This window comes from Hemibagrus wyckioides, linkage group LG20, assembly GCF_019097595.1.
Source record: "Hemibagrus wyckioides isolate EC202008001 linkage group LG20, SWU_Hwy_1.0, whole genome shotgun sequence".
Lineage (NCBI taxonomy): Eukaryota > Metazoa > Chordata > Actinopteri > Siluriformes > Bagridae > Hemibagrus > Hemibagrus wyckioides.
The window spans coordinates 8,975,601-9,047,689 of record NC_080729.1 but is presented as its reverse complement, the minus strand read 5'-3'; the positions used below and the strand labels follow the sequence as shown (position 1 = coordinate 9,047,689).

At 39.1% G+C, this 72,089-nt stretch overlaps 3 protein-coding genes, 1 long non-coding RNA gene and 1 pseudogene across 4 annotated transcripts; 2 read left to right on the top strand and 3 right to left on the bottom strand.

Annotated features, from left to right (window-relative positions):
- Positions 1–5,320: 5,320 nt before the first annotated feature.
- LOC131342022 (protein kinase C epsilon type-like) lies at positions 5,321–10,640 on the bottom strand. Its single transcript, XM_058372727.1, has 4 exons — positions 10,514–10,640; positions 6,857–6,909; positions 6,666–6,727; positions 5,321–6,404 (listed from the first exon to the last, which is right to left on the bottom strand). The coding sequence occupies exons 1-4, from the start codon at positions 10,638–10,640 to the stop codon at positions 5,321–5,323; spliced, it is 1,326 nt and encodes a 441-aa protein (XP_058228710.1).
- A 6,485-nt stretch (positions 10,641–17,125) lies between these two features.
- LOC131371129 (protein kinase C epsilon type-like) lies at positions 17,126–18,806 on the top strand (annotated as a pseudogene).
- A 7,303-nt stretch (positions 18,807–26,109) lies between these two features.
- Positions 26,110–29,903, top strand: LOC131342021 (protein kinase C epsilon type-like). Its single transcript, XM_058372725.1, has 8 exons — positions 26,110–26,269; positions 27,305–27,354; positions 27,443–27,508; positions 27,682–27,717; positions 27,816–27,908; positions 28,013–28,057; positions 28,131–28,196; positions 28,782–29,903. The coding sequence occupies exons 1-8, from the start codon at positions 26,110–26,112 to the stop codon at positions 29,901–29,903; spliced, it is 1,638 nt and encodes a 545-aa protein (XP_058228708.1).
- Positions 29,904–45,795: 15,892 nt separating this feature from the next.
- LOC131370689 (uncharacterized) lies at positions 45,796–56,616 on the bottom strand. Its single transcript, XR_009207458.1, has 3 exons — positions 55,733–56,616; positions 46,071–46,229; positions 45,796–45,945 (listed from the first exon to the last, which is right to left on the bottom strand). It is a non-coding gene; the product is annotated as an uncharacterized LOC131370689 (long non-coding RNA).
- A 6,040-nt stretch (positions 56,617–62,656) lies between these two features.
- LOC131342020 (protein kinase C epsilon type-like) lies at positions 62,657–67,661 on the bottom strand. Its single transcript, XM_058372724.1, has 3 exons — positions 67,535–67,661; positions 65,941–66,052; positions 62,657–63,911 (listed from the first exon to the last, which is right to left on the bottom strand). Exons 1-3 carry the CDS (start codon positions 67,659–67,661, stop codon positions 62,828–62,830), a joined length of 1,323 nt encoding a protein of 440 aa, XP_058228707.1. The 3' UTR covers positions 62,657–62,827.
- Between the last annotated feature and the right edge of the window lie 4,428 nt (positions 67,662–72,089).

Sequence of the window (72,089 nt, the reverse complement as noted above, 5' to 3'; positions counted from 1 at the left end):
TGAGAGTGTGAGAGTGAGTGTGTGAGTGTGTGAGTGTGAGTGTGAGTGTGAGTGTGAGTGTGTGAGTGTGAGTGTGTGTGTGTGTGAGTGAGTGAGTGTGTGTGTGTGTGAGTGAGAGAGACCTTTAGTTTTATTCAGTAAAGGATGCACAATGCATCAAGGATATCCCTGTATGGAAATATCAATACTATGTTTGTTTTTGTTTTATTCAACCACTTTTATTGAAAATTTTGTTTTTTTCAGCACTTTGCCTGACACTTGTTGACTTGCTGTTGCAGTTGTAATATGGGATTTTTATGACAATCAATGATAATAATAATAATAATAATAATAATAATAATAAAAAATCTCAGCCAAAATAATGCAAGCTGCTCTTTAACCCTGTCCCCATGTCAGAAAATTCCCTTCAACTGCAATTGTCAAGATGAAACTTGACAGAAATCAGGGTGCAGGTTTAGATCCCAGTGAGAGGAGACAGTGGCGAGGAAAAAGCTTACTGAAATGAAGTGTGGAAGAAAAAAACTTGGGGAAGTCATTCAACCTAATCGCTCTTTTAACGTACTGTAGGTGGTTAACGTGATTGATGAGGTATTATAGCCGGCATGGAAGTGCAGCAATTAAACGGGAGACATGCTGTTGAAATATTACAGTGGAGTGGCAGACACATTTGAAACATAGCTTGTATGTTACAGCTGTACTTGAGTACAAATGCTGATTTGTTTCAGTGGATTATATCTGTCACACGCATGATATATACTATCACTGTATATATATAGGGGTGGGCGATATGGAAAAAAAATTAGATCACGATTTCTTCTGGAAAAATCACGATTCACGATTTTATCCCGATTCTTTCTCATGTTGGTTTTAAGACTGTTTGGCAAATTACAGAGCTACAATACAGCCAAATTAATGTCTCCATATAAAAATATAGCCTTTACCATTTGTTTTCAAGTATTTTTTAATCAAGTTAATATTAAATGCAAGTGCAACTCTGCAAATTAAGAACATTAAACAAGACTTGCATAACAATGAAAGACTTGCCATCACAAAATGAACAATGGTTTAAGAAATCTTACATTGGTAGTGGTAACAGTTGTAACAGTCAGATAGTTTATTAGACATAGATCCTCAGCAAAGAGGTTCAGAAATGTAAATAGCTTATTCTTACAAAGTTAAATAAAAATATTAACTTGGTCTAGTCAAATAAATGCAAGTTCACAGACTTTAGCATAACTCCCAAAATAAACATTGGCTTCAAAAGGTAAAAACAAACATACAAAATGTAAACTACCTTTTGTAATCTGTTAAGATTTTTTGAAAGTGAAGAACCAAAACAATAAAATAAAGGTACAAAGATATTTCCTGACCTGAGGCTTGTAAACTTAGCAGCTTTAGAACATATCAGTTTCTAAAAGAACACAAAGTACGACTAATCACAAATTTTTAGAAAGGAAAACCAGCTGATTCACTTTATCTGGCTTGAGAGTTGCCCTTTGGCAGGTGACAATGTTGCCACCAGTGCTGAAGGCTCTTTCTGAGGGAGCACTTGTTGCTGGAATGCATAAATACTTTCTAGCAAGTTGGCTAACTCTTGGAAAGTTTGCCTCATGGACTCTCCACCATTCCAGTGGATCCATGCCACTTTCTGCATTTGGTGTGGACAAGTAGCCCTTCAATTCCCCTTCTATTGCTTCTTTTAGAGATGAGGAAGCTGATGTTGTGGCTGCAGATGCACTTACAACACCTGAGGCTTTCAAAAAGCTGGCAAGTGATCTCTTTGCTTTCTTGGGTGGTGTCTGATCTTCATCAGGGTTTTGTGATGTGGAGGTTGAGGTACTAGAGGTAGGCTGCTGATTTGATGATACTGGATTCTGTATGGTCAGCAAAGACTCCAGCTCAGACACAGCTCTGGTTTGTATTCCCTCAATGTATTGTGTTTTGAACCTGGGATCGACAAGCGAAGCCATATCCAGCAGGTCATCAGCGGTGGGGTCCTGATATTTGTCACTGAGGTATTTGAGAATGGTAGTCTTCATTGTTTTTGTTAGTTCAGTATCCTCATCATTCAGGCTCAAAATGTTGACTTTCAACAGGTGAAGCACTGGTTTTACATAAGATATACTCACATAGTCCTCACCTGAGAGTGCATCAGTAAAGTCTCTCAGAGGACTCGGAGCCTTTTTCATAGATTCCATCACGTCAACATCCTGCCATGATGGGACTAAATGCCTCGTCTTCCTGTCTGCCTTCAGGACCTGAGAAATCGCCTTTTCCTGGTCAAGCACTCTCTCGATCATGTTGAGTCTCGAACCCCATCCAGCTTCTGCTGAGGTAGCTTTAGGTCAGTTTGAGCATTACTCAAGTCCCTCTTTTTCTTCCAGCTGAACGAGAATGTACTGATGGCTTTCTTGCAGACAGATGTTACACGTTCAACACGAGGGTCTTTGGCACTTTTTTCTAACAAAAAAAGAATAATGTATTAAATTAGATTTAACCTAATGCACAATGTAAAATTTAATTTACAAATGTTTATATTATAAAATTATATAATTTTATTGAAACCGTTTAGATGTTTACCTAAAATGTTTTATTTCATATACAAAGCAATTACATATAACAGTGCAATTATTATTATTATTATTATTATTATTGCAAACTAATCTCATAATTTTACTCTGTTCAATGTTCTTAATGTAATTTTTAATTTATTATTTACAAACATTTATTATGAACAATATCCTGAATGGCAGAGATGATATTTATTTTTAGTTGCACTCACCGATAGCTAGGTGAAGTCTGTGCCCAAAGCATTGCAGACGAGTCCAGCTGTTAAGCTCCAACGCCTTCACCATATTGGCCCCGCTATCTGTCGTCATGCAGGTCATGTTTTCTTCTTTCAGTCCCCAACCTTCAAGAGCGTCCCTAAGGCCTTGCGCTATGAGTTCTCCCGTGTGTGGTCATCTGGGAAATATGTATATAATAAACAACTTCCAGTCATGAAGCCAGTGTATCGTCAGGCATAAATAAGGCTCTGACGTACGGCTAGACCATAAATCAGCTGTTTATAAAAACAGTTTATAAAAAAAATCAGTTTATAAAAACTTTTACGTTTTGAATTGCATGTTGCATCTTGCTGCGGCACTCGGAATAAAGCTGTGGAATGGCCGTGGAGGAAAAATATTTGCGGCTGGGTATTTGGTAACGTGGATCTACGACTTGTCTCTCGATGGCTACATCAACACACACACACACACACAGGATGTACACACTTTTACACATTTGCACTTTTTGTGTAGTAAGCGTAGTTGTCTTTACTGTTTCCTTGTGGGTGAAAGTGCGTATTGATGTATTTGTGTGTGTGTGTGTGTGTGTGTTCTATATTATCTGTATTATTATCTTGAGTTTCTGAGAAATGCTGTAGTCAGGTAACATCTCTGGAACTAGTGGAAACAAAGAATTTCCAACTAGTTGTCTCATTGACAATTTAGGCTTTTCTTGACTCTCTAAAGTACTCGAACCTTTGGAACCAGGAAGCTGGAACTGTCGGTTTTGTGATACTGGCTTATGTACTGGAAGTATTGGAGCTCAGGGACAGGCCTAAAAGCACTGCTTGTTGCATACTGTATATAATAGACTCGGTTTGTTCATGCTGTTTGTGCCATGAAAAAGCAAATGTTTGCTATTTTATCCTGCACAATGTTCTCACAAACATGTCTAGTTTTTAGGCTGTGTGTGTACTGAACAGGCATAACATTATGACCACCTGCCTAATATTGTGTTGGTCCCCCTTTTGCTGCCAAAACACCTTTGAATCAGAACCAGCATTGACTTCTTCTTCAGTAATTTGAGCAACCGTAGCTCGTCTGTTGGATTGGACCATCCTTACATGCATCACTGAGCCTTGGCCATCCATGACCCTGACGCCGGTTCACCACTGTTCCTTCCTTGGACCACTTTTGATAGATACTGACCACTGCAGACCAGGAACACCCCACAAGAGCTGCAGTTTTGGAGATGCTCTGATCCAGTCGGCTAGCCATCACAATTTGGCCCTTGTTAAACTCTCTCAAATCCTTGCGCTTACCCATTTTTCTTGCTTCTAACACATCAACTTTGAGAACAAAATATGTTCACTTGCTGCCTATTATATCCCACCCACTAACAGGTGCCATGATGAGGAGATAATCAGTGTTATTCAATTCACTGCTTAGTGGTCATAATGTTATGCCTGATTACCATTCACTTTCTTGAATACATAATCTTCTGGTGTTCTGTCATTTTCTGTTTCTCGCTTAGGGAGCAACCCATTTTTAGTACCTGAGTGCACGTGTTCCAGATTGATCCAGCTACTAAGCGCAACCGAATCCCAGCCAGCAAGCATGCAGTCACCGTCTCTTTCTTCTATGATGTCAATCGGCATGTCTACCGCATCAGTGTTTCTGTTATGAGTGCAGATCAGTGCAGAATTCAAGAGATGTGTGCTGATGGACCTGAGCAAGTCCTTTTATGTGGAAAATCTTGACAATCAAGTCCTAAAGCTTGTACATTTATAATGCTCAAAGCTCTACTGTACACAGACATGTAGAAATGAACGCTATACTGCAGAGCTGGACAAAAATGTACATTATTTCAAATCTACTTATTTCCTAAACACTACAGGGATATTTTTCTTTCTTTTGATTTCTTTTGTCCTGCATCATTTGCATAATAACTTACCTGAGGTCAGTGCATCATCAGGTATCAAGTCAAGAAGTTTTTATTGTCATTTCGAGCATAAATAGTAGATGCAGTACATAGTGAAATGAAACAATGTTCCTCCAGGACCATGGTGCTACATAAAACACAAAACTACATAAAACAACACAGAGCTAAGGACTAGAAAGTAAGTTAATCTAGCCACATACAGTGTATAGTGTGGAACCTAGTGCAAACAGAGTAAGAAATAAAATGAAAGAGTACTGACCAGTATACAGTCTATGTGGACCAGTGTGCAAAGAAAAGGAGGCTTGTGAACATGTACACATATGATAGCAGCAGCTGGGAGCAGCATTAAAGTGTGATGTACAAAAACAGCATTTAAACAGCATTAAAGTGTAATGTACAATGAAATATACAGTTTTGGCAGCACTGAAAAAAGGTGGTCCAGTAAACATAGATGTATATTGAATATGAATGTTCTGTTCTGGGTGTTGAGTCTGATGGCTGGAGGAAAGAAACTGTTACACAGTCTGGTTGTGAGGCTCAAATGCTTCTGTATTTTTTTCCTGGGGGCAGGAGGGTGAGGAGTGTGTGTGAGGGGTGTGTAGGGTCAGCAAAGTTAATATTTAGTGTTAATAAATGAGAAGCCATCAAACTCCTCTTGGATGGACTGGATGAAGAAGGAGAGATTCCCATGAGAAAGCTTGGGCTCCTCACAGGTGAATCTGCCATCAAAATTATTCCTCTGTTTCAGCCATGACCAGTTGATCTCACTGAAGAAAGGGTGAACTATGATAGCATTCTCCTTGCCCTCGGACACCACACAGCCGAGACGATCCATGGGCTTCTTCCTCAGGAACGCTTTGAGGATGCTGACCGCATTCCTGCTGAGGTTTGATGGATATTCCGGTTCAGCACTGATGATGGACTCAAACATCTTCTCCTCGTTGTGATCATGAAACGGAGCGTAGCCTGTCATCATCTCGTACATGATCACACCTAGGGCCCACCAATCCACCGATGTGTCGTATTCCCAATACTGTAACACCTCTGGTGCCATGTAGTTGGGTGTGCCACAAAAAGTGTTGGCAGTCTTGCCGTCTAGTATTCCCTCTGCGCACAAGCCGATGTCAGCCAGCTTGCAGTGGCCATCGGCATCTAGGAGGATGTTTCCGGGTTTGAGATCTCTGTGAATAATCCCGTTGCGGTGGAGGAACATGAGGGCACAGGCGATCTCAGCAGCATAAAATCTGGTGCGGGGTTCATCAAATCCACATGAACAGGAAATGTGAAATGCAAGATCCCCGCCATTCACAAATTCCATTGCGAAGCACAGTGAGTCGCTGGTCTGGAAGCTACAGTAGAGGTGGGTCAGGTAGGGGTGTTCACTGGCCAGAGCCAAGATCCGCCTCTCCATGAAGGTGCAGCTGATGTTTTCATATTCCCAAATCGTTTCCTTCTTCATAAACTTCAGCGCATACACCTCATCAGTGCCTTTGAGCTCGGACAAAATCACCTTCCCGTATGTACCCTTTCCAAGCACACTGAGGAAGTTGAAGTCCTCCAGGCTCTTTCTCTCAGGCTGTAGCTCCTCATCCTCTCTGCTCTCCTCTGAATTACACTCATTCAGGGACAAAGTCTTTTCTGCTTCTTCCAGAGGCTGAGGTGCTGCATCTTCACTGCTCTTTTCTAATATCTGTACACTATAATAGAGAAAGAACCACAGCAGAATTAGCACTTCTATACATTTAAACATTATTCAGGTTTGATTCAACACTTCCACTCTCTGGGACAGATGTACACACATGGGAATGCACATAACTGGGTGTGATGACAATATGAGCTCACATTGTTGAGAAATGAGTTTTAATTTTCTAAAGCTACATCTAATCACATGAACTGCACCTGGGAACACCTTTTGGTACAATCTTCCCTCAAATGTGATTGTATTAGTCCTATTTTACCTTTTCAGGGAGATGGCCTGCACTTCATCAGCTACTCCTCGCTTCACTTTGTTTTTCTCATTCTGTTCAGGACAACACAAATACAACAAGGTTTAGTTTCTTCACATAATCCACACAAAAGCACAAGTTTTGCTAATTTGTAAAAAAATTTCAGATACAGTGTAAAGAAAAGTAAAGTCATCCAATCTTACCCGTCTCAAACGACGAAAGTAAGTCAGTGAGTTTCCCATGTCAGATTGATCTTCTTATGAACAGATGAACACAAATGAAAGAAGGTAAATACAAACACTGTAGGACTGTGAATACACGCTGAAGAACTTCAAAAACACACAATGTAGGACTATAAACACACTCGCTGTAGAAGTACAAATACACACGCTCTGTAGGACTGTTAATGGTCACCTGATTTACACCTGTTAGTGGTCACTATGCCTACAATGATCTGATTCTGTTCTCCTTCTCCTTTTATAACTAGTGTTATTTTCACTATATTCTTAATGAGAATAGTTTTTCATTTACTGTTTATATAATTGTTTTTATTGTGTGTAATTTTTATTTAATACATTAATAATTCTCCATATTTATCAAGGCACCAATCAAACTGGAAGGAACTGTATATTTGGTTCTTAAATAAACTGTCCCATGAATATACTGTATATATTAGAAGCATTTTCTTTCTGTTTTATGAAAATTGTTATAACATATCCACTGTGATTATATTTTCACAGAGGACTGAAAAGCTGCATTTGGAAATATTAATCAAACACGACTCTAAAATCTAAAAGTCAAAAAGCTGGTCTTTTAATCCAGATCAAGAAATCACTTAAGAAAACACACACAAAAGTTTCAGTTTTGATTTCAATGAATTAATTAAAGCAACTATTAATGATACTTTACATTTCCAAGAAATAGACAAATCTAGTGAAGTTTTGTCAACCAGCAGCATGTAAAGGTTCATGCAACTAAAATGTAAAAAATGGAGAGTGGCATCTTAGTGTTTTTGAATGCTCCTGCCTCCCACAATCATTCCTAGATTTCAGTGTTTCTTAATGATTTTATTTAATCTTATTCCCCCAAATGTACACAAATATAATAATTTAGAAATGAATGATGTGTTTTATGTATTGAATAAACACCAGAAATAGGTTTCTGTCTTTAGCTTTAGCACTCTGAGTTTTCACTTTCATTTACATTTACCTGCATGTTACAAAAATCTTCACACATATATTGAAAAATTGTAAAGAAACTGATGATTTATTGTGATTTTTGTCATGCTTATAAGCAAATCAAATGAGAAGGGGCTATAGCACAACAAACTATCAGGATAAAATGAGTTACAGTAAAAGTCTGGGGTCAGAAGGTGCCTCTAGAGATGATCCCCATTGCACCCAGCATTCACAGCACAAATCTGCTTCCTGCATCCAGGTCAGTAAATGACTTTAATTCAAGTTTCCATTCTCCTGAAACTCACTAGTGACAATACAAACCATCAAGTCTAACCTATCTAAATAGTAGCCAGAGAATTCCCTCCTGAATTAATGAAGATTTATTACCGGCTTTTAAGATGCTCTTCTTTTGTCCAGCCTGTACTGAACTTCAGCAGGAGGATGGAGGCAGCAATGCACTGTGGGTAATTCATGACATCACATCACCCAAAACACTTCTGAATTCCACGTTGTAGGGATCTTAAGGAGTGGTCCTCAGACTTTGCTGATCGACTGAAGCCTCTTCAACTTTCCCTGCAGCTGGTAGAGAATTGCAGCAGGAAACCCATGTAGTGGACAGATGATTCTCCTTGGAGGACATTTAGGGCCTTAGAAACTGACTTCATAACTGCAGCATAATCACCTAAAAAGCCCAATTCAGCTTACTCTTTAAAAAATAACTTTCAATTCAGTTTATGAACCACTATCTACACACCACCAGTCTCCATAAGATATCAATTTTAAGTCAAATACAACTGTATCATTAAAATTTGAAATTGTACTATTTTATCCAACAACCAGAATACAAATATATTTTAGACAACATGTTAACAGCAAGTATATTTTTTATAACCAGTCTTTCTACAGCAAGGTAGTAGGAGCTCCATTGGCTCACAGGAACCGGAGACTGCATTCACTCTGCACTGTTTCAAATGCTGAGGTGGACCGGCTTTTATTCCACAACGCCTGGCATTTTCCAAAAGCAGACCAAGACAACTTCCTGTATGTCTGGCATCAGCGGCTTATACAAGATTCAGGAGATGGAATGCACATCTGTGATGTTGTGGAAGTTGGTACTCAAGGATGGCACCAACATCTTGAAGCTCAGATTCTTCATCATAGTCATCTTCTTCATGTTCATCAAGTGGGCATCCCTGTCCCCCACCAGATCCTCACGAGACAGTTACTTTCAAGTGTCATAACACTTATTTTGATTTAGCATAACCATTGCTTTTTCTAGAAGTATTTTTGTTTTAATTTAGCAGATGCTGGCGACCAGAATTGTATCCTGCAATCACGAGTGCAAACAAGTTTTCCTCAGGTAAGATAAATTGTTGTTTTTCATGCATTTTTTCTCCATTAAAATTTCCACTTCAGTTAATGTACAAAAGTACTTAAGTTAAAAAAAAAAACAACTAATCACTAAGTGCTAATGTCATTTTTTGTAATTATTCATTATGTGTGAAGAACCTAATGTTACTCTACTCACACATGCCTGTTAATCCAGAGTCTTAGAAATGAACATGATACAGATGACAGTTAACATTATTCTGAGCAGTCACGGTGTGCAAGGGGAACATGGGGGCTGTAAAATAGCAGGATTTGAGAACATTGCAGATTTCCTGTTAGAATTTATTTTATAGTAACAAATTAAAACCTGATAAAACATTTTACCATGCAGATGTTAAGATGATGATGATGATGTGTGTGTGTGTGTGTGTTTACAGGACACTACACAACATTACATAAAGACGGGGTCTGTGGCTTGTAAATTGTTTCCTACATGAAAACTTGACTTGAAACAACATTAAACATTAAAAAAAATGCATCACAGCAGAAGAAAACTATAGCAGAGCAGTCTGACTTGGTAACTCATACAGAATAACTAATGTGTGCTGAGCACTCCTGTGTCCTGGGAATCAGTTTTAAACAAATGACAAGCAAGAATCTAAGCAGATTCACTTTAATAGAAGCTTGCTGCACTACAGATTCAGAAAAAAGTTCAACTTCATCACAGTCAATGTTTCAGTATTTAGTTAACTAATGCATTGTAATGGGCAATATCCTGCGTGACATTTAAAGACTAATTTACTTGGTGGTCAAATATCAACAATAAAAGCTGACCTAATCATCATAACTTGCCATTAGAAATCACATGATATAGAATAACAACATATCTCACAATGGGTGGTGGCAGTAAATATTCTAAGGCATATCATGGTGTTTGCAGGTGCATTGAATGTTCATGAATATGTATAGGTCTGTGCAGGTGCATATATGTGAATGTGTGTATGATTATTAGATCTAGATATTCCTTTATAAGAACTGGACCTAATCAAGATTTCTCTGCAAATCAGCTACATACTACCACTAGTAGAGGATACCAGTATTCAAGCAAAGCTACAGAAGCTCTTGTTCAGCTTGAGAAGGAGCTGGTTCTCAAAGGTGCTCCCGTCTGTTCTTGCTCTCTTGGGACTAAAAATAAGACCTGCTGAACTGAAAAGTCTCTTACATGAAGCTGAAGCAGGTAAAGCTGTATTTAATCTTAAAGACAACTTGCAGAGTGCTTGGAAGTATTTCAGAATTTCTCTCTCATCAACTTTGCAAGGTAACCATTTAACTGCCATTTAACAGTTTCCTGACCATGAGTTGGCTTCATGCTTGCAAAGAAGTCCTTTTCATCAGAGGCACAGGAGCCAATACCTGGTGACTGATTCACGCACTCTTCTTCCAGGTGATCCTCGATGTAGTCCAGACCTGAAAAAGACATTTACTGAGATGCTAATGTTATTATGTAATGTAATGGTATTGATGAGCCATCTTATTGGACATTTAAAGGGAGTAATAATATAAAGTATAAAGAAGCTCAACTTTTCTTTATTTTTCTCCACGATAAATCAGATCCTAATGGCAGGTTTACATGCGCGGGCTGGGATTTATAAAAGGGTTAAAAGACCTGCTGTATTATTATTGCTACACTTAGTTTTTAACACCTTATTATATGAATTCAAGTAATTGAAAAAGCAGCACTTACATGGGAAGTTTCAGTGAAGTGCATACAAGCAAAAGGCTTTGATAAAATTGAATTTATTATCAATTTAATTTATCATCAATTAATTTATTCTCAATTTAATTTATTAACAATCTTGTTCTGGATGCTGAATTCTGAATGTATTTCATTTAGTGCACAAGCCATCCATCCATTGTCTATACCCACTTTATTCCTAATTAGGGTCATGGGGATCTGCTGGAGCCAATCCCAGTGCACATTGGGCGAAAAGCAGAGGTACACCCTGGACAGATTGCCAGTCCAACGCAGGGCCACATATAGACGAACAACCACACACACCTATGGGCAATTTAGAATTACCAATCAACCTAAAGTACAGTTTTTAGACTGTGGGAGAAAACCAGAGTACACCCACACAAGCACGGGGAGAACATGCAAACTCCACACAGAAAGGCCCCTGCCAGTTCAAACCCAGGGCCTTCTTGCTATGAGGCAACAGTGCTAACCACTAAGTCAGCGTGCTGCCCTGCACAAGCCAAAACATCAAAAGTATGCTGTCCTTTGCATGCTGTCTGCATGCAAATGCCACCGAGGTTCTCTCCAGAGTGCTGGGATCAAACCAGTGGGCTGTGACACCTAGTAAAATTCTCCTACATGAACTCCAACAATCTGTGGTTGTGGCAATAAGATCTATTTCCTTCATTGCTCCTTCAAGGTTTTTCTTTCCTTTCTATAGCAAGTTCATCTCTTTTGCAACGCAAGGTGTGGCATGACATGAGGGAGGAGACCCTCTATCAGACTGGGTTGGAGGATTGGAGACTCTGGATAACAAAGTTCAATACAACATTATCAACATTCCTCTGACTCATAATCTTGATTTATCCTGACTTCAGTTGTCTTGAGGTTGAAGGAGCTACCTCACTTTTCTGCTTGTCTTTTTCATGAAGTCAGCAACATTTCTTCAACTGACTACTATGTTTTTTTCTGAAATAAATAATTCCATATGTCAATTTCCCTCTCTTTGATAAACATCAGTGTTTACTGAGTAACAAAGCCTACTGAGTCTGTGAAGATTCTCAGTCATCCAGGTGCGGTTATCTGGAACCGAGTATGTTCTTTACCCTTTGGGAAGTTTATGGGATTCCACAAATTCTGCCAAATTCCCTCAGACTGAATAAGCTGCTCAGATGAGTAGTGAAACGTTTTGATCTAACAAGAAGTCCAGATTGACATGACTCAACTTCCAGAGAAGCCTACTTGGGCAAAGAATAGTTATTATATGCATATTGGCTAGTTGTGCGTTATATGTTCAGGCAGTCAGTGAAAGCTGAATTTGTGGAAATCTCATTCTACTAAACATCAAGTGCTATATATAACCAGCCAGAAGATTAGGCTAATGTTACCAAAGTCCTAAAGTGTTTACCATTTCACAATATGAGAGCTTTAATACAAAAGGTAAAACAGCTAGTTAACTATTTGAAACGGACAACAAAAAAAAGTTTTCACTGTGTTAACTTGTGTTATTGGGTTGCTGTAACATCAGTAAGGTTAAAATAGGCTACTACTCAAGAGTTACTGATTACATTAGCTTACTTAACTAACTAAAGTGTAAAATCACACTAAAATCGTTTGTGGTTGCAAGCTAGCATTAGATTTAATATTAAGGGAAATCACATTTATTCTTATCACTGGATGTGATTCTGAAGTGGCCTTCATATGAGCCCTGATCTAAATCCTATTGAACATCTGTGGAAAGAGCTGAAACATGCAGTCTGGAGAACGCAGCCTCCTGGAGCAGTTTGCTCACAAGGAGTGGGCCAAAATACCTGTCCACAGGTACAGAAGTCTCATGGAGAGGTACAGAAATCACTTGATTATAATGATTGCCTCAAAAGTTAAGGGTACCATCATTTTTTCCTAGGCCAGTTTCATTAGATAGCTTTTTTAAAACGTGTCTGTTGGAAAAACAATTCAAAAGCAATGTCTGATTTTCATTCATCAATTTTCAGTAAATTTGATTTATTATTACTTTTGTCAGTTTCAAGTGATTTCAGTGACCACTGTGGGTTTTTCTTTCTTTAATAGAAGGGTATCAACAATTTTATCCATGTGTGTAATATCCATGTGAGCTTATCATACATTAAAGCATATCTTACACAACATCCGAGATCTCTCCATGTGGAATTTTGGCTAGAAGTGAATTGTTTGTTCTCATTAGGACCTCGGTGTGACTGGATGCCTTCCATAAGCTTTGTAATATAGCCATGAATGGTCTGCAGCGGCTTTTGGGAGATTTTAATTCATAATGATAAATCCAATGATTTATTTATTCATTTTTTCGCTTTTGAAAACATTTATGGTTGTATGCATCCACTCCCCTGTGGTCATGTGTGCAGTAGCTTTGATGTCAAATGGACAATGGAATAACATGAGATTGACCTCATCCTTCATATCTACAGAATTGCGGCACTCTATTGGCTTGAGAAGCACTTCATCTGAATGCCACAGCTTGCTCTTATGTGAAACCATGTGCTATTACTATATGCTTGTGTGTGTGGAGAGAGAGAGAGAGAGAGAGAGAGAGAGAGAGCATTAAATTTCTCCAATTTTTAATTTAATAAAATCTGTCAGTGTGATTTGTTTGAGCTGCACTTTTCCAAGCCACTTTTCACTTTGCCTGTATGGTTAAGACAGAGCTCGCCCCTCCCCCACCAAGTTATCAACCAATTAGTGATTATCCAATCAGAGCTCTCCATGAACAACAAGAGAAAAACAAGCTCTCATTTTCTCAAGAAACTTTTCTACCTACCAGGATGGTTTAAAGTGGTTTAAAAGAAAGATGGAGCGGTCGAGATTGTATCACAAACAGTGTGAGGAAAGACATGAAAAAGCCCAGGTAAGTAATTTGATTTGCACTAATAATATGATTGTTTTGGGCAGTAGGCTAGCAGCAGCGGCCCGAGTGCAGCCGAGTCTGTTTCGGAACCTATCGGCTTTAGACTGACGATGATTTAGCATTCATATGCAGATGTCTGTTTATAAAGATTAGTTTTTATTTCTCATTCTCCACTCTCTGTAAGCAGAATGAGGTGTTTAACATTTGGCTTTGTGTATAAATGAAGTTGTGTGTGTGATGTTTGTTTCTGATGACTGCTTCATGTTGGTCATGGTGCCACCTTATTTTCACAACTTATTTTCTCCTTCTCTCCCTCAGATACAATGGCATCTACTAAGATCTCAGCGTGTCTGGTGGACATTTCATCTTGGATGACAGCTCATCAGCTGAAACTCAATCTCAGCAAAACTGAACTGCTGGTCATCCCAGGTGATTCATCCCTAGCACAGGATCTTGCATTATCTCTGAAAAACTCCATGATCTCCCCTTCGGCCACTGCTCACAACCTTGGGGTAACCATGGACAATCAACTATCCCTTTCCTCTCATGTAGCTAATGTGACATGCTCATGTCGGTTTCTTCTGTACAACATCAGAAGGATTCGACCATTTTTATCCACACAGGCTACTCAAGTGCTTGTTCAGGCTCTGGTTATTTCGAGACTGGACTACTGCAACTCTCCTGGCAGGTCTTCCTCTTAATGCAATTCATCCACTGTAAATGAAAAATGCAGCTGAACGACTTGTTTTAAACCTGCCCAAGTTCTCCCACACCACCCCACTGCTGCGTTCTTCCACTGGCTTCCAGTAGCTGCACACATCAGATTCAAAACACTGATGCTGGCCTACAAAGCCAAGAATGGACCAGCACCATCTTACCTCAAAGCTCTTATTACTCCTCACACTGCACCTCGCTCCCTCTGATCCACTAGCACTGCCCGACTGGTCCCATCATCTCTCAGGGTAAAAGGTAGGCATACATCTAGACTCTTCTCTGTTCAGGCACCAAGGTGGTGGAATGAACTTCCCCTAGATGTCCGTACAGCCGAGTTGCTGACTGTCTTCAGACAACGACTGAAGACCTACCTCTTCCTGAAACACTTAAACTAGCTCTTATTTTCCCCCATTTTTATGTATTGTTATATGTTTTATATGTATATATTTTAAAAAACAAAAAATAAAAGCAGCAACAGCTCAGTTTTAAGCTAATAGTATCCTAAGTCTGTAACCTACTGAACTAGTTTGTTTTGTGTGTCCTGTCCCGTGCTTAACTTCTTCAGGTTGGTCCACTCCGTACTCCTGCCTGGGCTTTCCTGATGATCCAGCTTCTACCACCACTAATCAGTAATGGTGACCCTATAAAGCTGGGACAGAAGCCAGTACCAGGAGCTTGATTCTTGGTCAACGACCCAGAGCCTTAACCACTTGAGCCACCACTGCCACCTCTTCCTGAAACACTTAAACTAGCTCTTATTTTTTCCTGTTTTTATGTATTATGTTTTTACATATTTTTAAAATAATCAGTAATGGTGACCCTATAAAGCTGGGACAGAAGCCAGTACCAGGAGCTTGATTGCTCACTTCACATTTGGTGTTTGTGTTGTGTGTAGTTCCGTGTCGTGTTTCTGCTTCAATCTGGTTTCAATCCTTGCTTGCCTTGACTTTGAGGCTGATCTATGCCCTGTTTTGGTTTTGGCTGCCTTATTTGTATATACTCTCGCCTGTGAATGTAAGTATTGCTACATTATCTATATATCCGGTAGTAGGGGTGTGGGTTTTTGTCTCTGTTTTTCTTGGTAAGGGAGGTTAGGGAAGGTAATTGTCTTTTTGTTTGTTTCTTGTCTTTTGTGTAGGTTAGTTAGTTCCTATCCTGAGTGTTTCTGTGTATGTTGGCCTTGGTCCATGCTGAAGTCTTCCCCGGTTCACTGTGTTGTATATCTCACTACATTATAATATATCCGCTTTATTTCACTGCTGTGTGTGGGTGTGGTTACTCCTACCTCTGGGGCATCATATTCAGGTCTTCTCTCTCTCTCTCTCCATTTAAGATTACTAAATAAAATAATTAGAAAATGAATCTGCTTGCCATCACTAATCTATCATTTGTGTGTGTGGGAAACACTGGTCTAGTATTAGCTACACTGCTAACAAACCTGGCTATATAGCTGGGGAGCTAAATATTGTATTGTGTAGAATAAAACATTAAAATCAGTAGATGGCAAAATATTCTCATTTATTATTAATGCCTGATTTTAATTGAATAGTTAGCTGAATGCTAATGCACTTGAAAACATGGCTACCCGTTTTAAGCTCTCAACACAATACAATATTTCTCCTAGTTTTACCTACTAGTTAATAAACTTGGCTATTGGTTGTAAATGTATGATAGAAATGTTAGTTGTAATTGAAGTCATTATTCTGAGTCACAGAAAACTCCTTTTTTTACAGACTCTGTGGATGTGCTGGGAGAATCACCTGATACTCCCTCTGTCCTCCAGGTAAGTGTCCGCTAAATAGTCCGATTTTAACTACATTTCAAACTTTTAGGCTGCTACTAACTGTGTGTGTGTTTGTGTCTATGTCTATTAAGGTCGATGAGCCCAAAGTGCTGATTTTTACCGGTGACCCTCACAGTGACACTTCAGCTGTCAGTCTGGTAACCAAACCTACAATTTATTTACAAAGATGACCGCAGGATTGTCCATGTGACAGAATGTTAGATGTGTTAGTATGAAACCGCTAGAATGAGAAACACTTGTGAATTTTTTGCTTTACTTTTCACAGCCTCCCAGTGCTGGTGAGCTGAACAGAGCCTGGTGTGAACTTCAGGTTCAGTCTCCGGACTCCATCAGCTCTCAGTCTGAGGTACTGTACAGTGCTGCAGCTGAGACACACACACACACACGTCTTTACAAGTTGTTTCATTTTGTTTTTCGATTTCTAGTCAGTGGACATTAAGAGCAATATAATGTTCTGTGTTTTAATATAAAACTCTTGATATGAAGCACTTGTGATCTTTTTGCTTTGCTTCAATGTTCACTTTTGTGAATTGGGGTTGTAGATTTTGAGCTTTATCTAAATGTTATTTGCATGAATTCTCTCAATTTAAGGACACTGAGGACCTTCTTACTGGAACTCAGGTAAGGATTATTCATTGTGGCTTTACAAAATGTTGTTAACTGCAGTGACTAATTTTGTGTGTTTGTGTGTGTTAAGGTCGCTCAGCTGTACGATGAGCCGCCGACCACTGCATCTGATGATGACCAGAACGAAAGCTGTAGGGTCAACAAAGCATCTCAGCCTCTGGAAGAAGCAGAAAAGACTTTGTCCCTGAATGAGTGTAATTCAGAGGAGAGCAGAGAGGATGAGGAGCTACAGCCTGAGAGAAAGAGCCTGGAGGACTTCAACTTCCTCAGTGTGCTTGGAAAGGGTACATACGGGAAGGTGATTTTGTCCGAGCTCAAAGGCACTGATGAGGTGTATGCGCTGAAGTTTATGAAGAAGGACATGATCTGGGAATATGAAAACATCAGCTGCACCTTTATGGAGAGGCGGATCTTGGCTCTGGCCAGTGAACACCCCTACCTGACCCACCTCTACTGTAGCTTCCAGACCAGAGACTCACTGTGCTTCGCAATGGAATTTGTGAATGGCGGGGATCTTGCATTTCACATTTCCTGTTCATGTGGATTTGATGAACCCCGCACCAGATTTTATGCTGCTGAGATCGCCTGTGCCCTCATGTTCCTCCACCGCAACAGGATTATTCAGATATCTCAAACCTGGAAACATCCTCCTAGATGCCGATGGCCACTGCAAGCTTGCTGACTTTGGCTTGTGCGCAGAGGGAATACTAGACAGCAAGACTGCCAACACTTTTTGTGGCACACCCAACTACATGGCACCAGAGGTGTTACAGTATTGGGAATACGACACGTCGGTGGATTGGTGGGCCCTAGGTGTGATCATGTATGAGATGATGACAGGCTACGCTCCGTTTCATGATCACAACGAGGAGAAGATGTTTGAGTCCATCATCAGTGCTGAACCGGAATATCCATCAAACCTCAGCAGGAATGCGGTCAGCATCCTCAAAGCGTTCCTGAGGAAGAAGCCCATGGATCGTCTCGGCTGTGTGGTGTCCGAGGGCAAGGAGAATGCCATCAAAGCTCACCCTTTCTTCAGTGAGATCAACTGGTCATGGCTGGAACAGAGGAAGATCACTCCTCCGTTTCAACCACAGATAACATCAAAGAGGGACGTCAATAATTTTGATGGCAGATTCACCCGTGAGGAGCCCAAGCTTTCTCATGGGAATCTCTCCTTCTTCATCCAGTCCATCCAAGAGGAGTTTGATGGTTTCTCATTTATTAACACTAAATATTAACTTTGCTAATCTAATATTAGCATTTATTTTTATTATTATTATTATTATTATTATTATTATTATTATTATTAGTCATACCATTTAAATTTGTCCATTTACATCTACACATGTATATATTGTATCTTCCTATATATAATAGAGCTGACACATATATTATTTATATATTAGTTTATTTTTATATACACTATATATTATATTTTTATTTTATTTTATTTTAATGGGCAGCATGGTGGCTTAGTGGTTAGCACTGTTGCCTCACAGCAAGAAGGTCTTGGGTTCGAATCCTGGGGTCGAACAGGCTGGGGCCTTTCTGTGTGGAGTTTGCATGTTCTCCCCGTGCCTGCGTGGGTTTACTCCGGGTACTCCGGTTTCCTCCCACAGTCCAAAGACATGTACATTAGGTTGTTTGGTAATTCTAAATTGCCCATAGGAGTGAGTGTGTGTGGTTGTTTGTCTGTGTGGCCCTGTGATGGACTGTCCAGGGTGTACCCCTGCCTTTCGCCCTATGTGCGCTGGGATAGGCTCCAGCAGACCCCCGTATTTTATATTTTATATTTCATTTTATATTATATTAAATTATTTTTATCAATAAATAAAATTTACTATAAATTTACTATTTATATTATTTATACATTTATATTCATATTCATATTTATATACATAGATCTCTCTCTATATATATATACATACACACACTTATTTGATATACGAGAACTACTGGTTTTTCAATTATTTTTGTCTTTAATTTCTACTGTTTAATTTTCCCTATTTTTTTCTATATATTTTTAACTATATCCCTTATTTTTCATGTCCACACACTTTAATTTATACTCTTTTCTTTCTTCAAATGTAGGACAGTCGTTAAAATCACTTCACTACATGTCGTACTGTGTGATTTCGTATGTGATTAATAAAATTTGAATTTGATTTGAATTTGAATATTAATTGATCATTTTAAAGATTAATTTGTACTGTGTTTGTAATTATCAAATAAATAACCTTTTTTCCTCAGAGAAGACTTATCAATTGTTTTGCTTTTGTTCAAACATCCCGATGTTCATCAGCCAGTGTTTTAAAAAACTCTTTATATAACAAAAAGTCAACACTAATACTCTGTCTGGGAAAGAAAAAGAGATCTATTGAACTTATTTTCAACTAATATATATATATATATATATATATAATCAATTACATTAAAATAAATCATTTCTCAAAATTAATAGAAAGAAATAAGCAAGCAGAACATTAAAAATGTGCTTCTACACACACAATTATAAAGATGACAGACTTAAAAACAACTTTATAAACAAAAACAGATGAGAACAGCTGTGTAGTGTACTGATAAGAAACAGCATTGTGATTGACCCCACACACCCCTCACACACACTCCTCACCCTCCTGCCCTCTGGAAAAAGATACAGAAGCATCTGAGCCTCACAACCAGACTGTGTAACAGTTTCTTTCCTCCAGCCATCAGACTCAACACCCAGAACAGAACATTCATATTCAATATACATCTATGTTTACTGGACCACCTTTTTTCAGTGCTGCCAAAACTGTATATTTCGTTGTACATTACACTTTAATGCTGTTTAAATGCTGTTTTTGTACATCACACTTTAATGCTGCTCCCAGCTGCTGCTATCATATGTGTACATGTTCACAAGCCTCCTTTTCTTTGCACACTGGTCCACATAGACTGTATACTGGTCAGTACTCTTTCATTTTATTTCTTACTCTGTTTGCACTAGGTTCCACACTATACACTGTATGTGGCTAGATTAACTTACTTTCTAGTCCTTAGCTCTGTGTTGTTTTATGTAGTTTTGTGTTTTATGTAGCACCATGGTCCTGGAGGAACATTGTTTCATTTCACTATGTACTGCATCTACTATTTATGCTCGAAATGACAATAAAAACTTCTTGACTTGATACCTGATGATACACTGACCTCAGGTAAGTTATTACGCAAATTATGCAGGACAAAAGAAATCACAAGAAAGAAAAATATCCCTGTAGTGTTTAAGAAATAATTAGATTTGGAATAATGTACATTTTTGTCCAGCTCTGCAGTATAGCGTTCATTTCTACATGTCTGTGTACAGTAGAGCTTTGAGCATTATAAATGTACAAGCTTTAGGACATTGTCAAGATTTTCCACATAAAAGGACTTGCTCAGGTCCATCAGCACAAATCTCTTGAATTCTGCACTGATCTGCACTCATAACAGAACAAACACAAGAAAAATACAAACATAAGAAATACAGAAACATGTTAAACACAAGGGTGTAACTTTGGTTTGAGATGTTTAATAATACCAGATGTTATGGATCATTATATATTGTATAATAATGTCTATTTTAACTAATAATACTATATAGTAATAATAATAATAATAATAATAATAATAATAATAATAATAATAATTATTATTATTATTATTATTATTATTATTATTATTGTTGTTGTTGTTGTCTTCTTTATATTTTTGTATCTCTAACAGATATTATTATTATTATTATTATTATTATTATTATTATTATTATTATTATTATTATTATTATTATTTCTATTATTAATGTACAATTGCTTGGACAGTATAATGACCACTGAGACAGAACACCACTTTCAAATAACAAATAACATTAATAAAGTTCTATCTTATCTTATGTTATATACTTTGTGTATTTTTTATATATTGTTGGCTTTCTTTTATGTAAAGTATTTTTTAAGTCAGTCAATAATATGGCTTATAATTTCATGTCACCTTGTCTTGATATTATCTTTTTCTTTAGCTGCTTTACCTTTGCAGCTGTAACTATGCACATTTCCCCGCTGTGGGCCGAATAAAGACTGATCTTATCTTATCCTATCTTATTTGTTCAGTGGAATGGAGTTCCACCCAGGGAGCCTCACACCCAGTTTTCCAGGATGGGATCCAGCTCCTCTGTGAAACTGAAGAAGATAAATTACTGAAAGTGTATGAATGAATAGAATTATAATGAATTACACTTGTTATAACTTTATTACAGAATACAGTGCTAAAAAGAAAGTATAGCCAATTAATTGTGGATAATTAAGAGATAAGGATGTCCTGGGTGTTTGAGAGAGTCTCAGTGTACTGTCCTAAAAGATTTGCTAGATAACAGAAAACGTTTAGAAAAATTGCCCCAGATTACTTAATGCCATCTCATCGACTCACCAGCAGATGGAGCAAAGGGATTGTTGACCATCAGTCTGATGGTGTGCTTTTAGATCATTTGTGGCATATCTTGCTTCTTGTCATAGATAAATGTGAACTGTCTGAAAATGGAAAAATCGTGTTGGCAGTAGGACTAAAAGGCAACTGTAAGCAAACATTTTGATCAGTGGAGTTCAAATAAAGCTTATCTAACAGTTAGAACAGCTGTCCTGTGTTGTAATTATTTTATTGTTCATATTCTTATTATTAAAATAAGTTAATCATAATGGACTTTATACTGGACAATGGCAGCACACAGAGCACTTACTCTAAATAAATTATGTTTATTATTATTTTTGTGTGATATGGTGATGGAGTTCTAACTGAAACACTACAAACTAAAATATATCATCCTATCATCACGTACTCTTCCATCCAGCATGTCTAGACAAACATGCGTACACGTGCACACAATCTTGGTATTTCCAATGACCTTCGTATTGGTGTAGATATTTAATGGAACATGCCATTTCAGAGGCTTGTACCAATCACTGTAGTTACATAAAGCTCAGTCTTTACAATATGAAAAGGTAAAAATCATCTTCTGTTGTGACATAAATCTTTATAAACTACTGTGTTGAGACAGTGTGTAGAATTCATGCACTTGTCAGCCGTAAGTGTGTTTTATATTCTGACTCACATGTCAACAGAAACAGAAGCTGAATAGATTCTGTATGAAGCCTTAAAAATAATCAGACATGATCTTCCATGAGTGCATTCTCTGGACACCAAATAAACCCAGACACACCTCATATTTCTGCCCTTTTTATCTGGCAAACGGGTATCGATAGATTTTGAGTTAGTTATAGTTAGTGCTGGTTTATACCAGTTAGTGCTGGTTTATACTGGTTTATACTAGTTAGTGTCTGACTTGCTATTGGAGGCATAAAAATGATCTACTTTAGGTATTTGTGCTGCACAGAAAATTAGCACTAGGAATGTAATATTGTAATTTGTTCATTAACTTAAGGTGGTTGTTTATGCATGAAAGACAATTATTAAAGTAATGATCAACATTTTCATATAATTCCATATTAATGGTGCTGCTGTCCATCTGCACCTGATATTACACAATAGTGATGTAACACACACAGTTCATAAAAGCTTTTTGCTTTTTCTATTCTAAACCCCTGTGGTTTGGTGGATGTGTCTCTGACAAACGTCCTGTGCAACAAGGGATTTATTTTACATTTTCAGCTACAGTGGTTAGTTTGAAATAAAAGTTTGTTTAACAGAGGAAATTGAATCTCATATTATTTACATTTTATTCACACACAAAACATTAATGGTGAACATTTTTGACTTTATAAAATGATTCTCTCAAGTCTTGCTGATCGGCCCCTATTAAACAATAAAGTAAGACATCTTTTTCATAAAATAGTTTAGTAGCCTACTATTCACTTTGGCAGAATTTATCATTATAATCAACTTCATTATTTCCTGGATTTTGTATCACCATAGTCCCTACATGTATGTAAATGCAGGAAATGGAATTCAAATCAAAAACATTTTACCCCATTTTGTGCCCCCCCACTTGTCAAACCAAAGTTACACCTGTGATAGAAGGTAATTATTAAATCACACACAGACACACACACACACCCACACGCACACCCATACACACACACACACACACACACACACACACAAACAAATGAGCTAAATACAGTTTGATTATTTTTTTAAAATAAATGATAATATGACTAACAGAGGAATAGTAGAACTAAATGATCTTGTTATTAAAATATATAATTATTGTTAATGTGTTAAAGTAGTGTTCTTCTCTGGCTAACTTTAAGGGGGCGGCGTCCCAGCACCCCCTACTGACCGGCTGCCACTGCCCAAATTTCATTGGAAACTTGAGCTCTATTTTGTCCTCTAGCTGCAGCTCCTCCAGTACGCATGCAAACATCTCTTCCTCTGGCCCCTCTTCCATGGCCTCTTACTCTCCTTCCATGCCTTTAACCTCTTTGATCCATGCTTGCAAATAGCAACACAGAGGTGGCATCTTTTATAGATGGAAGAGGACTGATTGCTGATTGAAGAGTTTCACACAGGTGCATTAAATATTCATAATTATGCAATCTCTATCTATTAGCTGTTAATAGATTTTTTCCTTTTGTTCATATTTATAATAATAACAACAACAACAACAACAACAACAATAATAATAATAAAAATAATAATAATAATAATAATAATAATAATAATAATAATATAGTATTATTAGTTAAAATAGACATTATTATACTATATATAATGATCCATAACATCTGGTCATGTAAAAACTGCCTTTAAGAGAGCAAGGGTTATCCTCATACTGAAGAAAACCTGCTCTGGATCCCTCAGACGTCAGTAGCTACAGACCGGTATCACTTCTTTTTCTTTCAAAATATCTGAACACATTGTTTATAATCAGTTGTATGACTATCTCCTGCAGAATAACCTCCATGATCCCAACCAGTCTGGCTTCAAAGCAGTACATTCCACAGAGACTGCCCTTTTGGCGGTTACTGAGAAACTACATGCTGCTAGATCAGCCAAGCTGTCATCGGTCCTCATCCTCCTCGACCTTTCTGCAGCATCTGACACAGTTAACCACAAGACTCTCTTGTCCCTCAGGAGTCTTGGAATTTTTGGAACAGCATGGGAATGATTTGCTTCCTATCTGGATGGTTGCTCATATCAGGTAACATGGAAGGGATTGACATCTGTTCCATGCAGACTTTCTCCTGGTGTCCCACAAGCTCCTCTCCTTTTCTCCCTCTACACTCACTCTCTTGGCAAAGTTATATCCTCACATGGGTTTTCATACCACTGCTATGCCGGTGCCACCTTATTTTCACAACTTATTTTCTCCTTCTCTCCCTCAGATACAATGGCATCTACTCAGATATCAGCATGTCTGGTGGACATTTCATCTTGGATGACAGCTCATCAGCTGAAACTCAATCTCAGCAAAACTGAACTGCTGGTCATCCCAGGTGATCCCTTGCCCAGGATCTTGCATTGTCTCTGAAAAACTCCATGGTCTCCCCTTCAGCCACTGCTCGCAACCTTGGGGTAACCATGGACAATCAATTATCCGTTTCCTCCCATGTTGTTAATGTGACATGCTCATGTTGGTTTCATCTGTACAACATCAGAAGGATTCGACCATTTTTATCCACAGAGGCTACTCAAGTGCTTGTTCAGTCTCTGGTCATTTTGAGACTGGACTACTGCAACTCTTTAATGGCAGATCTTCCTCTTAATGCAATTCATCCACAGTAAATGATCCAAAATGCAGCTGAACGACTTGTTTTCAACCTGCCTAAGTTCTCCCACACCACCCCACTGCTGCGTTCTTCCACTGGCTTCCAGTAGCTGCACACATCAGATTCAAAACACTGATGCTGGCCTACAAAGCCAAGAATGGACCAGCACCATCTTACCTCAAAGCTCTTATTACTCCTCACACTGCACCTCGCTCCCTCTGATCCACTAGCACTGCCCGACTGGTCCCATCATCTCTCAGGGTAAAAGGTAGGCATACATCTAGACTCTTCTCTGTTCAGGGACCAAGGTGGTGGAATGAACTTCCCCTAGATGTCCGTACAGCCGAGTTGCTGACTGTCTTCAGACAACGACTGAAGACCTACCTCTTCCTGAAACACTTAAACTAGCTCTTATTTTCCCCCATTTTTATGTATTGTTATATGTTATATGTATATATTTTAAAAAACAAAAAATAAAAGCAGCAACAGCTCAGTTTTAAGCTAATAGTATCCTAAGTCTGTAACCTACTGAACTAGTTTGTTTTGTGTGTCCTGTCCCGTGCTTAACTTCTTCAGGTTGGTCCACTCCGTACTCCAGCCCGGGCTTTCCTGATGATCCAGCTTCTACCACCACTAATCAGTAATGGTGACCCTATAAAGCTGGGACAGAAGCCAGTACCAGGAGCTTGATTGCTCACTTCACATTTGGTGTTTGTGTTGTGTGTAGTTCCGTGTCGTGTTTCTGCTTCAATCTGGTTTCAATCCTTGCTTGCCTTGACTTTGAGGCTGATCTATGCCCTGTTTTGGTTTTGGCTGCCTTATTTGTATATACTCTTGCCTGTGAATGTAAATATTGCTACATTATCTATATATCTGGTAGTCAGTTATATTATTACTGTATAATACTATTAAGTATTATTAGTTAAAATAGACATTATTATACTATATATTGCAACCATAAAACAGCAGCAATAATAATAATAATAATAATAATAATAATAATAATAATAATAATATTATTATTATTATTATTATTATTATTAATAATAATAATAATTATAATAATAATAAATACATTTTTATTTTTATTCTTTTATAATTGTATTATTTCATTTTATTTTTTTAATTATTATTAAATAATCCATAAATCGAGTTTCTATGCAGAAACCCCAATCCCAAGATCAGACAATCCCACGTGAGGTCTCGAGCCCCGGTGTCAGAACCTGTGCACGTGTCATGGTGGGCGTGTCCTGTTGTTCAAAGAACTGTTTATTTCTGTTTAAACTGTCTCCATGGTGATAGCGCGTCACGTGGAACGATTTTAAATCAAACCACAACATTGAGTTGGTGCTTGACTTTGGATAAACAACAGCAATCAAGACCACAGAAAGCGATTAGAGAAGAACAAACCCAAAGGACTAAAGAAAGCAACTGGAAAAGAAGAAACCCATGGACTTTAGACGATTTCTCCCGGATGTGACAAATTTTCCTCTCCGCAAGATCGGCTGTGCTGCGGGGCTGCTCGCTGTCTCTGCAGGTGCGGGTTACTTCGTGTACCGCTACTTTCAGAGACGCAGCACAGCTACCGACCACACTCAGCCAGCTCACGGTAGGATGATTTGACTTTAATATCATAGTGTTTTTACAATAAATCATGTTTACGTTACACTGTGTTACAGTCTAATGTTATCTAGTTAATCAGCGATATCCTCTTCTGCCGCGAATTAGCCTAATGCTAGTTACCTTGCTAGCGAACTCGGCCATAGGAACAAACTACACAGCAAAATACTTAACCGGATTGATAACACTGACTTAAGAATTTATTTTATTTCGGCAGTAAAATGTTTACCTCACTGGTCGGTCACTTTTAACAATAATGACCACTGGTTTTAGACAAAATCATGCTTAGTCTAGTGATTAGCTAGCTCTCGCGCACGGACTTTTCGCTAGCTCTCGCGCACGGACTTTTACCTCTTTAAATTTCTGTGTAATTTTTGGCCTAATGTTATTTATCTAGAGAATTTGTCTATGTGTTTCATTATTACACAAATTCCATGTTAAATTAATGTACCTTTTACATGTCATTAATGTCTTTTTGTTACAAATGTCTTATCTGCCTTTAGAATGTAGCTAATCGTGTCATTTCCACAATATCATAGTGAGTATAAAGATAGTTAGATTGCTGAACTCGGTCTCTCTCTCTCTCTCTCTCTCTCTCTCTCTCTCTCTCTCTCTCCATTTAAGATTACTAAATAAAATAATTAGAAAATGAATCTGCTTGCCATCACTAATCTATCATTTGTGTGTGTGGGAAACACTGGTCTAACATTAGCTACACTGCTAACAAACCTGGCTATATAGCTGGGGAGCTAAATATTGTATTGTGTAGAATAAAACATTAAAATCAGTAGATGGCTAAATATTCTCATTTATTATTAATGCCTGATTTTAATTGAATAGTTAGCTGAATGCTAATGCACTTGAAAACATGGCTACCCGTTTTAAGCTCTCAACACAATACAATATTTCTCCTAGTTTTACCTACTAGTTAATAAACTTGGCTCTTGGTTGTAAATGTATGATAGAAAATGTTAGTTGTAATTGAAGTCATTATTCTGAGTCACAGAAAACTCCTTTTTTACAGACTCTGTGGATGTGCTGGGAGAATCACCTGATACTCCCTCTGTCCTCCAGGTAAGTGTCCGCTAAATAGTCCGATTTTAACTACATTTCAAACTTTTAGGCTGCTACTAACTGTGTGTCTATGTCTATGTCTATTAAGGTCGATGAGCCCAAAGTGCTGATTTTTACCGGTGACCCTCACAGTGACACTTCAGCTGTCAGTCTGGTAACCAAATCTACAATTTATTTACAAAGATGACCGCAGGATTGTCCATGTGACAGAATGTTAGATGTGTTAGTATGAAACCGCTAGAAAGAGAAACACTTGTGAATTTTTTGCTCTACTTTTCACAGCCTCCCAGTGCTGGTGAGCTGAACAGAGCCTGGTGTGATGATCAGGTGCAGTCTCCAGACTCCATCAGCTCCCAGTCTGAGGTACTGTACAGTGCTGCAGCTGAGACACACACACACACACACACACACACACACGTCTTTACAAGTTTGAATGTTTATTTTTGTTGTTCTCTTTCTAGTCAGTGGAAATCAAGAGAGACCACCTCAGGATATTAAGGGGTCCAGAGAGTCAACCCTGTGAAACCACAGAGACGTACCCCTTGCATCATGAGGTAATCAGTCTTTATTACTCTGATGAAGAGATTTGACAGTAGTGAGTATTATATGCATGCTTTTTTTTAATAGTTCTTGAGTTTCATCTAATTGTCATTTATAGGAATTCTCTTATGACGACACTGAAGACTCGTCCACTGACATGCAGGTAAGGGATTATTCATTGTGGTGTGATAAAATTTTGTTAACTGCAGTGAATAATTGTGTTTGTGTGTGTTAAGGCTGTTGAGGCAAACCTGCAGCTGCAGTCCACTGAACCTCAACAAGACACTTCAACTGTCAGTCTGGTAACCAAACCTACAATTTATTTACAAAGATGACCGCTGGATTGTCCATGTGACAGAATGTTAGATGTGTTAGTATGAAACCGCTAGAATAAGAAACACTGGTGAACATTTTGCTTTACTTTTCACAGCCTCCCAGTGCTGGTGAGCTGAACAGAGCCTGGTGTGATGATCAGGTTCAGTCTCCGGACTCCATCAGCTCCCAGTCTGAGGTACTGTACAGTGCTGCAGCTGAGAGAGACACACACACACACACACACACACACACACACACACCTTTACAAGTTGTTTTGTTTTGTTTTTCGATTTCTAGTCAGTGGACATTAAGATCCATATAATGTTCTGTGTTTTAATATAAAACTCTTGTGATATGAAGCACTTGTGATCTTTTTGCTCTGCTTCAATGTTCACTTTTGTGAATTGGGGTTGTAGATGTTGAGCTTTATCTAAATGTTATTTGCAGGATTTCTCTCAATTTAAGGACACTGAGGACCTTCTTACTGGAACTCAGGTAAGGGCTTATTCATTGTGACATTACAAAATGTTGTTAACTGCAGTGACTAATTTTGTGTGTTTGTGTGTGTTAAGGTCGCTGAGCTGTATGATGAGCCGCTGCCCACCGCTTCTGGTGATGACCCTACAGCTTTCGTCCTGAATGAGTGTAATTCAGAGGAGAGCAGAGAGGATGAGGAGCTACAGCCTGAGAGAAAGAGCCTGGAGGACTTCAACTTCCTCAGTGTGCTTGGAAAGGGTACATACGGGAAGGTGATTTTGTCCGAGCTCAAAGGCACTGATGAGGTGTATGCGCTGAAGTTTATGAAGAAGGACATGATCTGGGAATATGAAAACATCAGCTGCACCTTTATGGAGAGGCGGATCTTGGCTCTGGCCAGTGAACACCCCTACCTGACCCACCTCTACTGTAGCTTCCAGACCAGCGACTCACTGTGCTTCGCAATGGAATTTGTGAATGGCGGGGATCTTGCATTTCACATTTCCTGTTCATGTGGATTTGATGAACCCCGCACCAGATTTTATGCTGCTGAGATCGCCTGTGCCCTCATGTTCCTCCACCGCAATGGGATTATACACAGAGATCTCAAACCTGGAAACATCCTCCTCGATGCCGATGGCCACTGCAAGCTTGCTGACTTTGGCTTGTGCGCAGAGGGAATACTAGACGGCAAGACTGCCAACACTTTTTGTGGCACACCCAACTACATGGCACCAGAGGTGTTACAGTATTGGGAATACGACACATCGGTGGATTGGTGGGCCCTAGGTGTGATCATGTACGAGATGATGACAGGCTACGCTCCGTTTCATGATCACAACGAGGAGAAGATGTTTGAGTCCATCATCAGTGCTGAACCGGAATATCCATCAGACCTCAGTAGGAATGCGGTCAACATCCTCAAAGCGTTCCTGAGGAAGAAGCCCATGGATCGTCTCGGCTGTGTGGTGTCCGAGGGCAAGGAGAATGCCATCAAAGCTCACCCTTTCTTCAGTGAGATCAACTGGTCATGGCTGGAACAGAGGAAGATCACTCCTCCGTTTCAACCACAGATAACATCAAAGAGGGACGTCAATAATTTTGATGGCAGATTCACCCGTGAGGAGCCCAAGCTTTCTCATGGGAATCTCTCCTTCTTCATCCAGTCCATCCAAGAGGAGTTTGATGGCTTCTCATTTATTAACCCTAAATATTAACTTTGCTAATCTAATATTAGCATATATTATTATTATTATTATTATTATTATTATTATTATTATTATTATTGTCATACCATTTAAATTATAATATTTTATTTTTATATATACTATATATTATTATATTATATTATATTATATTATATTATATTATATTATATTATATTATATTATATTATATTATATTATTTCATATCATATCATATTATATTTTAATGGGCAGCACGGTGGCTTAGTGGTTAGCACTGTTGCCTCACAGCAAGAAGGTCCTGGGTTCGAATCCTGGGGTCGAACAGGCTGGGGCCTTTCTGTGTGGAGTTTGCATGTTCTCCCCGTGCCTGCGTGGGTTTACTCCGGGTACTCCGGTTTCCTCCCACAGTCCAAAGACATGTACGTTAGGTTGATTGGTAATTCTAAATTGCCCATAGGAGTGAGTGTGTGTGGTTGTTTGTCTGTGTGGCCCTGTGATGGACTGTCCAGGGTGTACCCCTGCCTTTCGCCCTATGTGCGCTGGGATAGGCTCCAGCAGACCCCCGTATTTTATATTTTATATTTCATTTTATATTATATATAAAATTAAATTATTATTTTTATCATTATAATTTATTGTTTATTTTTATATTATTTATGCATATTTATATTCATATTCATATTTATATACATATATATATATATATATAATATACACATATATTTGCATATGCATATACGAGAACTACTGGTTTTTCACAATTATTTTTGTCTTTAATTTCTACTGTTTAATTTTCCCTATTTTTTTCTATATATTTTTAACTATATCCCTTATTTTTCATGTCCACACACTTTAATTTATACTCTTTTCTTTCTTCAAATGTAGGACAGTCGTTAAAATCACTTCACTACATGTCGTACTGTGTGATTTCGTATGTGATTAATAAAATTTGAATTTGATTTGAATTTGAATATTAATTGATCATTTTAAAGATTAATTTGTACTGTGTTTGTAATTATCAAATAAATAACCTTTTTTCCTCATAGAAGACTTATCAATTGTTTTGCTTTTGTTCAAACATCCCGATGTTCATCCGCCAGTGTTTTAAAAAAACTCTTTATATAACAAAAAGTCAACACTAATACTCTGTCTGGGAAAGAAAAAAAATCTATTGAACCTATTTTCAACTAATATATATATATATAATCAATTACATTAAAATAAATCATTTCTCAAAATTAATAGAAAGAAATAAGCAAGCAGAACATTAAAAATGTGCTTCTACACACACAATTATAAAGATGACAGACTTAAAAACAACTTTATAAACAAAAACAGATGAGAACAGCTGTGTAGTGTACTGATAAGAAACAGCATTGTGATTGACCCCACACACCCCTCACACACACTCCTCACCCTCCTGCCCTCTGGAAAAAGATACAGAAGCATCTGAGCCTCACAACCAGACTGTGTAACAGTTTCTTTCCTCCAGCCATCAGACTCAACACCCAGAACAGAACATTCATATTCAATATATATCCATGTTTACTGGACCACCTTTTTTCAGTGCTGCCAAAACTGTATATTTCGTTGTACATTACACTTTAATGCTGTTTTTGTACATCACACTTTAATGCTGCTCCCAGCTGCTGCTATCATATGTGTACATGTTCACAAGCCTCCTTTTCTTTGCACACTGGTCCACATAGACTGTATACTGGTCAGTACTCTTTCATTTTATTTCTTACTCTGTTTGCACTAGGTTCCACACTATACACTGTATGTGGCTAGATTAACTTACTTTCTAGTCCTTAGCTCTGTGTTGTTTTATGTAGTTTTGTGTTTTATGTAGCACCATGGTCCTGGAGGAACATTGTTTCATTTCACTATGTACTGCATCTACTATTTATGCTCGAAATGACAATAAAAACTTCTTGACTTGATACCTGATGATACACTGACCTCAGGTAAGTTATTACGCAAATTATGCAGGACAAAAGAAATCACAAGAAAGAAAAATATCCCTGTAGTGTTTAGGAAATAATTAGATTTGGAATAATGTACATTTTTGTCCAGCTCTGCAGTATAGCGTTCATTTCTACATGTCTGTGTACAGTAGAGCTTTGAGCATTATAAATGTACAAGCTTTAGGACACTGTCAAGATTTTCCACATAAAAGGACTTGCTCAGGTCCATCAGCACACATCTCTTGAATTCTGCACTGATCTGCACTCATAACAGAACAAACACAAGAAAAATACAAACATAAGAAATACAGAAACATGTTAAACACAAGGGTGTAACTTTGGTTTGAGATGTTTAATAATACCAGATGTTATGGATAATTATATATTGTATAATAATGTCTATTTTAACTAATAATACTATATAATAATAATAATAATAATAATAATAATAATAATAATAATAATAATAACAATAAAAATAATAATAATAATAATCATAATAATAATAATTATTATTATTATTGTTGTTGTTGTTGGCTTCTTTATATTTTTGTATCTCTAACAGATATTATTATTATTATTATTATTATTATTATTATTATTATTATTATTATTATTATTTCTATTATTAATGTACAATTGCTTGGACAGTATAATGACCACTGAGACAGAACACCACTTTCAAATAACAAATAACATTAATAAAGTTCTATCTTATCTTATGTTATATACTTTGTGTATTTTTTATATATTGTTGGCTTTCTTTTATGTAAAGTATTTTTTAAGTCAGTCAATAATATGGCTTATAATTTCATGTCACCTTGTCTTGATATTATCTTTTTCTTTAGCTGCTTTACCTTTGCAGCTGTAACTATGCACATTTCCCCGCTGTGGGCCGAATAAAGACTGATCTTATCTTATCCTATCTTATTTGTTCAGTGGAATGGAGTTCCACCCAGGGAGCCTCACACCCAGTTTTCCAGGATGGGATCCAGCTCCTCTGTGAAACTGAAGAAGATAAATTACTGAAAGTGTATGAATGAATAGAATTATAATGAATTACACTTGTTATAACTTTATTACAGAATACAGTGGTAAAAAGAAAGTATAGCCAATTAATTGTGGATAATTAAGAGATAAGGATGTCCTGGGTGTTTGAGAGAGTCTCAGTGTACTGTCCTAAAAGATTTGCTAGATAACAGAAAACGTTTAGAAAAATTGCCCCAGATTACTTAATGCCATCTCATCGACTCACCAGCAGATGGAGCAAAGGGATTGTTGGATTTGTTTTACAATTTCTCTGACAGTTAGTGACATGCATTTCTGAGTAAGTATATATTGATATATCAGTGTAAGTAAATAAGTGCATTAAAGTGTATGTGTTAACAATAAGAACAATACAATAATAGTAATGATTTTATTATTACAATAATTAATAACGATAACCAACATAAAACAACAAGAAGAAGAAGAACAAAACATTTCCCGCATCCTCCGGAGAGAAAGAGCTCCTCCTGACCACACTCATCCTCCTCAAGGTGGGAGGAGCTTTATCCTACCACGTGACTTTAATGTCTCACTGATTTTACAATAAATCCAGTGTTACAGTCTAATGTTATGGATCTCACAAGCGACCTCATCTACTGCTGACCATTAGCCTAATGCTAGTTATCGTGCTAGCGACCTAGGCTACTGCTTTAAATTGTAGAATAAAATCCTTAAGCGTGGTCAAGAATTCATTTTATTTCCACAATGAAATATTTACCCTGTCACTTTTAACAACCCTGACTACTGGTTTTACACTAAATCATGTTTAGACTACTGATTAATCAGCTCTCACGCTAAAGGGCTTGGTTACAGATGTACACCATCAAGCATTGCAGGCATAACATTATGACCACTGACAGGTGAAGTGAATAACACTGATTATCTCCTCATCATGGCACCTGTTAGTGGGTGGGATATATTAGGCAGCAAGTAAACATTTTGTCCTCAAAGTTGATGTGTTAGAAGCAGGAAAAAATGAGCAAGCGTAAGGATTTGAGCGAGTTTGATAAGGGTCAATTTGTGATGGCTAGACCACTGGAAAAACTGCAGCTCTTGTGGGGTGTTCCCGGTCTGCAGTGGTCAGTGTCTATCAAAGGTGGTCCAAGGAAGGGACAGTAGTGAACCGGCGTCAGGGTCATGGGTAGCCAAGGCTCATTGATGCACGTGGGGAGCGAAGGCTGGCCCGTGTGATCTGATCCAACAGACGAGCTACTGTTGATGAAATTGCTGAAGAAGTTAATGCTGGTTCTGATAGAAAGGTGTCAGAATACACAGTGCATCACAGTTTGTTGTGTATGGGGCTGCATAGCCGCAGACCAGTCAGGGTGCACCGCCGAAAGCGGCAACAATGGGTACGTGAGCATCAGAACTGGACCATGGAGCAATGGAAGAAGGTGGCCTGGTCTGATGAATCATCATGTGGATGGCCGGGTGTGTGTGTGTCACTTACCTGGGGAACACATGGCACCAGGATGCACTATGGGAAGAAGTTTTAATAATAACACAGTATAATATTTTTTATAGATTTGGGGCAGGAGGTTTTAGAGAGTTTAATCAGGTCACATGTACAGTGAATTTACACAATCTTTCTGTTCCTTCACAAGTTAACTAATTATCAAACTCACTGGTTTATTACTAGGAAAGTTTGATATTGTGTAATTGAAGAGTCATAATTCTGAATTAATAATGAATTAATTTATTGCAGACTCTGTGGATATGCTGGGGGAACTAATAGATACTCCCTCTGTCCTCCAGGTATGTTTCAGTTAAATAGTAATATTTTATCTTTATTTGAAACCTGTAGGGCACTTTTGTCTATGTGTGTGTGTGTGTGTGTGTGTGTGTGCACGTTAAGGTTGTTGAGCCAATCCTGCAGGTGCTGACCCCCGAACCTCACTACGAACTTTCAGCTGTCATTCAGGTAAACAAATCATTCATTTATTTACTAAAGCTAATGAATGGATTTTACAAGGTTGTTATAACTGTAAAGAATGTTATAATAAATCTGCTATGATAAGAAGCATTTATGATCTTCATGCTCTACATTTCACAGCCGCTCGATGCTGGTGAGCCGGACAGTGCCTGCCGTGATGACCAGTGCGTGTCTGCAGACTCCTCCCTCTCCCAGTCTGGGGTATTCTACAGTGCTGCAGCTGAGATACAAACACACAAACATCCTTCTTTACAAGGTCTAATGTTTAGTTTTGTGTCTCTATTTCCAGTCTGTGGACATCAAGACATACTTCCTGGGGATGATAAGGGGCCCACAGAGTCGTCTTTATTGGTTTAAAAGCACCAAGACATGCAGCTTGAACCGCGTGGTAATCACAGACTTAATTACTCTGAGGAAGAGAATTGACCTTGATGATTATTAGATGCACTCGTTTGTGAAACAGATCTTGAGCTTCAGCTTTTTGTCATTTGCAGGGATTCCCTTATCAAACCACCATAGAGGATTATTTCACTGGCATACAGGTAAGGGATTATTCGTTGTAGCATCACAAAACTCTTGTTAATTGTAGTGACTAATTGTGTTCACTTTAATTTGTTCTCTTAAGGCTGAATCTGGGAGGGTTACCGAATTCATCTCCTGTAACTGAGTGGAGACATCTTTCATTGTGCCACATTATTTTGTGGTAAATTTATTGCACGTCATGAAGTGTATGTTGTAGTTAGTAACTTTTGGAATTTTGTCAGTTGTACTTTTGTCTGCAGTGTCATTATTTTTTTTTCAACAGCAAACCATTACAGCAGTAACCTGCACTTACCTGTATGTGGCTGAAGATGGACAGATGTAGACCTCCACTTCAGAGTATGATCAGAACGACTCTGAGGTCATTCAGAGTTTCAGACCTGATGTGTATCTACATATGCTGCTATTCCTCTGATTCGGATACTGTAAAATGTACTGTGTGAGTTTTAATGATTTGGCTTGCAGGAGAGAGAGGAGTGCCTTAACCCAGAGGAGATGAAGGTGCCCTTTATTTTGTACGATTCTCTTCACTGTTTAATGATGTAACAGTGTATTGTATGTTTAACATACACTAAGCATTTACATCTCTTCTTTCTTAGCTGCCATCTTTTAGACAGAGGGGTGAATGAAATCGGCCTGAAGGTGCCCGCTCTCCGTGAGGTGTTTGCTGTGAGTAAAACCTTTATTCAGCTGCTGTTACTGAGCAGGTAAAGTCCACTCTGCTTTAACTTTTATATTGTGTGCTGTCTTATATTCAGACTCTGCTTCCCAGCATCCAGAACCAGAACTTCTTGTTCGTGGTGGAAAAGAAGATCGTCATGCCACTGGCAGCAGCTAACAAGCAGGTAACTTCAGAATGATGAAAGATTTATCTGATGAAAATACTTTCAGTTACTCAGCCAGAGCCAAAGTGACTGAGATTTTTTCGTTTGCTTTAACAGGATGCAGTTGGTGTGCAGTTGGCCTACGAGGTCCTGATTCGATTCCTGAGGACGCCTTCCATTCAGGAATCAATTAAAGCAGAGCTCTCCTCCTGTGTAAGCTAATAAACGCCTGTGTGAAATGACAGATGTTTACATATAAAAGATTTTGGGAATATAGATAACAGGACTCCGATATGTAAAGCTAATTTATTTTTGTATCTTGTCTCCTCTGTGCAGGACCACCACTACAACTTCCTGGATGTTTGTTATGAGCTGATTTTCTTCAGCTACTTTATAAATGGCTCAACACCTCAGCCAGTAAGTGTCTTATCAGGAGATTCATAAGAAATGCTTGGACTGAGTTTCAGAACATGGTCTATTTGATCTCGTTTTCTTTTTCCATATTTTTTAACCCTGATAAGACATGACATTAATGAAGCTTGTCTTTCTTTCTAATAGTTTAAGGGAGGACTCTTGGAGCGCCTGGTTGAGCTCATCAGCATGTGGGATGTGGACGTGTGGGAGCCTGCAGCAGAGCTGTACTTCACAGTGCTTATTGTAAGTGTTCCAATATCTTCTGATTCCATGATACACAAATTCTCAGGATTGTATCTTAAACTCAGTGACACTATGTTGTATGTGTGTGTAATTTATCAATAGGATCACCTTACACAGCTTGCTGAAGTTCTCTTCTCTCAGCCTCTGGAGCTCTACAGTGACCCAGCAGCCTTAGCCACAGCAGTTCAGCGTCTCCTCAAGCAGCAAGTCCAGCAGATGATGGACATTTTGGAGAAGGTCTTTCCCTTTACCCACTTCATCTTTTCTTCCTTTGTTTCATTTCATGTTCTTTTCTTTCACTTTTTCCTACATTGCTCAGGCTCTTCACACATAAGTATAAATTTATTTTATTTCTGTTTTTGATTCATGTTTGATATATTCTATAACTCTGTGGTCCAAGGTATGCCCGCATGTTTGCGTTCAGTTGCTGCCTCTGCTCTACTGGTCTCATATGCTGAAAGAGATGTTTTTTCACACCCACTTACACTACATGCACCACATCAGGTAGTCACCATCCTCAATAATATTCACAACATATGACCGCACAACGTCGTTCAGGCTATGAAGCCATCCTTTGTACCACACAAAATCTCACTATCAAACCCGTAACGGCCCAAAATAGCCCAGCTATCCTGCTCCACCACCTTGTGCGCTCTTGTTCGGAGGAACAGGTGCCTGATGGCTGGCTGGAACACGACTGTCTGGCTAAGATTTCAGAATCGTCATCTCTGCATGCAGATCTGTCACAACATCCGTTGGAAGGTGGAGCACACATATTTGTAGATGGCTCGTGCTCTAAACCCAATGATAATACCACCTTATGTGGATATTCAGTATGTTCTTTGCCTAACGTTGTACACAAAGCTCACTCTATTTCTTTTCTTTCCACTCAAGCGGCTGAACTTGTTGCGCTAACAAGGGCATGTTGTCTGTTTAAAGATCAAGTTGTAACTATTTATACTGATTTGCGATATGCGTTTGGTGTAGCTCACGATTTTGGTAAGATTTGGCATGCACGTGGTTTTAAAGCTGCAAATGATAAACCCATTTCACATGCTACACTGGTTTCAGATCTTCTAGAGGCCTCAATGTTACCTAAACGTTTAGCTGTTGTCAAGGTCAAGGGTCATGACCCAGGAGATTCTGAAATGGTTCGTGGTAACTCTCTAGCTGATGAAGTAGCAAAATGGGCTGCCAAAGAAGGTATGTCCTCACCTTTTGTACACAAAACAGCCACAGTATTTTCTCTGTTTACACACATTTTGACTACAATAGATATTGACATATCTTTTCTACAAACACAGGCTTCAAAACAAGATCTTTTGTTTTGGTCTTCTGAGAACTGTTGGCCCTCAGATAAGGACGGACTGATTCGCTGTCCTCAGGGCCGTATTGCACTCCCCTGTTCTGTCTTACCATTTCTCGTGCGCCATTATCATGGTATCTCACATGATATCTCGCACGAAGAGGGGTGATTAGAAACATCAACAAACAATTCTGTATTCTTAATGTCACTAAAACTGCCAAATTGCTACTTGATGCATGTTTGATTTGTGCCAGAGCCAACGTTTAGGGTAAAACTGCCAAACACGATTCGTTACCCCCTCCAGAAGCGCTGTTTCAAGCTTTACAAATTGACTTTACACACATGTCACCTGTGAGAAACCTAAAATATCTTTTGGTGATTGTTGATAAGTTCTCAAAATGCGTTAAAGCTTTACCCTGTGCAAAGGAACATGCAAATACTGTCATTAAGATTTTGGCAAAAGAAATCATACCTAGGTATGGTATCCCACAATCTATTGACAGTGATAACGGTACACTGTTCACATCCAAAGTGACCCAGAAACTTTGTCAGAATCTCAACATTGACTAGAACTTTCATATTCCATACCATTCCCAAAGTTCAGGGATAGTAGAAAGAAAGAATAGAACCATTAAAGACAGACTCACTAAGGTGTTATTACAAACCAACAGCCGAAACTGGGTGGATCTCCTGCCCTCAGTTCTTTGTGAAATTCGCATGACGCCACATCCAGAATCCCAACTATCTTCTTTTGAGATAATTATGGGCAGGCCATTTCCAACCCCTTGGACTAAAGGTAATCCTGGTGTTTCCTTTTCAGGTGAACTGGAGGTGATTGTCAGCGATTACACTCAAGCACTAGTTGAAAAATTAAACAGTGTGCATGGTAATGTCTCTGCCTCTCTCCCTCTACCTACAGATCAGCCGACTCACCCTTTTCTCCCAGGTGATGCTGTTTTAGTAAAAAGCCTCAATCCCAGGAAAGTGGGGGAAGCAGCCTTTGGCCATCCAACTAGAATGTTAGCAGTCACACGCACTGCTGTCCTCACTGATTCTCAACCTCCAGTGGATCCACGCCAGCAGGGTGAAACAGTGCCCTGTTCCATTGACAACTAAGAAAGGAGAATAACTGCAATCAAGCAGCCCTTAGGGGGCCTCATCTCATCTCACCTTTTCACATACACATATAGAAACCTATGTATTAGCTTTCACACATGTCTGATAATCCGACCAGGTCTAGAACTAATAACATTCCTAGACACTGGGTTTGTAGACTCTTTCTCATTCGAGAACCTGCTCACGTTGTGATCCTGATAGGCTAACTCAGCCATTGCTTAGAAAATAAGTGGAAAAATGTTAATTATACATTTAGTAGGGGCCTTATGCCCCTATGTTAGTAGTTTTACACCTCAGCAGCAGTGTGGTGGAAATTTGGCCTGTGCTTTTTCTTTAGTAGTCGCTCGCAATTTGTCCGACATTCATGATGCATCTTGTTGGGTCTGTCATCACATTGGTACTCGATGGTCGTCATTTCCTTTAGATAATAATACTGCAGTTGAGATCAATAAGAACAGTTCTTTCTGTCTAGTTCCCCCTGATATTGTCTGGCTGCTACAGCTAACTGCTGCTTTTCGCTCAGGACATGACATGACCGATCCAGGGCCTGGCTGTAACTCCAGTCTGAGTACATGTCATGGTTTCCCTGGGGAAGAGTGCACCTCTCCCCCTGATGTATTATTGGGCAATTCTCAGGTATTTATTGTCCCAAAAAAGTTGGGTGACACTTATCTCTGTTCGAATGTTAATGACCAGTTATCCCTCGGCAACTCTGAGTGCAAGACTCGTGTGGATGTGATCGCTTCAGAAGAGGGCTCCAATCCTTTTTGTTTTATTAATGATAAGGATTTCCCTCGATCTAATGATGGTCTCATCACTGGACAGAAATGTCCATTTAGTTTTCTGACAACAACTAACACTGTCTTGTGGGTATGTGGAAGTAAAGCTTATACTAATATACCTCGCCATTGGAATTTCAAAGATTTTACTTCAAGTTGTTGTCAAATAATATAATCTGTAAAACAAATTAATGTATTACATTAGAAAAAAATGCAAAAAAGAAGCATTTTTACTAGTGGTCTCAGACATTTGGATGCTGTTTTTTTTTATTCCTGATAACTTTCATAACATCACCAATGTTATTCAACATATGAGAAAGGCTGTAGCTGATGACTCTTGGTTTGCATGGCTTTTGTAGATTCCTTATTTTGAAGCCAAGTGTATTAATTTAAGTGTGTTCATTTATGACAGAAATGGCCTCAATGTGTCTTAAAATGTCCTTGTTTAGTCTGTGCAGGCAACATTTATAACTGATTCCAGATGTTTTGAGGAAATGCATCTCAAGCTCTGACATACTGCTGTGGCTGAAATTGATTTTTAAGACACTAATGTACATGGAAGTTGCTGGACAAAGCTCAGTCTGATGGTGTACTTTTAGATCATTTGTGGCATATCTTGCTTCTTGTCATAGATAAATGTGAACTGTCTGAAAAAAATGGAAAAATCGTGTTGGCAGTAGGACTAAAAGGCAACTGTAAGCAAACATTTTGATCAGTGGAGTTCAAATAAAGCTTATCTAACAGTTAGAACAGCTGTCCTGTGTTGTAATTATTTTATTGTTCATATTCTTATTATTAAAATAAGTTAATCATAGTGGACTTTATACTGGACAATGGCAGCACACAGAGCACTTACTCTAAATAAATTATGTTTATTATTATTTTTGTGTGATATGGTGATGGAGTTCTAACTGAAACACTACAAACTAAAATATATCATCCTATCATCACGTACTCTTCCATCCAGCATGTCTAGACAAACAGGCGTACACGTGCACACAATCTTGGTATTTCCAATGACCTTCGTATTGGTGTAGATATTTAATGGAACATGCCATTTCAGAGGCTTGTACCAATCACTGTAGTTACATAAAGCTCAGTCTTTACAATATGAAAAGGTAAAAATCATCTTCTGTTGTGACATAAATCTTTATAAACTACTGTGTTGAGACAGTGTGTAGAATGCATGCACTTGTCAGCCGTAAGTGTGTTTTATATTCTGACTCACATGTCAACAGAAACAGAAGCTGAATAGATTCTGTATGAAGCCTTAAAAATAATCAGACATGATCTTCCATGAGTGCATTCTCTGGACACCAAATAAACCCAGACACACCTCATATATCTGCCCTTTTGATCTGGCAAACGGGTATCGATAGATTTTGAAAAGTGCAGTGTGTGTTACAGTGTGATCATGTATAACAGTGCAGTGTGTGTTACAGTGTGATCATGTATAACAGTGCAGTGTGTGTTACAGTGTGATCATGTATAACAGTGCAGTGTGTGTTACAGTGTGATCATGTATAACAGTGCAGTGTGTGTTACAGTGTGATCATGTATAACAGTGCAGTGTGTGTTACAGTGTGATCATGTATAACAGTGCAGTGTGTGTTACAGTGTGATCATGTATAACAGTGCAGTGTGTGTTACAGTGTGATCATGTATAACAGTGCAGTGTGTGTTACAGTGTGATCATGTATAACAGTGCAGTGTGTGTTACAGTGTGATCATGTATAACAGTGCAGTGTGTGTTACAGTGTGATCATGTATAACAGTGCAGTGTGTGTTACAGTGTGATCATGTATAACAGTGCAGTGTGTGTTACAGTGTGATCATGTATAACAGTGCAGTGTGTGTTACAGTGTGATCATGTATAACAGTGCAGTGTGTTACAGTGTGATCATGTATAACAGTGCAGTGTGTGTTACAGTGTGATCATGTATAACAGTGCAGTGTGTGTTACAGTGTGATCATGTATAACAGTGCAGTGTGTGTTACAGTGTGATCATGTATAACAGTGCAGTGTGTGTTACAGTGTGATCATGTATAACAGTGCAGTGTGTGTTACAGTGTGATCATGTATAACAGTGCAGTGTGTGTTACAGTGTGATCATGTATAACAGTGCAGTGTGTTACGGTGTGATCATGTATAACAGTGCAGTGTGTGTTACAGTGTGATCATGTATAACAGTGTAGTGTGTGTTACAGTGTGATCATGTATAACAGTGCAGTGTGTTACAGTGTGATCATGTATAACAGTGCAGTGTGTGTTACAGTGTGATCATGTATAACAGTGCAGTGTGTGTTACAGTGTGATCATGTATAACAGTTTAGTGTGTTACAGTGTGATCATGTATAACAGTGCAGTGTGTGTTACAGTGTGATCATGTATAACAGTGCAGTGTGTGTTACAGTGTGATCATGTATAACAGTGCAGTGTGTGTTACAGTGTGATCATGTATAACAGTTTAGTGTGTTACAGTGTGATCATGTATAACAGTGCAGTGTGTGTTACAGTGTGATCATGTATAACAGTGCAGTGTGTGTTACAGTGTGATCATGTATAACAGTGCAGTGTGTGTTACAGAGTGATCATGTATAACAGTGCAGTGTGTGTTACAGTGTGATCGTGTATAACAGTGCAGTGTGTGTTACAGTGTGATCATGTATAACAGTGCAGTGTGTGTTACAGTGTGATCATGTATAACAGTGCAGTGTGTGTTACAGTGTAATCGTGTATAACAGTGCAGTGTGTGTTACGGTGTGATCATGTATAACAGTGCAGTGTGTGTTACAGTGTGATCGTGTATAACAGTGCAGTGTGTGTTACAGTGTGATCATGTATAACAGTGCAGTGTGTTACAGTGTGATCATGTATAACAGTGCAGTGTGTGTTACTTTGTGATCATGTATAACAGTGCAGTGTGTGTTACGGTGTGATCATGTATAACAGTGCAGTGTGTGTTACGGTGTGATCATGTATAACAGTGCAGTGTGTTACAGTGTGATCATGTATAACAGTGCAGTGTGTTACAGTGTGATCATGTATAACAGTGCAGTGTGTGTTACGGTGTGATCATGTATAACAGTGCAGTGTGTTACAGTGTGATCATGTATAACAGTGCAGTGTGTTACAGTGTGATCATGTATAACAGTGCAGTGTGTGTTACGGTGTGATCATGTATAACAGTGCAGTGTGTGTTACGGTGTGATCATGTATAACAGTGCAGTGTGTTACGGTGTGATCATGTATAACAGTGCAGTGTGTGTTACAGTGTGATCATGTATAACAGTGCAGTGTGTGTTACAGTGTGATCATGTATAACAGTGCAGTGTGTGTTACAGTGTGATCATGTATAACAGTGCAGTGTGTTACAGTGTGATCATGTATAACAGTGCAGTGTGTGTTACAGTGTGATCATGTATAACAGTGCAGTGTGTGTTACAGTGTGATCATGTATAACAGTGCAGTGTGTGTTACAGTGTGATCATGTATAACAGTGCAGTGTGTGTTACAGTGTGATCATGTATAACAGTGCAGTGTGTGTTACAGTGTGATCATGTATAACAGTTTAGTGTGTTACAGTGTGATCATGTATAACAGTGCAGTGTGTGTTACAGTGTGATCATGTATAACAGTGCAGTGTGTGTTACAGTGTGATCATGTATAACAGTGCAGTGTGTGTTACAGTGTGATCATGTATAACAGTGCAGTGTGTGTTACAGTGTGATCATGTATAACAGTGCAGTGTGTGTTACAGTGTGATCGTGTATAACAGTGCAGTGTGTGTTACAGTGTGATCATGTATAACAGTGCAGTGTGTGTTACAGTGTGATCATGTATAACAGTGCAGTGTGTGTTACAGTGTGATCATGTATAACAGTGCAGTGTGTGTTACAGAGTGATCATGTATAACAGTGCAGTGTGTGTTACAGTGTGATCGTGTATAACAGTGCAGTGTGTGTTACAGTGTGATCATGTATAACAGTGCAGTGTGTGTTACAGTGTGATCATGTATAACAGTGCAGTGTGTGTTACAGTGTGATCGTGTATAACAGTGCAGTGTGTGTTACGGTGTGATCATGTATAACAGTGCAGTGTGTGTTACAGTGTGATCGTGTATAACAGTGCAGTGTGTGTTACAGTGTGATCATGTATAACAGTGCAGTGTGTTACAGTGTGATCATGTATAACAGTGCAGTGTGTGTTACTTTGTGATCATGTATAACAGTGCAGTGTGTGTTACGGTGTGATCATGTATAACAGTGCAGTGTGTGTTACGGTGTGATCATGTATAACAGTGCAGTGTGTTACAGTGTGATCATGTATAACAGTGCAGTGTGTGTTACGGTGTGATCATGTATAACAGTGCAGTGTGTGTTACGGTGTGATCATGTATAACAGTGCAGTGTGTGTTACGGTGTGATCATGTATAACAGTGCACAGGTATGAATGGTGATTCACAGGTTGAATGTCATGTCATCTGCACAGACAGTGTACAATGCACAGTGTGTTCACAGCCTGTGCATATGATTGCAACAGAGCATAGAAATAGAAATCACATTCATTTAACTAACTTTATGTGTGTAATAATCGGGAAACTTCGCTGGGTGAGCGTGCCGAGATATAGAATATATCAGTGCCCTCCAAACAGGACCTGTGCACGCTCCGAGGGAGCATCAAACAGTCTTACTGCCAACTGGGTCATCCCACAGCCCCAACCTCACACAAATTACCCTTTAAGGCCACGCATTGCAGAGGTCAGAGTGTGGTCCTGTCCAGCAGAAAGCAAGACGTACTTCATTGTACTGATTGGAACTGCTACATAAGTATCGTGTTAACTAGGGCATCTACAGCACCTGCTCATATCATAAAGGGTTCTCCAACCTCTATCTGCTGTGCCAGGGATATCTGTAGATGCACCTCGAAGGTATACTTCTCCGGGTACTCAATGTTAAGTGCATAAATGATACCAAAAAGTAAAGCAAATGCATTTGGCAGGTCATCAACATCATCAAGCACAATTTTCTCTTCCAGCACCACAGCTATACTTCTTGTGTTTGGGTTGGTTATTGCCACATCTTCAACAAAACTGAGGATACCTACTTTAAGTCCCTTAGTGCAGGTTTCCTTCTGGACTGTGTCCTACAGAGACAACAAACTAAGGGTCAAAATCAATACAGAACAAAAATAAGAAAAAGAAGAAGTATCTTGCTCAAGGGTACAATCAAGGAAGTTATGTTTTGTGCTGGGACTTGAACACAACCTTCTTATCAGAGACTCAAAGCCATCACTACAGCTAGCTTGCACTGCTTCACTGGAATCTTTAAGTGCCATTAATTCAGTGGGAGAAATAGCTGAATCAATGCAAACTAGTTATGGTGTTGCTCTGGCATGGCTGTAATGGCTCAGTGACAGAAGGCTTGATCAGAAGGTTGTGTTCAAATTCCAGCACACTTCCAAGCAGCACTGGTTGAGTAAGACCCTTATCTTTCAGCTTAGTTGTATCCTACATCAGTCAAATGAACAAGTGTGCTGGGTTATGTGTCATTTTATGCAACATTAAGATATTACAGCACTTTACTGACGACCCAAATTGCCAGTCAGCTGCTGTAAAGTTTAGAGCGTTTTGGTTTCTTATGTTCACTAATCATTAAAATATTTAATACACTTACATTGTTTGTTTTAAGGCGAGTCGTTTGGGTTGTAGAAATTTGAGAAAGGATAGCATTCTCACAAACTTCTCCACAGGCCAGCCATGTTAGACATGACGGATAAGATAAAAAATATTACCAGATACGTTCTCAGTAGATTGCCCTCCTTTTCTCTCAGAAACAAGGGAAGGCCACAAAGTGCTGCAGATTTGCGTGTGATTATCCTGTGTGTCAGGATAGCAGTGGTCTAAAACACAAACAGGAAGCAGGAAAAACATGGACAAAGTAAATGGCTTTTACTACAACTAGCATTTGTAGTATGCAGTTATGTTTTTTAAAACCTCAAAATTTGAAGTAAACTGATGTTGTTACCCGTTCATCAAGTCTGTCTAGGAGTATTTGAGTTTCTCCTCCCAAGGCTCCACTTCTTGATCTATAGAGCTTTATCAATCGTGGTGCAAGTGAGTCCAAGTAACTAAGAAAGATCTGCCTGAGATCAACTCCAGTAACTCTGTAGAATTCTGCATATATCTGCAAAAAATATAAATAGTTCAAATTCACTACCCTAATGTTATGTTTGGGGATGAAAACATCCACTAAAATAAACTGCTGTAAAAATATATCAGATGATATATTTTGATGGATATTTTTTTACTTTTTATCACAGTCTTGGACATGTCAAAGATTATTAACAACATTAGCTTTGATGCATTTTTAGTTGTTTTTTTTTGCAGCATCTGATTAAATTTTTCTCCCTAATTTACTGTTGGTGGCTGTTTTTGCCTTCCATTATAACCACATTTTTTGACTGCACAGCCATGACACTATATAATCATGCATTCTTGATTGTTGCTGGTTTTCCCTGTTGGGAAGAGGTACAATTTGTGATTTTTACTGTTGATGACCAAGTGGCACCATTAACCCTTTAGATAGGCCTGTGCAAAGAAAGCTTAGTTTCTGGCTTTTTGTGTGTGTGTGTGTGTGTGCGTGCGTGCGTGTGTGTGTGTGTGAGAGAGAGAGAGAAATTGGTACAGAATACACCTCTGACATTGCTCTAATTCAATGCCCTGCCCGTATAAGACAGTGGTAGTGCAATCTAAGATAGCTGATGGCTTAGTGGTATCGTGTTTCTGCAGAAGTTTTCATTACATTGAAGGCACGCTTGAAAACTTCAAGTCATAACTACAGATAAGCTCTTATAGTGTTTGGATAATTAATACAGTACAGTATAACAAATAGACTTGCAACAAGTGGAGATGAGCAAGGTAAGCACTATTTGTATATACACTATAATGCCAAAAGTTTTGGGACATCTACCTTTACATGAACTTTAATGACATGAAACTTTAATGAAATCCTTAAGGTTTAATATGGAGTTGGCCCGCTCTTTGCAGCTATAACAGCTGCAACTCTTCTAGGAAGGCTTTCCACAAGGTTTAGGAGTGTATTTATGGGAATCTTTGACCATTGCTCTAGCAGCGCATTTGTGAGGTCAGGCACTGATGTTGGATGAGAAGGCCTGGCTCACAGTCTTCGCTCTCAAGTTCAAGGCTCCGCCAGTCAAGTTCCTCCACACCAAACTCGCTCATCCATGTCTTTATGAACCTTGCTTTGTGCACTGGTGCACAGTCATCTTGGAACAGGAAGAGGTCATCCCCAAACTGATCCCACAAAGTTGGGAAAATACAATTGTCCAAAATGTCTTGGTATGCTGAAGCATTAAGAGTTCTGTTGGAACTCAGAGCCCCCTCCGAGTGGACATATCACAGGGTGGAATTTTGTCTGTATCTATTACTCTTAGCTTTCCCAATAACCTCCACAATCTATAAAACTTAGCCGAAATAAAAGAGATCTCAGTCAACAGATGAGAAGAAGCGGGTTTCTTTATTCAGTCATGCAGTCAACACCATGCATATCTGAAGAGAGCAGCTGGTCTCTCCAACCCCGAAAAAGTCCCCTCTACTTATACCCCAGGCGCCCCGGGGCGCCTCCTTTTCTCTAATTTAAATATTTCCAGCAATTTCCCATTATATTCAGTGTATGGCTACTTTAGTCCCTCCTTCCTTAGTTTACATACGTTTTCCCAGTTCCCATTATTTTCGCATTTGTCCCGATACCGCCCCTAAATTGATACCATCCTCCCCTCGATGACGTCAATTTTCCTCCTCACCAGTTCCCCTTATTTTTAGGCTAAGTCAACCATTTTTTATAAAAATTGGCGCTTACTTATAGGCGCCACTTCCTTATTGACTTCATTTGACCATCACCTCTCAAAGGTGCTTCCTCGGCTCATCCTGACCTCGCGCGTTGCCCTCCACAACAATGTGTAAGTACCTTGCTCTCTTCCTCTATGTCATGATGACTTTTCTCTCTACCTACTTGATCTAAGTTTTTTTTGTTTTACTAATTTTAAACTAAGCTGTGCCATTAAACTGCCTCATATCCTTTTCCCTTTTCATCACTGTTGGTTGCTAGTATTCCTATGCTGTTGTCTCCTCTACCTGCCTGTCACTGTCATGTCACAGTGACCTGGCCTACTTCCCACACTGTGTTCCTCCTACCTTAGTACACGCTCTCTTTTGCTGACTACATAGTCACACAATATGCACTTCACTCATCTTCACTCATTTCCCATTACTTTTTTCTAGCTCAGTCAGCCCGCCGCGCTATCTTCCGGAGAAGTCCCAGGGGTGCTCTGCGACGCTATCGCCAGTATCAGCTATCCTGTTTGGCCATTGAACTTACTGGTTTCCTGGAGCACCTATCTGAATCCTCTATTCCTGAGTCTCCTTCCCTTGCCCACCATATCGTGAGAGATACCGTCTATTTTGATCAGAGCACCCAATTTCACCCCACAACCTGTGATCAGTCTACTCAGACCTTCTACTGGCATTGGACACGCACCACCTCTCACGGCGTCCAGACTGAGGATTTCCCTGTTGAGATTTCCTCTAATGATTCTTCCTCTGACTCCTCTTCATTTCCTAATTCCCCTGACCTTCCCCAGCTTTCTCCTGAATTTGTGCCCATGCCTTACAGTGTTCATGATATTCCTCAGTCTTCTCCTGACTATTCACCCCCAACTTCTCCCACTGATTACTCTCCAACTTCTCCTCAGGATCCCGAGATTCCGTCTTCTACAACTGACCCTCCGGTCCCACTGATCCCATTGGATAGGCTGGCTGACTGAGTTGTAACTCCTAATGTTTCAATAAATCTCTCCTCTTTTCTGTTCCTTCAGTCCCAGTGTGGTTATTACGCTAGCATGCTGCCAATAATAATTCTGCATGTTTATTATAAAGACTATGAGACTCTATCTGATTATTATAGCTATTATTAATCAGAGTTAACTACTTACTGCGTAATAAATGGCTAAATTATTCTTGATAGATACACACTACTCTTTAGGCAGAATATTGCTAAGTCAGAGCTTAGAGCATTGAGTACATTAGCACTTAAGCTACTTTTTAAGGCTAGGTATATAATTCAAAGCTGGGTATATTATATTTTTCTCCGACAGTTCTTTTCACTGGAACTAAGGGGTCAAGCCCAACCCCTGAAAAACAACACCTGAATTGAATGATTTGGAGGGGTGTCCAAAAAAAACTTTTGGCAATATAGCAATATAGTATATTTAAGGAATTGGTGAGGAGCTGCTTTAAGACTGACCCTTCTGGACAATCTCAGTGAGTAGATATTGTGCAGGATATTTTGTTGTTAATGAAAGAAGAGACATTAATTAATAAAGAAGAGAACGATTGACTGTTTCTACACTGAGAATGTAAATGGAAAAGCTCAGAAATCCATAACCTTCTCTTATTTATGTCTCGAAAATAATAAGCACTGGGTTGGGATACTGTTACCATGGCAACAAAAACGTATGCTGTTCAGGAAATGGCAAAATTTTATGTACAAATATTTTTCTTGTTATTGTACAAGTAAAACAAGATTCAGTTATTAAAGCACAGCATGCACTTTTTATCCATTTATAGTTACATTTAGTCTTGTGGAATGTGAAGTTTATGCCTGTTATTGCTTATGTTACAGCAGTTACAAACTGCTCACCAACGCATGTCTTTAGACAGGAAGAAGAAACCCTGGAGAACCCGGAGGAAACCCCCGAAGCACCGGGAGAACATGCAAACTCCACATACACACAGCAAAGTTGGGAATAATCTAATATATATTCAACTATATTACATATTGTGTTACGCATAATCCAAATATGAATGCTATTATAATACGAAAGAGATACCAGCCTGATATGACATTTTACAGCTTGGCCAGGCCCTCATCTCTCTCCATCTCCTGATGTCGCACATCTCCACCGATAACATCTGGGCACACAGATAAGACGAAGGTTGCAGTATTTTGTACACATTTCATCGATTCGCATGTTCATTGACGTTCACAGAAAAGGTTACTGATGACATCATTTTGGGCGACGTACAGCATTAATTCCCTGCTGAATGCTGAAGGGCTAGGAGTGCTTCTAGAAAGTTCTCTTTATTGAATAACACCAAGAAAAATTTGTTGTTTATTCTAAAATCTATTAACACACACACACACATACAGACACACACAGACACCTTTACACACAGACACACACACACCTTTACACACAGACACACACACACACACCTTTACACACAGACACACACACACCTTTACACACAGACACACACACACACACACCTTTACACACTGACAGCTGCATTGCTGATTTCTATTTTTCAAAATAAATCATTCAAATTTATCATAAGTGTGTCTTCATGCTGTATTTCCTCTGTTATTGTAACCTTTATAACAGCAGTAAACATCTCTCACTCTTTCTCGATCTCTCTCTCTCTTGCTCTCTCACTCTTTCTTTCTCTCTTTCTCTAGCTCTCATGCTCTCTCTCTCTCTCTCTTGCTATCTCTCTCGCTCTCTTTTCCCCTTTTGTATAATTTGAGAATTTGTGGTTAGTCTGTCTATTTTATCTTTCTCTTCTCTTCCCAAAGCATTATGGGAAAACCATAACAGGGTAAATAACCCACCTCGTTCACATTCATTACTCCTGGGACATTACTCCAGGGAACAACGTAGTGGACATCAGCGTGCCGCCCACCACAGACGGGCAAAAGAGCAGCAAACTGCAGAAACCTGTAACCATGACGACCAACCATCACCCCTAACCCCACCAAGCCCTCACCACACTCCGCACTACACTCATCTCCCGTTTTCTCTCTATGTGTCGTGCCGCTGACGTTCGATTTATTTGTGTAATATATATTTTTCCTTTTGATAGCTTCTCAACTCACGTACGCGCACATACCGAGACAGACACTCGTACACACACATATTTCTGACATGAAATAAAATTTTACAATATAAACGCTGGTGACGTCTGTTTGCTTAATGTGGTGGAAATAATGGCCTTCTTTCTGAACCAATGAGCTGAAGAAATCTAGTGGGCCTTATGAAGATTAAAATCATTCTGCTAGAGCAGAGATGCCCAAACTATCTGTACATACTAGCCATACTATCTGAGAAAAGAGGGAGGGGGAGGGGGAGGGGGGATGCCTTTGACACAGATCGTCATTTCTAATTTAACATAAAATTTTTGTTTGTTTTATTGTTGACCTACAAAAGAGTAAACTGAAATGAAATGTGAATTAATCAGATTTTTTTTATGTACATGCGCAATTCAAGGTGCAGCGCCACGTGCTTTGCAACAATCGCCATCAATCAATGAGCTGCTTGACAAACTTCAATTCGAGCAGAGCGTGCTGCTACGTCCTTCATCAGCACAAGAAAGCGCCACACGGGTCAGTTATCAGATTTCTGCTCTAATTGCTAAATGTGGAAGAGCATTCGCTACTGGAGAGTTCGTCAAAGAATGTCTTGAAATGAATTAATGAATTAAAGTGGGAGAAGATGGCTGGCATTACAACTGATGGAGCGTCAGCAATGGTAGAGAGGAAATCTGGCCTTGCTACTTTGGCGTTTCAGAAAGTCAGTGAATGTGGAGGAAAAGTATGTTTGTATTGTAATAAGTTCATTGAACTACAAAACTTTAGCTTCTGTCATTTTCACAGGGAGAAAAATATTTGTCTCATGACATAAAGGATCGGACCAATTCTACAGTATCTAGTATGTGTCACGTGTGTTAAGAGCCAACATGCCTCAAGGCATCATTAATCTCTAAGGTTAACACAGTATGACTGTCTTAATTATAACATGAAAGCACACATCTGGCTGCCCTAAACATTTCTGGTTAGTTGCGATGATGTAAATATGAATTTAAGTTCATAAGTTCATTCTTATATTTAAGAATATAAATTTAAGGGATGTGAAAAACTCAATTGGAAAGATATATACAAAAGAGAACATTAAAATGACATACTGTGAATTAACCTTCGATTGTTATCGGACTGGAAGATCATCAGTCATTACAGAGGTGCAATTATGCTGTTCAGAGTCTTTAAACAAAGAAAAATAGGAATTTTTAAGGGAAAATGTCGGTCTGCCTCACTGCACTGTGTGAAATAAGAGTCTACTGAGAGTGGATCCAGTTACTGTCCTTTTAAACACGTCACTAAGATGAACAAATCTATTTTAGGATACATTGAGTAGACCATTTTTGTAACTTGGTGCTGAGTGTCTTTTTAAACAACCTTGAATTAATGTGAAAGAAGGTTGTACAACGTTGTTCCATTTACTTTGTACTTGAATGTTTCATCACGCAAGCTGTTTTTTTCTCTGTACAAATCAGTATGCTGACCAAAAACCATTAGTCATGAGCAGAAATCTTCTTAGCTTGTTTATTGAAGATGCAGGACAACCACCTAGTAATGCATTACACAATGCATTACAGTCTGGAGGTCACTGTTGAGCTACTAGTAATAGTACATCCTTCTAAATGCAAGCTGAACTCTGAGAGCTTCTGTGTACTGGTTTTTGGACCAATAAGTAATATCTCTGTCTTATCTGGATTTAGTAATAGAAAATTATCGATCATCCAATCATTTATATTTTTGACACACCGAGTTAATCTAGACAATGTAGATATTTCATCTGGTTTAGAAGAGATATATAAGTGGGTATAACAATGGAAACTAATCCCATGTCTTCTAATGATGTTACCCAAGGGAAGCATGTATATTGAAAAAAGCAGAGGTCCCAAAACTGACCCTTGCGGGACCCTGTATTTCACTGCCATTACACCGGACAGTTCTCCATTTAGATCTACAAAATGCTATCGATCAGACAGGTAGGATCTAAATCATTTTAATGCCTGTCCCTGAATACCCATGTGATTTTGTAAGTGATCTATGAGGATATTATGATCTATAGTGTCGAATGCAGCACTAAGATCAAGTAAGACTAATATTGAGATGCAGCCTTGGTCCTAAGCTAAAAACAAGTCATTTGTGATTTTAACTAGCGCAGTTTCTGTACTATGATGGGGCCTGAATCCTGACTGAAATTCTTTAAAGATATTGTTTTCCTGTAAGAAGGAGCATAATTGAGCAGACACCACCTCTTCTAATATTTTAGATATAAACGGAAGGTTTGAAATCGGTCTGTAATTTGTTATTTCATTAGGGTCTAGTTTAGGTTTCTTAAGAAGAGGCTTAATGACTGCCAACTTGAGTGGTTTAGGGACATGACCTAAATATAGCGAAGAATGAATAATGTTTAGAAGAGGCTCTCCAGCTGTATGTATCACTTCTTTTAGTAATCTAGTTGGAATCGGGTCTAACAAACACGTTGTTGATTTAGCCGTGCTGACAAGTTCATACAGCTCTTCCTGTCCTATACCCGTAAAGCATTGTAGCTCTAGATGTGGAGCTTTAGGCTGGACTGGATCACAGGATGCTGTCAGAGGTTGAACATCCATTATTTTGTTCCTGATACTATCAATTTTTTCAGTGCAGAAATTCACAAAGTCCTCACTACTAAACTGTGATGGAATACTCTCTCTGGATATCTGATGTTTTGTTAGTCTAGCCACTGTACTAAATAAGAATCTGGGATTGTTTTGGTTTATTGCTATCAGTTTGCTCAGATGCTTGGCCCTAGCAGCTTTTAGAGACTGTCTATAGCCGGACATACAGTCTTTATACACAATTCTAAAAACTTCTAATTTAGTTTATCTCCACTTTCGCTCGAGGTTACGGGTTGCTCTCTTGAGGGCATGAGTATGACTATTGTACCATGGTGCAGGTGTCTTTAATCTCCGACCTTTTTTAATCGGATGGGGGCAACAGTGCCTAGAGTGCTGGTAAAAATAGTGCCTATGCTTTTAGTAACTTCATCTCGATCATCTGTATTTAGGGGTCTAGTAAGAAGTTGAGACAGTTCCAGCAGGTTACTCGTGAATCTGCCTTTGGTGGTCAGATTAATATTTCTACCAAATCAGTAACATAGCTAACATGGCTAATATGTTCTACAGGTAGAGTGTACACTAAGAGGCAGTGGTGGACCGTCAGGGCCAACAAGGCCTTCTCTGCTGGCCTAAACAGCAGTGATCTGAATCACTGACTTGCATTTTAATATATTTAATATATTTTTCCATTAATGTGTATTTAATTATTACCAATAGTCTATTCTCTACATTTCATAGCTTTTCTCTTGGTTGCGCTGCTTCCAGTAGTGTATATTTATGATAAGAGTATTTATCCAATCATAATTCAGCCAGTGGCTGACATCATGTGTTGCCAGGGTGAAAGAAATCTGCCTTAAGGCCTTCAGAATCAATAGTGCAGGCGTCCGTAGCTTAAAATAAGTGGCAATGAAATTGTTACATTAACCAAACAGATTTCGAGTTGGCGTCACTGGGGCCATCCAGCAGGCATACGATTACGTCAGCAATTTCCCGTCCTTTGATTGGATAATTGGAGTAGTCAGAGGCAGCAAACCGCACAAAACCGCACACTAAATAAAATATATATATTTTAACTCACAGTGGCTGACAGAGGAGAAGAAATCGATTTAGTTGCAGACATCCTTACAAATGCATTTTCAAGGTGGAGTGTAATAAAATTGACTATTCCTTGTGAGGTGTGAAATACTGTAGACTAATTTTGTTTTTACTTTGCTATTTAACGGTTGATTAGTATCTATTGCCATGGCGTCATAATGATGGTATAGAGGTGGATTCATTCAGGAAGGACACCAGTGAAGGCCTAGGTGTGAAATACATGGCCCGCCACTGCTAAAAGGTGATGGTCTGTGATATCATGGCTTTGAGGTAGAATATCTATAACAGTGACATCTGTTCCATGTGATATAATTAAATCTAGCGTATGATTAAAACGATGAGTTGGTCTAGTAATGTTTTGTTTAACCCCAAAGGAATTTAGTTAATCCAAAAATGCGAGTCCAAAAGCATTAGCATCGTCTACATGAATGTTAAAGTCTCCTACAATCAACACTTAATCAATAGGTCTGAGAGTAGATGTGCAAACTCTTTAAGAAAAACAACGTAGGGCCCCGGGGGTCTATACACGGTGGCCAGAGCGAGATATAGCAGGGAATTATTATGTGTGTCAGTGAGTGCAACATTAAGGATAAGCACTTTGATTGAGTTAAACCTGGGTCCTGTTTTCTGAGTAACAGTAAGAAAATTGTTATAGATAGTTGCAACACCACCTCCACGACCAGTCTGACGGGGCTCATGCTTATAGAAATATCCTGATGGAATAGACTCATTCAGACCAATTTAGTCATTTGGTCTAAGCCAGGTTTCAGTAAGGCAGAGTGCATCAAGACTATAATCTGATATCATTTTATTAACAATAAGTGTTTTAGGTGGAAGGGATCTAATGTTGAGAAGCACAAACATTAGAAATAGTTTTTGGATGCTTATTTGGCCTTTTTCTGGTTTTATGGTGATTATATAATTTCGAGAGCTTTTAACAAATTTATTCTTTGATCTCACTATTCGAGGAACAGACACAGTTTCTATAGGACGAGCTTTGTGTGCACTTGTATCAGTATGGTGAGTTGAACCCTAGCTATTATAATTGTGATCTGAGGTATGACTTACCAGTCAGATGGTGCGTAGTGTCCTGGAAATGTTGTGCGAGAGGACTGCTGCTCCAACTCTGCTAGGGTGCAGGCCATTAGTATGGTAGAGCCTAGGATGCTCCCAAAAAACATTCCAGTTATCAACAAAGGGTAATTTCTGATCTTCACACTATGACTGTAACCATTCATTAAAAGCAAATAGCCTACTGAACCTCTCGATTCCTCACTGGAACGTGGGCAGTGGTCCTTACACAGTGATCCTCGTCATGGGTGATGTTCTGCGTACCTTCTCAACCAGGCTCCTGAAGTCGTTCTCCAGGATCTCTGATTTGTTTCATGCCGCGAATTTACCTGGGACAGGTGAGCGTCAGTCCGTGACGATTCCAACGTGGCTTTCCACTGTCGCACCTGGGCCTGCTTCACCTGTAGGTGGAAAAAAAAATGTCTGGCCAATTTCCATTGACCTCTCTCACCAACAGTGTTTCTGCCTGCAGAACTGATGCTCACTAGTTTGTTTTTCTTCACCAATCTATGTAAACTCTAGAGACAGTTGGATGTGAAAATCTCAGATCAGCAGTTACTCAAATTTCTCGATCCAGCCGGGTTGGCACTAACAATCATGCCACAGTCCGAATGAATGAGTTCACATTTTTTCATCTTTAAGATGAACGTTAAGCTCGTGACCCGTATCTGATCTCCATTATGTTTATGCACTGCACTGAGGCCACATGATGGACACCTGCACGAGTGTGTACAGGTGTTCCTAAAATACGTGCAGGCAGAGTGTATGTATATTGAGCAGGTTGCGACGAGTGTGAGATTTGGGTGATCTGGCTCGCGCCCTCACCGCTGTCCGTGCAGCAGGTGGCGCACGCGAGCGCCCTTTTAAAAGCCCAGCGAGTACGGAGGCAGCGCGTGACACCGGCAATTGTGCCGCGGCTGCTCGGGCTCGCCCGTAACGCAAATCGGCGGCGAGGAAAACGCGTGACAGATCGACGCCCTCTTTTTCAACGAGTTGCCAAGAGTGGCGCGGCGTCGCGAGCGAGGAGTTTGGCGCGTGCACGCTGAGCAGAGAGCGGCGGAGAGTTTTTTTTGCTGCTGTCCGAAAGGTTACCGAAGTGCAGCCAAAGAAAGAAAGAGGAGGGGGAACAGGAGAGAAACTCCACACAGGATGTTCAGTATGCATCTGTCCCGTTTTTACCGTCGAGGTTTAACGGGTTTAGTTTAAAAAATCGCGTTTGGACCTCAACCGATCAGGCTCTCTGCTCCTCTCGCGGTAATTCCGGCTGTTTAATTGGGACGCATCCGGACGCAGCTCGAGGGATCCAGGAGTCTCTGCGGTTTCTGCAGTTCCCTCACTGTCAAGGGGGCAATGAGAATTCCTGTCTTTTTGCATTGACAACGAAATGGGGTGAGTGAAGTGTGTATTGTGTCTATTGTGTCTATTGTGTCTAGTGTGTATTGTGTGTAGTGTGTGTGTGTGTGTGTATTGTGTGTGTATTGTGTGTGTGTACTAGTGCCTCAGGCGGGAGAAAATCTGTATCTAGGCAGATTGTTACAACTTGTTGTTGCTGTACATTATTCGTCTTCTAAAAAGTCACTACAGTCATCTACATACAGACTGTACATTACAGTCACTGTGCCAAAATGCAGTTTTTGCTTCTCAGAGTGTGAGTGTGAGTGTGAGTGTGAGTGTGAGTGTGTGTGAGTGTGTGTGTGAGTGTGTGTGTGAGTGTGTGTGTGAGTGTGTGTGTGAGTGTGTGTGTGAGTGTGTGAGTGTGTGTGTGAGTGTGTGTGTGAGTGTGTGTGTGTGTGTGAGTGTGTGTGTGAGTGTGTGTGTGAGTGTGTGTGTGAGTGTGTGTGTGAGTGTGTGTGTGAGTGTGTGTGAGTGTGTGTGAGTGTGTGTGTGAGTGTGTGTGAGAGTGTGTGAGAGTCCTTTAGTTTTATTCAGTAAAGGATGCACAATGCATCAAGGATATCCCTGTATGGAAATATCAATACTATGTTTGTTTTTGTTTTATTCAACCACTTTTATTGAAAATTTTGTTTTTTTCAGCACTTTGCCTGACACTTGTTGACTTGCTGTTGCAGTTGTAATATGGGATTTTTATGACAATCAATGATAATAATAATAATAATAATAATAATAATAATAATAATAATAATAATAAAAAATCTCAGCCAAAATAATGCAAGCTGCTCTTTAACCCTGTCCCCATGTCAGAAAATTCCCTTCAACTGCAATTGTCAAGATGAAACTTGACAGAAATCAGGGTGCAGGTTTAGATCCCAGTGAGAGGAGACAGTGGCGAGGAAAAAGCTTACTGAAATGAAGTGTGGAAGAAAAAAACTTGGGGAAGTCATTCAGCCTAATCGCTCTTTTAACGTACTGTAGGTGGTTAACGTGATTGATGAGGTATTATAGCCGGCATGGAAGTGCAGCAATTAAACGGGAGACATGCTGTTGAAATATTACAGTGGAGTGGCAGACACATTTGAAACATAGCTTGTATGTTACAGCTGTACTTGAGTACAAATGCTGATTTGTTTCAGTGGATTATATCTGTCACACGCATGATATATACTATCACTGTATATATATAGGGGTGGGCGATATGGAAAAAAAATTAGATCACGATTTCTTCTGGAAAAATCACGATTCACGATTTTATCCCGATTCTTTCTCATGTTGGTTTTAAGACTGTTTGGCAAATTACAGAGCTACAATACAGCCAAATTAATGTCTCCATATAAAAATATAGCCTTTACCATTTGTTTTCAAGTATTTTTTAATCAAGTTAATATTAAATGCAAGTGCAACTCTGCAAATTAAGAACATTAAACAAGACTTGCATAACAATGAAAGACTTGCCATCACAAAATGAACAATGGTTTAAGAAATCTTACATTGGTAGTGGTAACAGTTGTAACAGTCAGATAGTTTATTAGACATAGATCCTCAGCAAAGAGGTTCAGAAATGTAAATAGCTTATTCTTACAAAGTTAAATAAAAATATTAACTTGGTCTAGTCAAATAAATGCAAGTTCACAGACTTTAGCATAACTCCCAAAATAAACATTGGCTTCAAAAGGTAAAAACAAACATACAAAATGTAAACTACCTTTTGTAATCTGTTAAGATTTTTTGAAAGTGAAGAACCAAAACAATAAAATAAAGGTACAAAGATATTTCCTGACCTGAGGCTTGTAAACTTAGCAGCTTTAGAACATATCAGTTTCTAAAAGAACACAAAGTACGACTAATCACAAATTTTTAGAAAGGAAAACCAGCTGATTCACTTTATCTGGCTTGAGAGTTGCCCTTTGGCAGGTGACAATGTTGCCACCAGTGCTGAAGGCTCTTTCTGAGGGAGCACTTGTTGCTGGAATGCATAAATACTTTCTAGCAAGTTGGCTAACTCTTGGAAAGTTTGCCTCATGGACTCTCCACCATTCCAGTGGATCCATGCCACTTTCTGCATTTGGTGTGGACAAGTAGCCCTTCAATTCCCCTTCTATTGCTTCTTTTAGAGATGAGGAAGCTGATGTTGTGGCTGCAGATGCACTTACAACACCTGAGGCTTTCAAAAAGCTGGCAAGTGATCTCTTTGCTTTCTTGGGTGGTGTCTGATCTTCATCAGGGTTTTGTGATGTGGAGGTTGAGGTACTAGAGGTAGGCTGCTGATTTGATACTGGATTCTGTATGGTCAGCAAAGACTCCAGCTCAGACACAGCTCTGGTTTGTATTCCCTCAATGTATTGTGTTTTGAACCTGGGATCGACAAGCGAAGCCATATCCAGCAGGTCATCAGCGGTGGGGTCGAGGTATTTGAGAATGGTAGTCTTCATTGTTTTTGTTAGTTCAGTATCCTCATCATTCAGGCTCAAAATGTTGACTTTCAACAGGTGAAGCACTGGTTTTACATAAGATATACTCACATAGTCCTCACCTGAGAGTGCATCAGAGGACTCGGAGCCTTTTTCATAGATTCCATCACGTCAACATCCTGCCATGATGGGACTAAATGCCTCGTCTTCCTGTCTGCCTTCAGGACCTGAGAAATCGCCTTTTCCTGGTCAAGCACTCTCTCGATCATGTTGAGTCTCGAACCCCATCCAGCTTCTGCTGAGGTAGCTTTAGGTCAGTTTGAGCATTACTCAAGTCCCTCTTTTTCTTCCAGCTGAACGAGAATGTACTGATGGCTTTCTTGCAGACAGATGTTACACGTTCAACACGAGGGTCTTTGGCACTTTTTTCTAACAAAAAAAGAATAATGTATTAAATTAGATTTAACCTAATGCACAATGTAAATTTTAATTTACAAATGTTTATATTATAAAATTATATAATTTTATTGAAACCGTTTAGATGTTTACCTAAAATGTTTTATTTCATATACAAAGCAATTACATATAACAGTGCAATTATTATTATTATTATTATTATTATTGCAAACTAATCTCATAATTTTACTCTGTTCAATGTTCTTAATGTAATTTTTAATTTATTATTTACAAACATTTATTATGAACAATATCCTGAATGGCAGAGACGATATTTATTTTTAGTTGGACTCACCGATAGCTAGGTGAAGTCTGTGCCCAAAGCATTGCAGACGAGTCCAGCTGTTAAGCTCCAACGCCTTCACCATATTGGCCCCGCTATCTGTCGTCATGCAGGTCATGTTTTCTTCTTTCAGTCCCCAACCTTCAAGAGCGTCCCTAAGGCCTTGCACTATGAGTTCTCCCGTGTGTGGTCATCTGGGAAATATGTATATAATAAACAACTTCCAGTCATGAAGCCAGTGTATCGTCAGGCATAAATAAGGCTCTGACGTACGGCTAGACCATAAATCAGCTGTTTATAAAAACAGTTTATAAAAAAAATCAGTTTATAAAAACTTTTACGTTTTGAATTGCATGTTGCATCTTGCTGCGGCACTCGGAATAAAGCTGTGGAATGGCCGTGGAGGAAAAATATTTGCGGCTGGGTATTTGGTAACGTGGATCTACGACTTGTCTCTCGATGGCTACATCAACACACACACACACACACACAGGATGTACACACTTTTACACATTTGCACTTTTTGTGTAGTAAGCATAGTTGTCTTTACTGTTTGCTTGTGGGTGAAAGTGCGTATTGATGTATTTGTGTGTGTGTGTGTGTGTTCAATATTATCTGTATTATTATCTTGAGTTTCTGAGAAATGCTGTAGTCAGGTAACATCTCTGGAACTAGTGGAAACAAAGAATTTCCAACTAGTTGTCTCATTGACAATTTAGGCTTTTCTTGACTCTCTAAAGTACTCGAACCTTTGGAACCAGGAAGCTGGAACTGTCGGTTTTGTGATACTGGCTTATGTACTGGAAGTATTGGAGCTCAGGGACAGGCCTAAAAGCACTGCTTGTTGCATACTGTATATAATAGACTCGGTTTGTTCATGCTGTTTGTGCCATGAAAAAGCAAATGTTTGCTATTTTATCCTGCACAATGTTCTCACAAACATGTCTAGTTTTTAGGCTGTGTGTGTGTACTGAACAGGCATAACATTATGACCACCTGCCTAATATTGTGTTGGTCCCCCTTTTGCTGCCAAAACACCTTTGAATCAGAACCAGCATTGACTTCTTCAGTAATTTGAGCAACCGTAGCTCGTCTGTTGGATTGGACCATCCTTACATGCATCACTGAGCCTTGGCCATCCATGACCCTGACGCCGGTTCACCACTGTTCCTTCCTTGGACCACTTTTGATAGATACTGACCACTGCAGACCAGGAACACCCCACAAGAGCTGCAGTTTTGGAGATGCTCTGATCCAGTCGGCTAGCCATCACAATTTGGCCCTTGTTAAACTCTCTCAAATCCTTGCGCTTACCCATTTTTCTTGCTTCTAACACATCAACTTTGAGAACAAAATATGTTCACTTGCTGCCTATTATATCCCACCCACTAACAGGTGCCATGATGAGGAGATAATCAGTGTTATTCAATTCACTGCTTAGTGGTCATAATGTTATGCCTGATTACCATTCACTTTCTTGAATACATAATCTTCTGGTGTTTTGTCATTTTCTGTTTCTCGCTTAGGGAGCAACCCATTTTTAGTACCTGAGTGCACGTGTTCCAGATTGATCCAGCTACTAAGCGCAACCGAATCCCAGCCAGCAAGCATGCAGTCACCGTCTCTTTCTTCTATGATGTCAATCAGCATGTCTACCGCATCAGTGTTTCTGTTATGAGTGCAGATCAGTGCAGAATTCAAGAGATGTGTGCTGATGGACCTGAGCAAGTCCTTTTATGTGGAAAATCTTGACAATCAAGTCCTAAAGCTTGTACATTTATAATGCTCAAAGCTCTACTGTACACAGACATGTAGAAATGAACGCTATACTGCAGAGCTGGACAAAAATGTACATTATTTCAAATCTACTTATTTCCTAAACACTACAGGGATATTTTTCTTTCTTGTGATTTCTTTTGTCCTGCATCATTTGCATAATAACTTACCTGAGGTCAGTGCATCATCAGGTATCAAGTCAAGAAGTTTTTATTGTCATTTCGAGCATAAATAGTAGATGCAGTACATAGTGAAATGAAACAATGTTCCTCCAGGACCATGGTGCTACATAAAACACAAAACTACATAAAACAACACAGAGCTAAGGACTAGAAAGTAAGTTAATCTAGCCACATACAGTGTATAGTGTGGAACCTAGTGCAAACAGAGTAAGAAATAAAATGAAAGAGTACTGACCAGTATACAGTCTATGTGGACCAGTGTGCAAAGAAAAGGAGGCTTGTGAACATGTACACATATGATAGCAGCAGCTGGGAGCAGCATTAAAGTGTGATGTACAAAAACAGCATTTAAACAGCATTAAAGTGTAATGTACAATGAAATATACAGTTTTGGCAGCACTGAAAAAAGGTGGTCCAGTAAACATAGATGTATATTGAATATGAATGTTCTGTTCTGGGTGTTGAGTCTGATGGCTGGAGGAAAGAAACTGTTACACAGTCTGGTTGTGAGGCTCAAATGCTTCTGTATTTTTTTCCTGGGGGCAGGAGGGTGAGGAGTGTGTGTGAGGGGTGTGTAGGGTCAGCAAAGTTAATATTTAGTGTTAATAAATGAGAAGCCATCAAACTCCTCTTGGATGGACTGGATGAAGAAGGAGAGATTCCCATGAGAAAGCTTGGGCTCCTCACAGGTGAATCTGCCATCAAAATTATTCCTCTGTTCCAGCCATGACCAGTTGATCTCACTGAAGAAAGGGTGAGCTTTGATGGCATTCTCCTTGCCCTCGGACACCACACAGCCGAGACGATCCATGGGCTTCTTCCTCAGGAACGCTTTGAGGATGCTGATCGCATTCCTGCTGAGGTCTGATGGATATTCCGGTTCAGCACTGATGATGGACTCAAACATCTTCTCCTCGTTGTGATCATGAAACGGAGCGTAGCCTGTCATCATCTCGTACATGATCACACCTAGGGCCCACCAATCCACCGATGTGTCGTATTCCCAATACTGTAACACCTCTGGTGCCATGTAGTTGGGTGTGCCACAAAAAGTGTTGGCAGTCTTGCCGTCTAGTATTCCCTCTGCGCACAAGCCGAAGTCAGCCAGCTTGCAGTGGCCATCGGCATCTAGGAGGATGTTTCCGGGTTTGAGATCTCTGTGAATAATCCCGTTGCGGTGGAGGAACATGAGGGCACAGGCGATCTCAGCAGCATAAAATCTGGTGCGGGGTTCATCAAATCCACATGAACAGGAAATGTGAAATGCAAGATCCCCGCCATTCACAAATTCCATTGCGAAGCACAGTGAGTCGCTGGTCTGGAAGCTACAGTAGAGGTGGGTCAGGTAGGGGTGTTCACTGGCCAGAGCCAAGATCCGCCTCTCCATGAAGGTGCAGCTGATGTTTTCATATTCCCAAATCGTTTCCTTCTTCATAAACTTCAGCGCATACACCTCATCAGTGCCTTTGAGCTCGGACAAAATCACCTTCCCGTATGTACCCTTTCCAAGCACACTGAGGAAGTTGAAGTCCTCCAGGCTCTTTCTCTCAGGCTGTAGCTCCTCATCCTCTCTGCTCTCCTCTGAATTACACTCATTCAGGGACAAAGTCTTTTCTGCTTCTTCCAGAGGCTGAGGTGCTGCATCTTCACTGCTCTTTTCTAATATCTGTACACTATAATAGAGAAAGAACCACAGCAGAATTAGCACTTCTATACATTTAAACATTATTCAGGTTTGATTCAACACTTCCACTCTCTGGGACAGATGTACACACATGGGAATGCACATAACTGGGTGTGATGACAATATGAGCTCACATTGTTGAGAAATGAGTTTTAATTTTCTAAAGCTACATCTAATCACATGAACTGCACCTGGGAACACCTTTTGGTACAATCTTCCCTCAAATGTGATTGTATTAGTCCTATTTTACCTTTTCAGGGAGATGGCCTGCACTTCATCAGCTACTCCTCACTTCACTTTGTTTTTCTCATTCTGTTCAGGACAACACAAATACAACAAGGTTTAGTTTCTTCACATAATCCACACAAAAGCACAAGTTTTGCTAATTTGTAAAAAAATTTCAGATACAGTGTAAAGAAAAGTAAAGTCATCCAATCTTACCCGTCTCAAACGACGAAAGTAAGTCAGTGAGTTTCCCATGTCAGATTGATCTTCTTATGAACACAAATGAAAGAAGGTAAATACAAACACTGTAGGACTGTGAATACACGCTGAAGAACTTCAAAAACACACAATGTAGGACTATAAACACACTCGCTGTAGAAGTACAAATACACACGCTCTGTAGGACTGTTAATGGTCACCTGATTTACACCTGTTAGTGGTCACTATGCCTACAATGATCTGATTCTGTTCTCCTTCTCCTTTTATAACTAGTGTTATTTTCACTATATTCTTAATGAGAATAGTTTTTCATTTACTGTTTATATAATTGTTTTTATTGTGTGTAATTTTTATTTAATACATTAATAATTCTCCATATTTATCAAGGCACCAATCATACTGGAAGGAACTGTATATTTGGTTCTTAAATAAACTGTCCCATGAATATACTGTATATATTAGAAGCATTTTCTTTCTGTTTTATGAAAATTGTTATAACATATCCACTGTGATATATTTTCACAGAGGACTGCAAAGCTGCATTTGGAAATATTAATCAAACACGACTCTAAAATCTAAAAGTCAAAAAGCTGGTCTTTTAATCCAGATCAAGAAATCACTTAAGAAAACACACACAAAAGTTTCAGTTTTGATTTCAATGAATTAATTAAAGCAACTATTAATGATACTTTACATTTCAAAGAAATAGACAAATCTAGTGAAGTTTTGTCAACCAGCAGCATGTAAAGGTTCATGCAACTAAAATGTAAAAAATGGAGAGTGGCATCTTAGTGTTTTTGAATGCTCCTGCCTCCCACAATCATTCCTAGATTTCAGTGTTTCTTAATGATTTTATTTAATCTTATTCCCCCAAATGTACACAAATATAATAATTTAGAAATGAATGATGTGTTTTATGTATTGAATAAACACCAGAAATAGGTTTCTGTCTTTAGCTTTAGCACTCTGAGTTTTCACTTTCATTTACATTTACCTGCATGTTACAAAAATCTTCACACATATTGAACAATTGTAAAGAATCTGATGATTTATTGTGATTTTTGTCATGCTTATAAGCAAATCAAATGAGAAGGGGCTATAGCACAACAAACTATCAGTTACTATCGGCATAATCACCTAAAAAGCCCAATTCAGCTTACTCTTTAAAAAATAACTTTCAATTCAGTTTATGAACCACTATCTACACACCACCAGTCTCCATAAGATATCAATTTTAAGTCAAATACAACTGTATCATTAAAATTTGAAATTGTACTATTTTATCCAACAACCAGTATACAAATATATTTTAGACAACATGTTAACAGCAAGTATATTTTTTATAACCAGTCTTTCTACAGCAAGGTAGTAGGAGCTCCATTGGCTCACAGGAACCGGAGACTGCATTCACTCTGCACTGTTTCAAATGCTGAGGTGGACCGGCTGCTTTTATTCCACAACGCCTGGCATTTTCCAAAAGCAGACCAAGACAACTTCCTGTATGTCTGGCATCAGCGGCTTATACAAGATTCAGGAGATGGAATGCACATCTGTGATGTTGTGGAAGTTGGTACTCAAGGCCTGTGTCATCAGTCAGGATGGCACCAACATCTTGAAGCTCAGCTTCTTCATCATAGTCGTCTTCTTCATGTTCATCAAGTGGGCATCCCTGTCCCCCACCAGATCCTCACGAGACAGTTACTTTCAAGTGTCATAACACTTATTTTGATTTAGCATAACCATTGCTTTTTCTAGAAGTATTTTTGTTTTAATTTAGCAGATGCTGGCGACCAGAATTGTATCCTGCAATCACGAGTGCAAACAAGTTTTCCTCAGGTAAGATAAATTGTTGTTTTTCATGCATTTTTTCTCCATTAAAATTTCCACTTCAGTTAATGTACAAAAGTACTTAAGTTAAAAAAACAACAACAACTAATCACTAAGTGCTAATGTCATTTTTTGTAATTATTCATTATGTGTGAAGAATCTAATGTTACTCTACTCACACATGCCTGTTAATCCAGAGTCTTAGAAATGAACATGATACAGATGACAGTTAACATTATTCTGAGCAGTCACGGTGTGCAAGGGGAACATGGGGGCTGTAAAATAGCAGGATTTGAGAACATTGCAGATTTCCTGTTAGAATTTATTTTATAGTAACAAATTAAAACCTGATAAAACATTTTACCATGCAGATGTTAAGATGATGATGATGATGATGATGTGTGTGTGTGTGTGTGTGTTTACAGGACACTACACAACATTACATAAAGACGGGGTCTGTGGCTTGTAAATTGTTTCCTACATGAAAACTTGACTTGAAACAACATTAAACATTAAAAAAAATGCATCACAGCAGAAGAAAACTATAGCAGAGCAGTCTGACTTGGTAACTCATACAGAATAACTAATGTGTGCTGAGCACTCCTGTGTCCTGGGAATCAGTTTTAAACAAATGACAAGCAAGAATCTAAGCAGATTCACTTTAATAGAAGCTTGCTGCACTACAGATTCAGAAAAAAGTTCAACTTCATCACAGTCAATGTTTCAGTATTTAGTTAACTAATGCATTGTAATGGGCAATATCCTGCGTGACATTTAAAGACTAATTTACTTGGTGGTCAAATATCAACAATAAAAGCTGACCTAATCATCATAACTTGCCATTAGAAATCACATGATATAGAATAACAACATATCTCACAATGGGTGGTGGCAGTAAATATTCTAAGGCATATCATGGTGTTTGCAGGTGCATTGAATGTTCATGAATATGTATAGGTCTGTGCAGGTGCATATATGTGAATGTGTGTATGATTATTAGATCTAGATATTCCTTTATAAGAACTGGACCTAATCAAGATTTCTCTGCAAATCAGCTACATACTACCACTAGTAGAGGATACCAGTATTCAAGCAAAGCTACAGAAGCTCTTGTTCAGCTTGAGAAGGAGCTGGTTCTCAAAGGTGCTCCCGTCTGTTCTTGCTCTCTTGGGACTAAAAATAAGACCTGCTGAACTGAAAAGTCTCTTACATGAAGCTGAAGCAGGTAAAGCTGTATTTAATCTTAAAGACAACTTGCAGAGTGCTTGGAAGTATTTCAGAATTTCTCTCTCATCAACTTTGCAAGGTAACCATTTAACTGCCATTTAACAGTTTCCTGACCATGAGTTGGCTTCATGCTTGCAAAGAAGTCCTTTTCATCAGAGGCACAGGAGCCAATACCTGGTGACTGATTCAAGCACTCTTCTTCCAGGTGATCCTCGATGTATTCCAGACCTGAAAAAGACATTTACTGAGATGCTAATGTTATTATGTAATGTAATGGTATTGATGAGCCATCTTATTGGACATTTAAAGGGAGTAATAATATAAAGTATAAAGAAGCTCAACTTTTCTTTATTTTTCTCCACGATAAATCAGATCCTAATGGCAGGTTTACATGCGCGGGCTGGGATTTATAAAAGGGTTAAAAGACCTGCTGTATTATTATTGCTACACTTAGTTTTTAACACCTTATTATATGAATTCAAGTAATTGAAAAAGCAGCACTTACATGGGAAGTTTCAGTGAAGTGCATACAAGCAAAAGGCTTTGATAAAATTGAATTTATTATCAATTTAATTTATCATCAATTAATTTATTCTCAATTTAATTTATTAACAATCTTGTTCTGGATGCTGAATTCTGAATGTATTTCATTTAGTGCACAAGCCATCCATCCATTGTCTATACCCACTTTATTCCTAATTAGGGTCATGGGGATCTGCTGGAGCCAATCCCAGTGCACATTGGGCGAAAAGCAGAGGTACACCCTGGACAGATTGCCAGTCCAACGCAGGGCCACATATAGACGAACAACCACACACACCTATGGGCAATTTAGAATTACCAATCAACCTAAAGTACAGTTTTTAGACTGTGGGAGAAAACCAGAGTACACCCACACAAGCACGGGGAGAACATGCAAACTCCACACAGAAAGGCCCCTGCCAGTTCAAACCCAGGGCCTTCTTGCTATGAGGCAACAGTGCTAACCACTAAGTCAGCGTGCTGCCCTGCACAAGCCAAAACATCAAAAGTATGCTGTCCTTTGCATGCTGTCTGCATGCAAATGCCACCGAGGTTCTCTCCAGAGTGCTGGGATCAAACCAGTGGGCTGTGACACCTAGTAAAATTCTCCTACATGAACTCCAACAATCTGTGGTTGTGGCAATAAGATCTATTTCCTTCATTGCTCCTTCAAGGTTTTTCTTTCCTTTCTATAGCAAGTTCATCTCTTTTGCAACGCAAGGTGTGGCATGACATGAGGGAGGAGACCCTCTATCAGACTGGGTTGGAGGATTGGAGACTCTGGATAACAAAGTTCAATACAACATTATCAACATTCCTCTGACTCAACCTTGATTTATCCTGACTTCAGTTGTCTTGAGGTTGAAGGAGCTACCTCACTTTTCTGCTTGTCTTTTTCATGAAGTCAGCAACATTTCTTCAACTGACTACTATGTTTTTTTCTGAAATAAATAATTCCATATGTCAATTTCCCTCTCTTTGATAAACATCAGTGTTTACTGAGTAACAAAGCCTACTGAGTCTGTGAAGCTTCTCAGTCATCCAGGTGCGGTTATCTGGAACCGAGTATGTTCTTTACCCTTTGGGAAGTTTATGGGATTCCACAAATTCTGCCAAATTCCCTCAGACTGAATAAGCTGCTCAGATGAGTAGTGAAACGTTTTGATCTAACAAGAAGTCCAGATTGACATGACTCAACTTCCAGAGAAGCCTACTTGGGCAAAGAATAGTTATTATATGCATATTGGCTAGTTGTGCGTTATATGTTCAGGCAGTCAGTGAAAGCTGAATTTGTGGAAATCTCATTCTACTAAACATCAAGTGCTATATATAACCAGCCAGAAGATTAGGCTAATGTTACCAAAGTCCTAAAGTGTTTACCATTTCACAATATGAGAGCTTTAATACAAAAGGTAAAACAGCTAGTTAACTATTTGAAACAGACAACAAAAAAAAGTTTTCACTGTGTTAACTTGTGTTATTGGGTTGCTGTATAACATCAGTAAGGTTAAAATAGGCTACTACTCAAGAGTTACTGATTACATTAGCTTACTTAACTAACTAAAGTGTAAAATCACACTAAAATCGTTTGTGGTTGCAAGCTAGCATTAGATTTAATATTAAGGGAAATCACAATTATTCTTATCACTGGATGTGATTCTGAAGTGGCCTTCATATGAGCCCTGATCTAAATCCTATTGAACATCTGTGGAAAGAGCTGAAACATGCAGTCTGGAGAACGCAGCCTCCTGGAGCAGTTTGCTCACAAGGAGTGGGCCAAAATACCTGTCCACAGGTACAGAAGTCTCATGGAGAGGTACAGAAATCACTTGATTATAATGATTGCCTCAAAAGTTAAGGGTACCATCATTTTTTCCTAGGCCAGTTTCATTAGATAGCTTTTTTTAAACGTGCCTGTTGGAAAAACAATTCAAAAGCAATGTCTGATTTTCATTCATCAATTTTCAGTAAATTTGATTTATTATTACTTTTGTCAGTTTCAAGTGATTTCAGTGACCACTGTGGGTTTTTCTTTCTTTAATAGAAGGGTATCAACAATTTTATCCATGTGTGTAATATCCATGTGAGCTTATCATACAATAAAGCATATCTTACACAACATCCGAGATCTCTCCATGTGGAATTTTGGCTAGAAGTGAATTGTTTGTTCTCATTAGGACCTCGGTGTGACTGGATGCCTTCCATAAGCTTTGTAATATAGCCATGAATGGTCTGCAGCGGCTTTTGGGAGATTTTAATTCATAATGATAAATCCAATGATTTATTTATTCATTTTTTCGCTTTTGAAAACATTTATGGTTGTATGCATCCACTCCCCTGTGGTCATGTGTGCAGTAGCTTTGATGTCAAATGGACAATGGAATAACATGAGATTGACCTCATCCTTCATATCTACAGAATTGCGGCACTCTATTGGCTTGAGAAGCACTTCATCTGAATGCCACAGCTTGCTCTTATGTGAAACCATGTGCTATTACTATATGCTTGTGTGTGTGGAGAGAGAGAGAGCATTAAATTTCTCCAATTTTTAATTTAATAAAATCTGTCAGTGTGATTTGTTTGAGCTGCACTTTTCCAAGCCACTTTTCACTTTGCCTGTATGGTTAAGACAGAGCTCGCCCCTCCCCCACCAAGTTATCAACCAATTAGTGATTATCCAATCAGAGCTCTCCATGAACAACAAGAGAAAAACAAGCTCTCATTTTCTCAAGAAACTTTTCTACCTACCAGGATGGTTTAAAGTGGTTTAAAAGAAAGATGGAGCGGTCGAGATTGTATCACAAACAGTGTGAGGAAAGACATGAAAAAGCCCAGGTAAGTAATTTGATTTGCACTAATAATATGATTGTTTTGGGCAGTAGGCTAGCAGCAGTGGCCCGAGTGCAGCCGAGTCTGTTTCGGAACCTATCGGCTTTAGACTGACGATGATTTAGCATTCATATGCAGATGTCTGTTTATAAAGATTAGTTTTTATTTCTCATTCTCCACTCTCTGTAAGCAGAATGAGGTGTTTAACATTTGGCTTTGTGTATAAATGAAGTTGTGTGTGTGATGTTTGTTTCTGATGACTGCTTCATGTTGGTCATGGTGCCACCTTATTTTCACAACTTATTTTCTCCTTCTCTCCCTCAGATACAATGGCATCTACTCAGATATCAGCGTGTCTGGTGGACATTTCATCTTGGATGACAGCTCATCAGCTGAAACTCAATCTCAGCAAAACTGAACTGCTGGTCATCCCAGGTGATTCATCCCTAGCACAGGATCTTGCATTATCTCTGAAAAACTCCATGATCTCCCCTTCGGCCACTGCTCACAACCTTGGGGTAACCATGGACAATCAACTATCCCTTTCCTCTCATGTAGCTAATGTGACATGCTCATGTCGGTTTCTTCTGTACAACATCAGAAGGATTCGACCATTTTTATCCACACAGGCTACTCAAGTGCTTGTTCAGGCTCTGGTTATTTCGAGACTGGACTACTGCAACTCTCCTGGCAGGTCTTCCTCTTAATGCAATTCATCCACTGTAAATGAAAAATGCAGCTGAACGACTTGTTTTAAACCTGCCCAAGTTCTCCCACACCACCCCACTGCTGCGTTCTTCCACTGGCTTCCAGTAGCTGCACACATCAGATTCAAAACACTGATGCTGGCCTACAAAGCCAAGAATGGACCAGCACCATCTTACCTCAAAGCTCTTATTACTCCTCACACTGCACCTCGCTCCCTCTGATCCACTAGCACTGCCCGACTGGTCCCATCATCTCTCAGGGTAAAAGGTAGGCATACATCTAGACTCTTCTCTGTTCAGGCACCAAGGTGGTAGAATGAACTTCCCCTAGATGTCCGTACAGCCGAGTTGCTGACTGTCTTCAGACAACGACTGAAGACCTACCTCTTCCTGAAACACTTAAACTAGCTCTTATTTTCCCCCATTTTTATGTATTGTTATATGTTATATGTATATATTTTAAAAAATAAAAGCAGCAACAGCTCAGTTTTAAGCTAATAGTATCCTAAGTCTGTAACCTACTGAACTAGTTTGTTTTGTGTGTCCTGTCCCGTGCTTAACTTCTTCAGGTTGGTCCACTCCGTACTCCTGCCCGGGCTTTCCTGATGATC

What these genes read in the sequence shown, in the direction of transcription:
- LOC131342022 (XM_058372727.1), bottom strand. Translation starts at nt 10,640, where the DNA reads ATGTCTTTTTCAGGTCTGGACTACATCGAGGATCACCTGGAAGAAGAG. An exon ending in AAGCATGAAGCCAACTCATG is followed by an intron (nt 6,910 to 10,513) that starts GTCAGGAAACTG and finishes TCTGTTCATAAG; the next exon opens with AAGATCAATCTGACATGGGA. An exon ending in ACTTTCGTCGTTTGAGACGG is followed by an intron (nt 6,728 to 6,856) that starts GTAAGATTGGAT and finishes TGTCCTGAACAG; the next exon opens with AATGAGAAAAACAAAGTGAA.
- LOC131342021 (XM_058372725.1), top strand. Translation starts at nt 26,110, where the DNA reads ATGGACTTTAGACGATTTCTCCCGGATGTGACAAATTTTCCTCTCCGC. An exon ending in ACACTTCAGCTGTCAGTCTG is followed by an intron (nt 27,509 to 27,681) that starts GTAACCAAATCT and finishes TGTGATGATCAG; the next exon opens with GTGCAGTCTCCAGACTCCAT. An exon ending in ACTCGTCCACTGACATGCAG is followed by an intron (nt 28,058 to 28,130) that starts GTAAGGGATTAT and finishes GTGTGTGTTAAG; the next exon opens with GCTGTTGAGGCAAACCTGCA.
- LOC131342020 (XM_058372724.1), bottom strand. Translation starts at nt 67,661, where the DNA reads ATGTCTTTTTCAGGTCTGGAATACATCGAGGATCACCTGGAAGAAGAG. An exon ending in AAGCATGAAGCCAACTCATG is followed by an intron (nt 66,053 to 67,534) that starts GTCAGGAAACTG and finishes CTGTCTCGTGAG; the next exon opens with GATCTGGTGGGGGACAGGGA. An exon ending in ACTGATGACACAGGCCTTGA is followed by an intron (nt 63,912 to 65,940) that starts GTACCAACTTCC and finishes TCTCTATTATAG; the next exon opens with TGTACAGATATTAGAAAAGA.